The sequence below is a fragment of the Phaseolus vulgaris genome, chromosome 4 (assembly GCF_051622355.1).
Source record: "Phaseolus vulgaris cultivar YP4 chromosome 4, ASM5162235v1, whole genome shotgun sequence".
NCBI classification, from domain to species: Eukaryota; Viridiplantae; Streptophyta; class Magnoliopsida; order Fabales; family Fabaceae; genus Phaseolus; species Phaseolus vulgaris.
In genome coordinates this window covers 45135030-45207118 of record NC_143501.1, presented here as the reverse complement: position 1 = coordinate 45207118, position 72089 = coordinate 45135030, and the positions used below count along the sequence as shown (strand labels likewise).

The 72089-nt window shown below is 38.4% G+C and overlaps 3 protein-coding genes and 1 pseudogene across 3 annotated transcripts; 3 read left to right on the top strand and 1 right to left on the bottom strand.

Moving 5' to 3' along the window:
• The first annotated feature begins 3822 nt into the window (after nt 1–3822).
• Nucleotides 3823–4437, top strand: LOC137838873 (kunitz-type trypsin inhibitor-like 1 protein). The gene has a single exon (XM_068648086.1). The coding sequence runs from the start codon at nt 3823–3825 to the stop codon at nt 4435–4437; it is 615 nt and encodes a 204-aa protein (XP_068504187.1).
• A 20259-nt stretch (nt 4438–24696) lies between these two features.
• LOC137836523 (oligopeptide transporter 2 pseudogene) lies at nt 24697–25164 on the bottom strand (annotated as a pseudogene).
• A 14012-nt stretch (nt 25165–39176) lies between these two features.
• Nucleotides 39177–39736, top strand: LOC137838872 (uncharacterized). The gene is made up of 2 exons (XM_090301058.1): nt 39177–39369; nt 39471–39736. The coding sequence occupies exons 1-2, from the start codon at nt 39177–39179 to the stop codon at nt 39734–39736; spliced, it is 459 nt and encodes a 152-aa protein (XP_090157184.1).
• An 8014-nt stretch (nt 39737–47750) lies between these two features.
• LOC137838871 (kunitz-type trypsin inhibitor-like 1 protein) lies at nt 47751–48365 on the top strand. The gene has a single exon (XM_068648084.1). The coding sequence runs from the start codon at nt 47751–47753 to the stop codon at nt 48363–48365; it is 615 nt and encodes a 204-aa protein (XP_068504185.1).
• The last annotated feature ends 23724 nt before the right edge of the window (nt 48366–72089 follow it).

Sequence of the window (72089 nt, the reverse complement as noted above, 5' to 3'; positions counted from 1 at the left end):
TTCCATATCCACCACCCATGTCATAGATCATAGCATTGTTATTATAACCTCCTTTGCTAGTAGCAATCATTGTCTTGGATTGATCACCAAAAACTTGCCTCTCTTGTTGTGTAACGAGAGAGTAAACTCTATTCAAGGATGAATTATCTGATAAACTAACATGGTAAGGTGAACAAAGATCTTGTGAGGGATCAACAATTTCACCCATAGATAAATGTAGCAACCAGAGCTCTGATTAGAGCTCTGATACCATATTACAAAATAGAATAGAGATGAACAAAAGAGAACAGAGATGAACAAAAGAGTAAATTGAAGACAAAGGATATGAGAATGAATATCTCTTCTTTCTTGTTATTCAAATAAAAAAAAATGGTCTGAATATATACAAGTAGTACACTCATTCTAGGTTTAACTAAAGAGGAAAAGAATCAATAATTAAATAATAAAATCATAACACACAAGACAAAATAAAGGTTATTAAGCTCTATAAAGAGAAACAACTGATAATTAGAAAACACACCAAATTATTCTCCTCTATAAAGAGAAACAACTGATAATTAGAAAAGACACCCAATTAATATTAGGATCCTTCTATAACTCTGGTATCTGTATCCTTTAATAGTAAGTCCTTTTTATGCCTTGATTTGCTCATATGTCAAGTTAGGCATTTTGAAAGAAGTATTGGGCATTTTGTGATTTCAAGTATGTTATGATAAAATATTTTTGTTTTGCTGGAAAAATATTAAAAAACATGATCATGTTCTAAAACATTATATCTCTCATTTAAAAATAAATTTTTTTGAAATCAAATGCATTATTTTTAAATTAATTTACATGTTAAGAGGGATCGAGACTCGAACGAAACATTGTGTTTTATTTATCTTATTGTTTGAACTCTTTTTTATCATTACCTTACCACAACAAGAACATTTTGAGTAATCACCTAAGTATTAGTTGTTTTATTGTATTTTATTTTTTCACTATGTGATTGTATTTTTGTATTGATTTTTTTTCTAATAAAGTTGTAAAATTGGACAAGATTTCCAAGTTGTTCTAATAATATTTTTCATCTCAACTTTTAGGATTGATATTTAGACTTATTTATGAAATTTGCAAGGAAGGAAGGATGGTACAACAGGTAGGATCTTCTGATACATCCTTGGAATTTAAATTAACGTGGAATAATTATTTCCTCAGATATAAAACTAGTTTTAGATGGAGATTTTTAATAAGAGTTAAAACACCTCTAAATTGTTTTATTTTATTTGATTAATTCATTATTAATAAAAAAAACTCAACTAATAAGATGTCATAAGAGAGGCTCAAGTCTTGTATGACAATAAATCTTGGATTTCTTTCTTATTTTTTTATTGCTAGTAAAACATAAAAGTAATAGTAAATAAAATTAACTAAAGTAATTGAAAAATATTATATGTATCCTTGGGGTTCTTTTTCCTCTCAATCTTCTTTACTTGATATATTGTTAATTGTCTTGTTCTTTTGATATATTAAATTAAAGACCCTTAAAAAACATTTCAGATTCCTATCACATAATTGATACATCCACTGACTAATTATATTTGGAATTAGAATATTGTTATTATTATACTTGGTATTATAGTTTAGGCTCATAATTTTTCTAGTTTTACTTTAAATTATTTTAAGGTTGCGTTTGAATTGAGCAGTCAAAGTATGAATATTTGAGGGAATGAACGTGTGAGATTTAAGAGAAAAATGTGAAAGAAGTGATTGTGTTTGGATTGATGTGAAGAATTGATTGAAATTTGTGAGTAATGTAATGGTTGATAGAATATTTATAATTTTTTTAAAGATATAAAATATAAATTTACAATTTCACCTTTGTAATAAAAAATTATAAATAATAAAATATGAGTGATTTATGTGTATAAATAATAGTTAATTAAATTTTTTAAATTATTGTGTTTGCATTAAATTGTGAAATTTAAAATTGAATATTCAATTAACACAATATATTTAAAAATTGAAAAACATTCCAGTAAGTAATTCACGTTTAAAAATCTACTCCAAATATTGAACCATCATAACTAATTAAAATTAAAAAATAAATCTATAAGAGATTATAATAATTATAAAAAAATATTTATATAAACATAAAAGCCTACAAAAATATAAATAAAACAGAAAATTTTATAAATATTAAAAATATACCAGAAAATTATAAACAAAATCAATATTAATAACATAATATTTTTGTTTGTTATAATTCTTTGGAGTGGAAAAAAAAAATTGATGTTAAAAGAAATTATAATAACAGATTATAATTCTTTGCAGTAATTAAAATTCCAATATAATAAATTTGTAATAAAAACTAATTTATAAAATATTATAATAAACCCAAAACCAAAAAAATCGATTTAAAAAAAAAATTAATTGTGATTTTTATTTATATATGAAAAAATCAATTTATTAAAGAAAAAAACAGCAAAATTGATTGCGAACTCTATTTATATATCAGAAAATCTATTTACCAAAGAAAAATATAACAAATTGTTTTTTTTATTCTTACTATGAGCACGAATCTTATGCAGTGGAGAGAGTGTAGGTTCAATGGCTGATACATCGCATTTCTTCACAAATTTTCCAAACGACTTCCTTGAGAGTGAACTCTGGAAAGTTTTTCAGAGGTGGGGTAGAATTTTGGACATTTTCATTTCAAGAAAGCTCAATAAAAGAAATCGTCGTTTTGGGTTCGTTAGGTTTAAAGGAGTGGTGGATGAAGTTGCATTGGAAAGGAAGTTGGACTCGATCTGGATCGGAACGTGGAAGTTGCAAGTGAATTTATCAAGGTTTCGAAGGAGTGAGGTGTTTAAGAAAGAGTGGTTATCAAAGAAAGGACATGTTCAGCCTCGGAATACTTGGAGACCAAAGGTGAATAATCAACCTTATGCACAGTTGGTAACAGGAGAAAAATCGGGCAACACTCATTTGGATTCGGACGTTGTGCAGCTAAGTGTTAAGGTAGAGAGGATTTCTAAAAGTATCAAAGAAATGTTTTTTTAGTTATAGACAAACTACCTCCACGTAAGGGAAGTTAATATAAGCATTACATCAATGTAATGCTTGTTTAGATTGTGAAGAATGTGGTAGTTGAATTATTATGTATATGAATGTTTATATATGTTCCTTTGCTTATGATTTTTTGAAGTAATGTGAAGTTATGATATTATTAATTCATTCGCAAATGAATATCAATATACTTGATGTTTTGGATGAATTTGAGTGTGATTTGGATGTTAAATTAGTAATGGGTTTATTTAGACCGGAAAGATATATTAACAAGTAACACATTAATTGCTATTTTTAATTTATCTACCAAATATTAAAATAATTATTAAATGAAAGTAGTGCTAATATAGGAAATAGTATCGTTTCTCTCATTCGTTACCTTACAAATAGTTTTCTTATCCTAATGATATACTCAATACAAATACTTTTTCAATTCATCTTTTATTTAAAAAATAATTACAAAAAATCTCGCTATTAAGGAAAAAAAGCGCAATTTGACCCAACATTTATAACTTCAAAATTGGATTCTAGGAAACATATCTATTAATTAATGAACTCATCAATAAAAACACAACAATTTTGAATTCAATAAAAATATATAATAAATGCATTCATCACACAAACACACACATAAAAACGCGTAAAAATAAATAAATAAAATGCATGAATAAATAATAAATGTGGTGATAGTTTCATAAAAAACATTAATGAGTAAACCTAGAAATTTTTTTATAAAAGGAGATTGAACCAAAACTAAACACATTATCATAAACCATGAAGTCTACAATATCCCTCACTCTCTCTTTCTTCCTTCTCTTCACTTCCAACTTTCTTCCATTAGCATTCTCTAGGGTTCCTGAACAAGTCCGTGACTCAAATGGTTTACCCATTTCTCCTTTTGTTCAATACCGTCTTTCAGATCTTAATCGTCATGGTCCACAAGGTGGTGGAGTAACGTCAGATTTTGGTCGGAACTCAGTATGCAACGTTGCTGTTACAAGTAAATTTGATCTTGGGGTCAATCTGAGATTCAACATAGAAGGAAGAAGCTCAGGTGTCATACTGACAGAGACACCATTAGAGATTAGATTTGGTTTTATTCCTTATTGTGCTGAATCCTCAGAGTGGGTGGTAGTTGATGATTTTCCTAAAAAATGGATTGCTATAGGTAAGAATGGAGACCATCTAGGGAAGCAGATCTTAAGTGGAACGTTTATGTTTAAGAAATATGGTGAGGGTTATAACTTTGCATTCTGCAGCAACAACACTAACCACAACACTTGTTTTAGTATTGGGAGAACTAATGATCATGAAGGAAGGCATCTTGTTTTGATGGATGATTCTCACACTAATGTTCCCTTTAATTTTCAACTTATTAATATTGGTTGAAGAACCTTCACAAGGTTTAATAAAATGTTCCTATTAGATATATGAGTGTTGTGGTAGAACTATTTTGAAGTTATTTTTTTATATATATAAATTCGTTTATTAAGAAGTGTATTTTAAGTTTGATTCAATTTTCTAAACTCTGTTTCATTACGATAAACTTTGAATGACTCTGATATATTATGAAGTATATTTTAAGTTTAACTCAATTTTATACAAACCACTAGTGGATTCTTTAAAATTAAAAATTATTTTCTAATAGTATATTGATTAGGTAAACTCAAGCTTCTTACCACTAAAGAAATTTTGGATGTATAAAAATCTCTCTTAATTTTAAAAATTCATCATAAAAAACTAAAGAAAATTTTAACCACGGGTTTGTGCTGTTTTATTTCTTTCGAAAGTTATGATATCTCTATTGTTTTTATTATTTATGAGTATCCTTTAATTATTAAATAGTTAATTAAATGATGAAATACTACTTTGGTATGATATTGTGTATTCTTTAATTATTTTTTTATGGAATATGTTTCTTATTATTTAGATAACTTTTTCATATATGGATGCGTATTTTTTAGGTATTAAAAGTTTTGAAGGAATATTTCAATTAAGTTCAAGTTATTGACAGGTAGAAGATGTTCTTTTCATATACCATTGATAATATAATAAAAAAATAATATATATATATATATATATATATATGTGCGCGCGCTAATCTTATTATTTTCACTACAATGAAAAATTAATACATAGTTAATTTAAGAAATTTGTTGATAAAACTTAATAATCTCTATATACCAATAAAAAAGAATTTGTAAGTAAAATACTTGAGGATTTCTAATGTGTAGGTAACTACATGTGATTTTATTCGCATATATAACTGGTTACATATAAATTCATAATATAATTATCTACATTTAAATTTATATATTATTAGATGTGGATGGATCTATACAGGTAATTACATATAAGGATCCTATAATAAAAGGGACGTTGCATAGGTTCTGTTTGAAAATTACAAATCAACTACAGATAATAACATTTTATAGTATATAAGTGAGTGCAAACTTCACTTTATAAACCGATTATATAAGGTTGAGTTAAACATAAAGTGTATTTCTTAATAGTTTCATTGAAGTTGTATAGAATATCCTAAAGTGGTCCTATGTGGGTCTAATACTCTTTGAAGGAAGACTGTGGTTCATGGAAGCATCTTCCAATTAAAAAATTTAAATGTGTTTCTAAAGACTAAAGGAAATTCACTAAATATTTTGAGAGATGAAGTCTAGTTTGCCACGAATACTAAAACGCTAATGAAAACAAAAGAAAAATAACTCCACCTAAGTCTAGAGTAATACCTCTCGGATGTTAACATATTTAGTTTTTCTGTTTTATGTTATTGGGCTTTGTTTGTTTGACCTAACTTTCCTTTTTCTGTTTCAGCTAGGTCTTAGTCTTTTTCTTATATATACACCATGTATTTTATTCTCATATGCACAAGTAAATAAGAATTTCTTTTGTATTTTCTTTTCTCTATTTTTCTCTCTTTTATGCTTAAGTCATTGTCTCTTTTTCATTTGCAATTAGGGTTCATCAGAACCTACCTTTGTTGATTGCGGTTACGTGCGATTACGTGTGCTCCATTTGATGCACCACATCAGATAAGGAATATTCATCTTCATTGACTGTAATATGGTATCAGAGCTCTTCGAATGAAGAGTTCTGTTGCTCTTTTCTCTTATCTTTATTTCCTCATTTGTTGTTCTTGGGTATCTTTTCTATTCTCTTTCAAAATCTTGATTGTGATTCAAAATCTCTTAGAAAATGTCTAATGAAAACCCTAGTCTTAGTAGTTTTAATAGTAGTCACACTATTACATGCAATTTTTGTGGTAAATACGGTCATATTGAGGCTATTTGTTTTCGCAAAGTGGGTTTTCCTTTTGGTAATATTAAAACCTCAAAGTTTTCTTCTACTAGAAAAGTCTGCACTTTTTGTAATAGTCTTGGCCACACCGTCGACACCTGTTATAAAAAGCATGGGTTCCCTCCTGGCTACAAATTCACCAATTAGACATCCCAAGCCAATAATATGATTACTACTTACACTTTTTCTGAGCGTTTTTCCTAAAGAACAGAATGTAAAGGGGATTCAACTTACATCACATCAGTGTCAATTCCTGACCAACATTTTGCGTCAACAAAACCTTGAGAATCCTTCCCCTCACACTCAAATTAATCAAGCCGGCACCTTCTCTGCGGATGAAATCCCCAATACTGAGCAATCTTCAATAGGTAAGTTTCTCTCTTCACTATCTGCTATAAAAGAATCTTGGATTATTGATTCTGGTGCCACAGATCATGTTTGCAACAATTTGAACATTTTTACTACTTATACTAAAATTAAACATGTCTTAATCAGTCTTCCAAATAGTCAAACTATTTATGCCACATATTCTAGTTTAGTACGTTTTTATAATAAGTTTTATTTGTCTGATGTGTTATATTTGCCTCATTTTCAATTAAAGTTAATATTTGTTTCTAAACTCACATACCAACTTAAATGCACTTTAACATTAACTTTCACTTCAACCCACTGCATTATACATGACAATCTCACCCAAGAGAGGATTGGTACGGTTAAAACCACTGCTGACTTGTACCTTGTCACTACCTTGCCTACTTCTAGCTGTTCTAAACTGCATTATTTTGCTTCTTTTATTAATTGTAATATCACGGACAAAACATTGTGGCATTATAGACTAGGACACCTTTCACTTGAAAGGTTATATGTCTTAAGGAAACAATACTCTTTTATTACGGTTGATACTCATCATGTATGTGACACTTGTAGTCGTGCAAAACAGAGAAAACTTCCTTTCACTTTAAGCAATATTGTTACCTCTGCTATTTTTGATCTTCTACACTTTGATATTTGGGGACCATGTTCCATTATTTCTTTGCAAGGTTTTCATTATTTCTTGACTATTGTTGATGATTACTCATGTTATACTTGGGTTATTCTATTGCATAACAAATCTGAAGTGCGTCAGCACATCACTAACTTCACTATTTTCGTTCAAAATCATTTCAAAACTAATATCAAAACGATTCGTACTGAAAATGGTGTTGACTTTGCTATGTCAAATTTTTAACCACGGGTTTGATGCTGTTTCATTTCTTTCGAAAGTGATATATCTCTATTGTTTTTATTATTATTGTGTATCCCTTAATTATTTAATGGTTAATTAAAGGATGAAATACAACTTTAATATGATATTGTGTATTCTTTAATTATTTTTTTATGGAACATTATGTTTCTTATTATTTTTTAATTACATTAAGATAATTTTTTCATGTCCATTATATGGATATCTATTTTTTTTTGGTATTAAAAGTTTTGAAGGAATATTTCAATTAGGTTCCAATATATATTAACATCTTATTGACATGTAGAAGAAGCTGTTTTCATATACCATTGATAATAATAAAAACATATGCCTTAATCTTATTAGTTTCACAACAATGAAAAATTAATTCATAGTTAATATAAGAAATTTGTAGATAATACTTGCAATGAATTACCAATGAAAAAGAATTTGAAAGTAAAATACTGGAGGATTTCTAAATGTATGGGTAAGTTCATGTGATTTTATTTGCAAATATAATTGCTTATACAGATAAATTGACAATATAATTACTTACATATAAATTCATATATAATTACATGTAGATGGATCTATAGGTATATACATATGGATAGGTTATAAGCGCATTTTATTGGCTGACACAAGTGAGGATCCTAGAATAAAAGGGACATTATATAGGTTCATTGATAGTAGGAGGGGTGTGCTTAGGGAGAATTTTTGTATACGGGTTAAGGTATTCCTTAAATATCTCAGATTTACTTCAAAATACAACAAAAAATTAAAAAATCAAAACAACATATGGATAGTGATAGTCACTTAACCTCATTGCCTTTTGTATGTGCTCTTTGATGATGCGAATCTAATGCTCAGTCAAAGCATAAAACAGTTTTCTGTTATGGTACCAAAACAAACAATCGGTTGTTTCCACGAATCAATCGATTGTTTTGGTTTTGATAGCAAGTCAACCATAAAAACAGTTTTCAACCTTTTCTAAAAACACCTAAGTATAAAACAATCGGTTGTTTCGACAAAACAACAGGTTGTTTTTCACTTAGTTTGAAAAACACTTTTCTTTTAAAAGAATTGAGAATGCCTATGCTTTGGATTCAATCAAGAGTGTATTATACATTAATTCTACCCCATAACCTATCTAAAAGACAACTCAACAACAACAAGCACAACCAGCCTTTCATCATCCTTCAAAGGGTTTGGATTCTTCAAAGCTTGAACACACTTGGTTCAACACAAAGGACCGACGATGCTTTCGATGTCAACCTTGTCTTCACCAAGGCCGACCTTCAGGATGCTGTTCCCCATGAAAACGACCCGGTGGTGATCTCAGTGGTAACCGCAGGAAGGAAGGTGCACCGTGTGCTAGTAGATCAGGGAAGCTCGGTAGACCTAATGTTCTGGACGACTTTCAACAAACTGCAATTGTCCCCTGACATGCTGAGGCCCTATGGTGGCTGTCTGTGCGGTTTCATGGGAGACCATGTAGAGGTGCGCGACCACTTAGAGCTGAGGACCACCTTTACGGATGGTACCGCGTCACGTACGGAGAGCTTCAGGTACCTTGTCGTCAATGCCTCCTCTGCTTATAACATGTTGTTGGGCAGACTTATGCTGAATAGGTTAGGGGCGGTGCCGTCAACGAGGCACATAAAGATGAAGCTTCCTAACTTGGCAGGAAAGGTGATTACCATCAAGTCAGATCAGAAGGATGCCAAGAGATGTTACTAGAACAACCTCAAAACAAAGAGAGGGGTATTCATGGTCACTACTAGACCACCAAACACAAAGGAGGTCCCCCAACCCGAGGTCAGTTGCACCGAAACTGCCTGGACCAAAGCAAAAATTGCCCGCGGGTAGATAGCCCAGGAGAGCAGACATGATCCGTTTGGCGACCCAGGGGAAAGAGAGATTAGAGGGAAGGTCTCCAAGCTTAGCGACACCCCCGATCAAACGGCGCAGGATCTGAATGTCAAGGTCCGACCTGTCCATCAGAGGGCGAAGGAACGACACTTAATTAACTTAGAAGGTCTGTTCGTAAAGATAGCTGAGTACAAGCTGAAACCGGACCCCGAGAAGGGTGTGATCGGAATAGAACTAGAGAAGTTTCTGGGTTCCTTGCTCACTGAGTGTGGTATGAAGACAAACCCAGAAAGGCGCCCACTGGCGAGGCACATGCCTGTCTTGTCTGGATTTGCATTAGTTGGAGGAGGGGGCGACCTCCCTTACCAAGAGAGTAAAGAGGCGTTCATTAGGTTGAAGGAGTACTTAGCCAACCCTCTAGTCCTGTGCAAACCACAGCCAAACACGTCATTTAGTTTGTATCTAGTGGTAATCAATCAGGCGATCATTTCAGTCCTTGTTCAGAAATATGACCAGTTTCAAAAACTCATATGCTCAGTGGGCAGAGTACGGCAAAGACCTGAGGAAAGACACCTGGTACTAGAGAAGGCAGCCCCATTGGTTTCACGTCAGGTCTCCCCCGTATGGACTGGTTCTTTCAGAGTAGTGGAGGTCATCGGGAACAAAACATGCAGACTTGAGATGTTGAAACGAGGCCCGATTCCTCGCACATGAAATGCGGCTGGCTTCAAGTTTTATTTCAGTTAAGTAATAACGTTGTACATGGTACTAGGGGACACTCTTTTTTCCCTTATAAGGGCTTTTTAATGAGGTCACCAAATAAATTTCGATAAAAATATTTTCTCGAGTTATGTACAATTCAGTTAAGGACTTGTTTTCCTTGCGTTAGAAGTCTTGCGAGGGGAGAGGTAGGTTCGTAAGAGAACACCTCCCCTCTCGAGTGAAAGCGCCAAGGTTGAACGAAATAGTTCGCCAGATAAATCCTCCTCGCCCTTGAGCGAAGCCGAGGTCAGTTAAGGACTTGTTTTCCTTGCGTTACAAGTCTTGTGAGCGGAGAGGTAGGTTCATAAGAGAACACCTCCCCTCTCGAGTGAAAGCGCTAAGGTTGAACGAAATAATTCATCAGATAAATCCTTCTCGCCCTTGAACGAAGCTGAGGTCGGTTGAGGGTTTGTTTCCCTTGCGTAGAGGCCTCGTGAGTGCAGAGGTAGGTTCATAGAAGAACACCTCCCCTGTCGAGTGAGAGCGCTAAGGAGGAACATCCTAGTTGATAGTTAAACCCCCTCCTTACAGTGAGGGTAATGATGAATTTGTTCCTTCCTATTTTCGATTTTGTTGATGAATTGTTGAAGCTAAACAGATTGGAGATGGAACAAGGTCCTCCTAAGAGTGGTGGTGATCTTGAAGGTGCATGATAGGTAGGATTTGAGAGTGGTGAGGCCAACTCTACTTGGAAAGGGCGAATTTGTGAAGATTAAAAGCCTAACCTAGGAGGTTTTGGGCAAAGAGTGATATTGGCACAATTTTGGCAGCAATTCACTCATGTATTAAATGTGCCTTGGTTAAACATAACCGACCTTGGTTAAAATTAGGTGTTTTAGAAATCCTAATTTAACCAAGGTTAGTTTTTAGGTGCCAAATTTCATCTAAGGAAAAATTACAAATAAAATTCCTAATTTAATTTTGACAAGAAATTAAAATCTAATCTACATTAGAGTTTATGACATGTAGAATGCGTCCTCTTGACCCCTCTTTGACCATAACTCTAGTGGTTGCCTCAATTTGACATTTTGGTGGCCTTTCAATGGATTGGTGCTGGGGCCTCTTCCATCATCCCCTCCCTCTTGAAAAGAATATGTTCTCAAATCCAAGGCTTCGTCGTTGATCCTGCCGACAACTCGAGCGTGGAGGAATCGCTTCGTAGCTCTCTCCCTACCCCGTCTACGCGACTGTGTTATCTGCAAAATCACCCTCAGAACCTTCTCTAGGATCTCCAAACACGACCTGCAAAACACACAGACGGCGCCTCTAGCGGCCGTTTGCACTCCGACAATCAAGTTAGATCACAGAACCACCAAATAGAAAAACTGTGTAGTAATGTGTGTAAAAAAACCCTCCCTGAATCTCACTCTGATTCTCTTTTATGCCTCCCTCTGTATTTGCTCCTAACAGAATTCTGTTATGCCCCTCTGGCATGTGTCAGAACCCTGTTGCGCTTTTCTGTGGCAACGTACCTCCAGAATCAGTAAAACGGGAGTGTCTGCGCGTGTCTGCGCTTGTCTGTACCTTTAACGGCACGGAGTGCACCTTTGTCTGGACCGCGCCCCTCTCAGATGATGACACGTGGAGGCATGCAACTAACCACACACGTGTCACTACTTGAAGGCTCTAGCGCTTCTCTCTGTGTGTCTAAGTTATTCCCTTGCGGAGTAACTTAGCGCATTCCTTTTATCTGGGTAAATCGCATACTCTCAGGAGAACGCCAGGTGTGGCTGGTCTAGGCACACTCACCAAGCATTGCTCTCTGCGCAAACGATTTCCCCTTCACGATGTCATGCACGTAATGGGTTGAGGAAGTCGCCAATCACCGACCGGTTTGCTAGCTCCCTCAGGCCACTCTCATGCACGATTCTCTGAGATATGTTCATGCGAGGTCCGTGCGTAACGCTCTCGCTGGGAACCTCAGTCCCAGCTTAACTGCGTGTAACATGAGACCCCAATGACCATGCACTCGATGACTGATCGGTGCTCTATTGCTTCTCGCGTTCTGACCCCAGGTGTTCATCTGGGAACTGATCTGTCGGTGACCGCTTGGTTACTGACCACCGATCACTGTTCTGGGTGATCTGTCCCCTGACTTCTCTGCTGACTGATCTGTCGGTGGCCACTTGGCTACTGACCACCGATCACCTCTTTGGATGACCTCCGATCACCGTTATAGGTGATCTGCTCCCTGATCTCTCTGTCACCCGGTCCACGTGTCACCCTACGAGTGGCCCACGTGATTATCTTCTGCTGACGTCATCAACTACCGATGACCGACCGGATCACAAGCCTCTCAGTCTCGAGCTGTGAACTCGTTCTCAGCGAAGAGACTAAGTGGTCGCGCCCTCGGTCCACGTGGCAATTGGGGCCACATCACGTGCTACCTCACGTGCTGCCCTTTAACGTTACGACTACCTCCCTTAATCTCGCGACACGTGGGCGCATCAACGGTCAGCGTGGAGTGTCGCTAGCGCTTCCCTTCTTTTCAAATAGGCGCGCGCCTTTACTGTTTCTTCATCTTCTTCAATCAACTCCCAAACTCTCTGCGAATCCCCTCTCTGCGCTTCCACCTTTCTTCCAGCTTTCTACCTTCAGAACTTTCGCGATCATTCAAAGGTATGGTTTTTCTTCTTTCTTGGTCCATTCAGGTTCTTTTCATCGATTGCATTCGTCCCTTTCATCATCATGCATCCATCTTCTCCGTTTTTCCTCTTCTCGACCCACGCTAGGGTTTTCGCATTCTTCACTCCGCTCTCTGCTTCTCCCTCTTCCTCTTCCCACCTGGACCTTTCTTTCTCCTTCCCTTCCTCTGTTTTTCACCGAACTATTCATCATTCCCTCTCCTTCCATTCATTCTGACTTTTCACTTTTCCTCCACTGCAGCTATCTATCAATGGCTCGCTTGAAACAAACCGCTCAAATCATCGCCTCGTCTTCTGGTGCACAGCCTTCCGCAAGTGCTCCAGCTCCACCACCACCCGTTGCAACCTCCTACCACGACAACGCCAGGGTCTATGACTGGGCTCCCCTGGCGTTGCTCGTCGAAACCTCTACCTTATTGCCGCAGGGGCACCTAAAATCCCTCCTGAGCAGCGACCCGGATGAGCCCTCTTGCGCCATCGATCGGGAAAATGACTTCAACATCCGCGTCTGCATTCCTCCTCGAGGGATGCCCATCTGCGCGGACGATAGGGCCACCAATGGGGTGCCCTTCACCTTCGTCTACTCCGCCATCTTCAAGGGGTTGAAGTTGCGCCTGCCCTTCACCTTTTTCGAGAAGGAGGTGATGATGGAGCTGAACGTCGCGCCCTGCCAACTCCATCCAAATGCCTGGGCTTTCATCTGGGCATTTGAGATTCTCTGCAATTACTTCGGGCATAACGCCTCCGTGGATGTGTTCCTCTACTTCTTCGAGGCGAAGAACCCTAGGGACAGGTCCTGGGTTAGTCTGAATGGGGTTGCTGGACGGGTGCTCTTGAGCCAGTATCAACAATCCTTCAAAGATTGGAAAGGCAGGTTCTACATGATATCTGCCACCCAGTAAAGTCCAACATTGCTCGAGGGATACCCCCTCTACTGGGTTCCTGGGGTTGAGTTCAAGAAACCCCGGGATCTCGAAGCCATGGCCCCCTACGAGCGCGAGCTATGTGGGCTGTTCCTGGGGGCCAAGTACAACTCTGCTCTTCTCATCAAACATGAGTTTGATGTGTTGGCTTTGAAAAAATACATAGGTAGGCTCTTCTTTTTTCACCTCCTAGGATACTTGCACATCCTCATGCATGCTTGCATACATTTTGACTCACTTGCATAACTATGCCATCTAACTCTTCTTTTTCCCTTCGATGTAGATACGATGTCAGGGAAGGAAAGGAGGAAAGCTTTGCTGGAGCTTGCCAGACTCCAGGGGGCCAAAGGGACTGGGTCCTCTTCTTCCACCACCGATCCTAGCGCAGCTCCTCCTCTCTCGGTCGCGCCAGCTGAAGGCCCCGAGCCAGGAAGGAAAAGAAGGAAGCTGGTGAAGGCCTTTCCTTCATCTGCTGCTGCTGCTCCTTCAACCGAAGAGGAGAGCTCTGGCTCTCCTCTCGTACACCGTAAGAGGAAGCTTCCAGCGGTTGGGGGGGCCTCATCTCTTCAGCCTGGGGAGATTGAGGTAGTGGAGGTAGAGGAAGGTTCACCCTCGCCCCCCTCTATTCAACCTCCCCCAGTGCCAACATGCTTTCCCTCTCCCCAACAACTGCCATCCCCAATTCCTCGATCGCCATCTCCTCCCCCAGCAGGCCAACCACTTGGTCAATCCACTCCACCTGCTGGGGGCGATTCTGCTCGCTCGGGGGATCTCCTGGGACCTCTCGTGTCGCCACCACCACTGCCGACCTCCGCCGCTACCGCTGAAGGTGGCAGGGCCAGCTCTCGACCAAGCGGCTCTGGAGCAACCAATGAGAACTTCAGCCAAGTCATTGCTCTGGTTCAACAGCTCATTCGCAGCCGGGAGCTCATCGAGTGGAACGGGGAGGAGGTGGACATGCACCTGGCGAAGCAGATAGTGTTTTCCCTGGAGTTTTCCACCTAGCACCGCAAGCAGCTAATCATGGAGAAAAGGATCAAGGAGCTTGAGCATGATAAGGAGTCACTGCAAAGTGACTTTGAGGCTGCCCAAGGATCCGTAGAGCTGATGAGGGGTATGGTGGAGAAAACCAGGGGAGAGTACCTAGCGCAGGTCCAAGAGACCATCAAGACTGAGATCTTGATGGGGCAAGCCATCAATGTCTTGGACTGCGAGGTGGTGGAGTTGCGGGGCAAGGTGACCCACCTGGAGGCCGAGACTTCCTCCCTACGCAAACTGAACTCACAACTGGCGGGGGATCTCGAGTCTGCCAGGGAAACAGCCACTACTGGGGAGAAGAAGCTTGAGGAGGCGGTGAGCAAGCTGTCTGAGGCAAAGGGCCAATTGGAAGAAGCCGCTTCTTCCATTGCTTCCCTTACCACCGAGAAGAATGCTGCGGAGGCCTCCAAACAAAAGCTCGAAGTGGAGAACGCTGACCTTATGGGCGTGGGCGCTGAAGCCCTTGCTGATGGGTTCGAGCTGGCACTCGAGCAGATCAAATGCGTTCTTCTGGATCTGGACCTCTCCCAGTTCAGCATCTATCACGAAGTGGTAGATGGAAAACTCATCCCTCCTCCTTGAGCTCTTTCTCTTTTTTGTAATTTTACACTTCTGCACAATTTGTTGCACTTGGAACTTGTATAAACTTTGTTGCGTAATATATACTAGTTTCAACCGCATATCTTTCTCTTCGCATTTTCTTAAGCTTTGTCTTTCTCTTTGCACACGACTAACTGTTAGCTAACTTAGGTTTAGCGCGATCTTGTACTCTTTGATCTTGGCCTCTACTTGATCACGACTAGCTACTCCCTTAGCTTTGTATTTAACGGTTCTTGTGCATAGCTTTGTACTGGGCGACTGACTAGGCGTAGTCTGTCTGCCTCAGCTTGTTGTGTAAGAATTTGTTTGGAAAAGTTTCCTCCGACAAGGCAAGACTGATCAATCATCGTTCTTCAAGCAGCGTACCCACCAACAACTCATCAGTCATCGTTCTTCGGGCAGCGTACCCACCGACAACTCATTAGTCATCGTTCTTCATACTTCACTTTGCTTCTTTGTCGCTCTAGCGCTAAGTGCATAGAGGACATCGATCGTCAGAGGTGATACCTTGTTTGGCGAAATTTGCTCAACTGCGTGAACTCAGCAATACTGGAACTTGACCCTCCATGTACCGCTTTTAACTCGAGCAAATTGTTTAACCTTATAACAAACTTGGCAAACTGTTAACTCAAAGTAAAGTTGAGCAACTATCAACTCTTCGGCGATGATGTTCAATAAAACTTGTGAACTTAAGGCAACAAATCTTAACATAAAATCACTTACTAGGCAGCAGGTTCGGACTCAAACTAGTATTAAAATACAGTTTACCTGATCTGCCAAGTGAAATCCCCCCTACTTCTGTCATCGCCCGGAACTCTTTGGATCTGGTACTCGCCGCACAACCCCTTCTGATGTGATTCCACTAACCACATAGAGAATGATTCTTGACATTCTTAGGAATCACCTTGAGCTGGACATTATAGAAGCACTTTTCTTAGAGTTGGATCATTGTTCTAAGACAAGAACTCACCAAAAACTAGTACCAAATCCCAAACTCATTTGGATGCTCCACATATTGTCAAATTGAATCAACAAAGAGAGGTAAAATTGAAAGGACCGAACAGAATTGAATTAGCAAACATATGAACCGAACAAAAGTGTAATTAAAAGACAAGAATAGAACATAGGTGCTGGGAAAAAAAAAAGTCGAACCAAACAACTCAAGAACACAAGACAACATGAACAATTGAAAGAGAAGGAAGGAAGGAGAAGAGAGTGCTCATGAAGATGGAAGAATGTTGGATGATCTCGCCACTAGAAGTGTGGAATGCTCCTAGATGAGAGTGATGCCGCCACTTGAGGACTCCAATGATCCATCAAGATAAGACTAGAGAAGAAGGCTCCAAAAGCTCTCCAAAGTTCACTCAAAATTTGAGTAGAGTTTTCTTAGATTAATTCCAATCTGAATTTTACAAAGAGAGCACCTCTATTTATAGCCTAAGGTGCTGAAAATGCAAGCTAAAACAATTCAAAATTCCCCCCCAAATTCAAATGCAAGTGGCGCCTAAACCAAGAAGACATGAGGAAGGTGTGATCCCTTCTCTCACTTTGGCACCTCCTTATTTACTCCTACACCTATCTACTAACACACACCCCCCTAAGACTCCTAACTAAAGACTAAAAGATGCTTTAACAATAGAGGTTTCTAATGTTTCCCTCTAAGCACCTTTCTAAACAATATTTATTTAAAACTTGGCCTTGCCCTTCATGGGATGGTCTTTGGGCTTTTGTGGGCTTTGGCCTTCTTGGGTTTGGGCTTGGGCTTGGGCTTTATCTTTTGCAAAGATTAACAAGAAAAACTTTAAATGTGAAGGCGAATGATCTTGTTCTTCATTATAAAAAGCCACCTTTAGTTGATTCTCATCATACTCCCCGAGTTGGAGAGAATTCGCCCACGAATTCTGAATCCCTGCATATAACAAAGTCAGTTTACTTTTACAATCAAAAGTGTAAGAAAAAGGAATACATGACTTAGCAGATGGAACCAAAGGGATTGCAGAAAAGGAGGTCCTACAAATCGACCAAGTTGGAAAAATGTGTTTGGGAATGATGATATTTTTGGGAAAAAGACCTCTTAAATGGTGAAACCCATTAGGAGGTATGAAAAAATCATCCCTAACATATTTTAACCAAGGTGGTGTTGAAATAGGAACCTTGGGTAATGAAAAAGATAAAGAAGAAGAAGACCTTGACGGTCCATTTGAGGCATAGCACGAGTCAACATGATGGATTTAGAGGAGAAAATGGTGTGACTCGGTGTAGTACTTACTTCTTTTTCTTTCTCATTTTCTCTTTTAGTTTTCATTTTTATTTGGTCCTCATGAACCTCTTTGGGAGAGAGGGGTTTTAATATAACCTTGCGCCCTAGGAAGGAAAAAGACATTGTATTGGATAGGCCATCATGTAAAACATGTCTATCATATTGCCAAGGCCTTCCTAAAAGAAGATGAGATGCTTCCATGGGCACAACATCACATAAAACCTCATCTTTATACTTTCCTATTGCAAAGTTAATGAGGACTTGTTTATTCACCATGATTTCACCTACTTCACTAAGCCATTGTAATTTGTAGGGCTTGGTATGAGAGATAGTGGGTAAGGCTAACTTCTCCACAACTCTTGTACTAGCCACATTAGTGCAACTTCCCCCATCAATAATCAAGGAACATAACTTGTTGTTGATAAGACATCGGGTGTGAAAAATATTTTCTCTTTGAGTATCATTCAAAGATTTTGGAATTGTGCCCAACATACGTCTTACCATCAATAACTCACCTTCACAAGGACTTTCACTCTCATTTTCACTTGATGGTCTAGAAGGTGAAGAATGCCTAGGTGAATTGGAATCATGCTCACTAACTACAATGCCTTCATGCATGTACATACTTCGTTTAGAAGGGCAATTAACAGCAATGTGACCATATCCCAAACATTTAAAACACTTTTGACTAGACGATTTAATTGGGGATTTAGGCCTAGAAGTAGATGGCGTAGGATCCTTGGGTTTGAAAGAATCTTTGGAAGGAAATTTTGAAAAAGACTTTTTGTTCTTCCAAGAATTGTTGTAGTAATCATCTTTGGGAATATTTTTAAAAATATTTTTCTTTGCAAGTTGGGCTTCCACCTTCATTGCAAGATGAACTAAAGAGCCCAATGATGAATACTCTTGTAACTCAACAATGTCTTGAATATCCTTCCTAAGACCACTCACAAACCTAGCAATCATAGCTTCCTCACTTTCTTCTAATTCAATTTTAAGCACAAGCGTCTCTAGCTCCTTATAATATTCATCCACATTTAGCGTGCCTTGTTGAAACCGTTGGAGTCTCAACATGAGGTCTTTCCTAAAATGTGGGGGCACAAATCTAGCGCGCATTTGATCCTTTAAAGAGTTCCAAGAGTCCACGGGAGGACCCTTGTGATAGATAATGTCCTTTACAATACCATGCCACCATTTCATGGCATAATCACTAAACTCTAAAGTGGCTAGCTTAAGCTTATGCTCATCTTGGATCTCATGGATCTCAAATATTTGTTCACACTTAGCTTCCCAATCTAAATATACATTAGGATCACTAGAGCCATTAAAACAAGGAAGCTTGACCGAAGGTAGCCTAGACTTTGCATCTTGGTAGTAACCATTGCCGTAGTGATGTCTTTCTCCTTGATGATGAGGTCTTTGTCCATGAAATTGGGGTGGAGGTCTCCTTCTCCTATGCTCATCTTCACGGCCAACATCATTTGAAGAAGCTCTTGAAGATGGTCTATGAGAATGATGTCCATCATGGATAGAAGGAGATGGTCTAGCTTGTTGGACCTCCATCTTTTGCATTTTCTCCTCCAACCGTCTAATTGTTCTTTGAGCTTCATGTAATTCACCAAGAATTGAAGCTTTGGAAGGAGAATTTTGCTTGTAGGATGCATCACTTGAAAATCCAGCCATTTGTAATTAAAAACAGCAAACACACAAAACAGCAAACAAGTTAAAAAAAAAATTAGCAAAAACAGTGAGCTTTGCAATTGAAATTGCCGAAGTGAAATGAGGTAGAAAAAGAGGTCACTCTCAAAGAAATAATGTTCTTGCACCAATCTGATCTTGAGGCCTTGGAATCCTCAAATGAAAGATGTCAAAGCAAGCACACCAATCTCAAAAGCAACCACCACAAAACCAATGAAACAATAAAGACAAACAAGAAAAGGTATAAGCAAAGAAAGGTAATTGCAAAAGGAAAACTATATGTGAGACAAACTCAAAGAGTAAGAATGAAAGACAATCAAGAAAATAAAGAACTCAATGAGAAAAGTAGGCACACAAAAGAATACTTAAGGAAAAGTTCTAGAGTAGATGAAGAAAACAAAAACATTAGCTACTGGAAATTTTTTTTTTTAAAAGGCAAACTGTGCTTGATATTCACTGATTTAACTGGAATGATGTAGAGCGAACTGGATTATTAAATTTAAACCACAGAAACTTCAAGATGTTAACTCAATAATGGCACTGGAATCAATTAAAAACAGTAAGCCAATTGAGAGAAATAAAATTTTCAAAATCTCTGCCAGATTACCGTATTTTTTTCGGCAGAATTGTACATTTTTTTTATTTTATTTATCATTTTTTGTGTACTTCGTATTTTTGAATGATTCTTTTTTCTATTCTTTTCTAACACTTTGAATATCTCAAATCCAGAATTTCAGAATTTTCCAGTAAGTAAATCAATTGCAATAAGGAAAAACAGTAAGCACTTTTTTCAGAAACAGAGGAATCCTAATAGGAATAAAAAACAGGATTATGAACTAGCAAAGACATAATAGAAAATGATGTATTGGAACTTGTATAGGTCTAGAATACAAGTATGAACTCAATTCTAAAAAGAAAATGCACAAAGGATCAACATCAATTCAGAAAATTATATGACACCAAAGTAAGAAACAATCAAAGCAATAAAAGTACTACTAGAAGTAATGACAATTATGGAATAACATGACTAAGACAAAACTTGACATGATTACAAAATTAAAAGACACATCACAAATTTTAACAAGTGAAAGGAAGCTTAAGGTAAACTCTAGGAAGGATAATGCCATTCCAAAAGAGCAACCATACTCATAAGAATTATGAGTGCCATAAACCTTTTCACAAGCACTTGGTGTAAAAGAAAAACAGCAAGAATACTCAATTAAAATTCTAAAACAGAAACTTAAATTAGAAATTAAAGAGCTCTTGAAATTAAAGTGCACACAACTCAACAATTAAACAAGAAGAACCTAAGACTCATGATACCACATGATGTGATTCCACTAGCCACATAGAGAATGATTCTTGACATTCTTAGGAATCACCTTGAGCTGGACATTATAGAGACACTTTTCTTAGAGTTGGATCATTGTTCTAAGACAAGAACTCACCAAAAACTAGTACCAAATCCCAAACTCATTTGGATGCTCCACATATTGTCAAATTGAATCAACAAAGAGAGGTAAAATTGAAAGGACCAAATAGAATTGAATTAGCAAACATATGAACCGAACAAAAGTGTAATTAAAAGACAAGAATAGAACATAGGTGCTGGAAAAAAAATAAAAAAGCCGAACCAAACAACTCAAGAACACAAGACAACATGAACAATTGAAAGAGAAGGAAGGAAGGAGAAGAGAGTGCTCATGAAGATGGAAGAATGTTGGATGATCTCGCCACTAGAAGTGTGGAATGCTCCTAGATGAGAGTGATGCCGCCACTTGAGGACTCCAATGATCCATCAAGATAAGACTAGAGAAGAAGGCTCCAAAAGCTCTCCAAAGTTCACTCAAAATTTGAGTAGAGTTTTCTTAGATTAATTCCAATCTGAATTTTACAAAGAGAGCACCTCTATTTATAGCCTAAGGTGCTGAAAATGCAAGCTAAAACAATTCAAAATTCCCCCCCAAATTCAAATGCAAGTGGCGCCTAAACCAAGAAGACATGAGGAAGGTGTGATCCCTTCTCTCACTTTGGCACCTCCTTATTTACTCCTACACCTATCTACTAACACACACCCCCCTAAGACTCCTAACTAAAGACTAAAAGATGCTATACCAATAGAGGTTTCTAATGTTTCCCTCTAAGCACCTTTCTAAACAATATTTATTTAAAACTTGGCCTTGCCCTTCATGGGATGGTCTTTGGGATTTTGTGGGCTTTGGCCTTCTTGGGCTTGGGCTTTATCTTTTGCAAAGATTAACAAGAAAAACTTTAAATGTGAAGGCGAATGATCTTGTTCTTCATTATAAAAAGCCACCTTTAGTTGATTCTCATCACCTTCACTGTCTCAACTTTCACGCCATAAGGTTCTGGCGATGTTACCTTTCTTCTTTTCATGACCTGATCATTGTTCCCTCATCTGGGAGTAGAGGCGCCTTTCGGATCCTCCTCTACCTCCCTGAGTTTCGGACCAATGATTTGGTCTTACTGGGTCAATATTGATGTTTCACTTAAAGGGGGAAAGGCATTTTCTTTCCCTTCCCACCACTTAAGGTCACAAACACCCCTGACTTTTCAGCTCATCTTGCCTGAACTCACTCGGTGAGAAGGACTTTATCTTTCCTGAACTCACTCGGTGAGAAAGACTTTATCTTGCCTGAACTCACTCTAAGGTGAGAAGGACTTTATCTGGTGCCTCAACTTGCCCAGGGTGTACATCTCCACCCCCCCTGGATGCACTGAGGACTTTTAATCTTGCCTCTATCTGCTGGTGCAGAGAGGTCCTTTAATCTGTTCTCGCGTGCACTCGCACAAAGTCGAGGAGGACTTTATCTCTTTCTCGCCTCAAGACGCGCGAGGGCGTTGAGGTCTTTAATCATTGTTGATGCCTCCGATCACCGAAAGACGAAGAGGTCTTTAAAACTTTTAACTGATGCCGCCGATCGCCGAAAAACGATGGGGACTTTAAAACTTTAACTGAGAGCATGCAATACGATTTTACTGTTGCCCTAGATCACATACGAGTAATAAGGCCTTTTTTCTAAAACTCTCGAAGCCATAAGCATGCAAACATAGAAGCTTTAAACTTTGAAAAACTCTTCTTTATTGGGTGGCCTCATTAAAAACCCTCCTTAGGGAAAAAAGAGTGCCCCCTTGAAATTGTTTTAACAGAAACTATTCAGATCTCTTCATATTCGTCTTTACTTACAAGGCTTTAACTGTAATACGACTTGAGATGTGTGGCGTTCCAAGTGCGAGGAATCGCCCCTCCTTCTAACGTCTCCAAGCGGTAGGCGCCATTCCCGAGCGCCTCGGTTATTCTGAACGGTCCCGTCCACTTGGGCGATAACTTGTTCTGCATCTCATACTGATGGGCCTTCCTCATCACCAGATCGCCGCTTCTAAACTGTCTTGACATTACCTTAGAGTTGTACCTTCGCTCAACTCTTCTCTTTACTGCTTCGGCTTTCACTCTCGCCTCCTCCCTGACCTCATCCAGCAAATCCAGATTCATTCTTCTTTCTTCGTTCGAGTCTTCCGCCACGAAGTTCTGGAATCTCGGCGAGCTTTCTTGGATTTCGACTGGAATCATCGCATCACATCCATAAACCAAGCTAAAGGGGGTCTCGTGGGTTCCTGACTGCTCAGTGGTATGGTATGCCCAAACTATGCAGTGTACCTCTTCAGCCCACGATCCCTTAGCTTTCTCTAATCTTCTCTTTAAACCTCTCAGCAACACCCGATTGGCAGACTCCACTTGGCCATTCGTCTGTGCACTAGTACAAAAAGGTACATTAACGACGGTTAAAAAGGACATATAAAGACGGTTCCCAAACCGTCGTTATTGCGGGCGTTGTTAAAAAGTTTTTCATTTTTAACGACGGTTGCTGAACCGTCGTTATATGTGGGACTTTTAATGACGGTTCCACATATAACCGTCGTTGTATGTGGGACTTTTAAAGACGGTTCCACATGGAACCGTCGTTATATGTGGGTCTAAAAAAAATAAAATAAAAAATAAAATCTCAAACCTACATAAAATATTCAATTCCAAAATATAAAAACATTTTAAATCATATTTTAAATATGAAAAATACATGCAACAAGTTATAACATTCTACAAAAAGTTTTCCTAATAAATGAAAAAGTATACCATTATAATGATTTATCTATCTTAAGATGTTACAAAATATTTTGACCATGTTGTTTTCACATACTCCAATTCTTCTGAATCTAGCTGGTGTTGATCGCTGAAAAACTGTACATTTAAAATTTTTTGAATTAGTACATGAATAATAAAAGGAAAGGACGATGGTTTGATGGTTTATGCCAATTAAAAACAATGAAATAACTTAATTGTCACAATTGAAATATCGAGTAACAAGATATTGAGATACTAAAATCAAACATTAGTTAGTCAAAATATAAATATAAAAGCACAATAAACATGTTATAATAAAAGGAAAGGACGATGGTGGTCATCAAATATGGGACACGCCACTAAAAATATAATTACTAAAAATATAATTACAAATAGTAAACTATGATAATCAATGTGATTAGATCAAATATAAGCCATATCAGGCACGCCACTAAAAATATAATTACAAATAGTAAACTATGATAATCAATGTGATTAGAGTGTTGTACATTCAATGAATAATAATGCATTTAAAATCGTGACCCTTTCTCTTCTCTTTCCCATGAGATATGATAATTTGATACTTTTGAAAATTATAGTTCATTTATAAATTTTTTTATTAATTTTTATTTAATAATTTAAAGTCTTTGAACAACTCAACGTTGAATTGATCTAAATTACAAAACAGTAAACAAAAAAAATCATCTTTTAAAAAAATATGAACTTGTTAAGCTATGCAAATCGTTTCCCTGTTGATTTCAATTAAAAAAGGAGTTTCTCTTAAATAAAACCAAAATTGGAATCAATGGAAATATCTTATAATATCGTGAATTCCTATGATAGGAAATGATATATTACAAATATAGTGAATATAACATTATGTAATGAATAACGGCAGAGGTGTATTTTTACATCTTAACTTTTTATACTTCATCGTACTGTTAAAAATATATGCATTCAATTCACAATTAATTGTAGATTTAAGTTATAAAAGAGCTGAAATTGTGGTATTAAAATAATAGAATATAGAATGGAATTGATAAAATAAAATTGAGAAAGTAAATGGATTAAAAAAGTGAAAATAGTGGAAAAGATTATTAGTTTACGTGAAGAGAGACTTAGACCTAGAGTACTGGGCCACCACATCTCTGCCGGCTCCACCACGTACTTCTTCATTATCCTCGCCATCCATACCCTAACACCTGCGTCCATAGCTAATCCTTCAGTATTCAATGAATAACGCAACAAAATTTGTTTCAATCTTGACTCAAGTCTTATACATTTAACATTACCTGTGTGGTCAAGACCGGGAGCCAGCTAGACAAGAATGTAATCCTTCTCCCATAAAACACGCGTATTATATCCACAATGCCAATGGCATAAGCCGAACCGCTCCCAAACGCGAAACCAGCATTCGCCAATATCGAAATCAGCACGTGCTCCTTTGTGTTGATGGGGCCAGGGTTAAGTGAAAATTCTCTCCCACAGATCTGAACCTTCGTTCCCGGGAGAACCTTCGCCATGAAGCACCCAATGGGAAGGGTCGCCACCTGAACTGATATCATCGTCACTGTGAGCGGCTGGCTTTGACACCCGAAGAATGTGTTTAAGAACGAGAGCAATACCACCGCCATGATCCCCATTAGTGCGGAACGTTCAAACTAGCTCGTTCGGATTGTCTCGGTGGGGCAGAGGCGCAGGGCTCGGGGTGGCGTGGTCGCGGTCACGGTCACGGGGTGGCGCCGGCAGCGAAGGCAAAAGGGTGGCCTCTAAACTGTGTGTGTGAGAAGTGAAAGAAGAGGGAAAAGTAAAAGTGAAAATGAAACTGAAGGGGAGGCAAAGAGCTGGTGCTGAAAAAATCAAAAAATCTCACCTTTAACGACGGTCTTGTGAAAACCGTCGTGGAAGTCCTACTTTTAACGACGGTTCTGGTGTGAACCGTCGTTGTATCCTTGCGCACTCACATTTAACGACGGTTTAGGAAGAAACCGTCGTTAAAAATGCAAAAAAATTTAAAAAATTTACGAAACTGCCACCGCCTCACTTATTACGATGGTTGTTTTCAAACCGTCTTTAAAGAGTGTCGTTAATAAAGTATTTTGTACTAGTGGTGGGTGCTCGACGGATGCAAACACTTGTTGTATCCCCACCTCTTCGCACAGCTTTTTCAAGAGGTGACTTGCAAACTGAGTCCCATTGTCTGACACCAGGCGTTTAGGCACACCAAACCGGCACACTATGTTCTTCCATACAAAGCTCTCGATCTTGTGTGCGGTGATCTGGGCTACTGGCTCCGCTTCGATCCACTTGGTGAAGTACTCAATCGCCACCACCAAGTACTTCATCTGCCTGATCGCCAATGGGAAGGGTCCCAGAATGTCAATTCCCCAAGTATGGAACGGCTAGGGGCTGTAAATCGACTTCAGCTCTTCTGGGGGTGCCTTGTGCCAATCGGCGTGCTGCTGGCATTGCTTGCAATGCTGGGCGTATCTCTTGCTATCTTCTCTCATCGTGGGCCAGTAATAGCCTGCACGGATAGTCCTTGTCGCCAGCGATCGACCTCCAATGTGGCTCCCGCAAATTCCCTCATGGAACTCAGCCATAATCCTCGTGCACTTCTCTTCGTGTATACATACAAGAAGGGGGTGTGCGAATCCAAACCTGTACAGCTCGCCGTCAATAAGGGTAAACTTGCTGGAGCTCTTCTTTACTTTTCTGGCCTCAGTTGAGTCAACTGGAAGCACACCATCCGCTAAATAACGTTGGTAAGGCGTTATCCACGTGTCTGGCTCATGGACAACGCAAATCTGCATCGATCTTGCCCCTTCCGCTGGGCGCGCTCTGACCCTCGGCGCCCTCAGAGTTTCCTGCGTTAGGGATCTATGACTTCTCGCCGGTCTTCCCATTGATCTACCAACATGGAGAACTTGGTGGTCTGCCACGAATGCTCGAGGCGCTTTCAAAGTTTCTTGAATGAAAGTCCTCTGCCTAGACCCCTTGCCCGAACTGGCGAGCTTGGCTAGCAAGTCAGCTCGGGCATTCTGTTCTCTTGGCACGTGCACCACTTCAAATGAAGCGAAAGATCTTCTTAGCTCTTGCACGTACTCCAAGTAGGCTGCCATCTGAGGGTCCTTGGCTTGGAACTCGCCAGTTACTTGTCCTGTGACCAAAAGCGAGTCGCTCTTGGCCATCAACACTCTCGCCCCCATTTCCTTAGCCAGCAGGATTCCAGCGATCAAAGCCTCATACTCTGCTTGGTTGTTGCTTGCTTTGAAAGCGAACCTCAATGAATGCTCTATCAACACCCCGTTGGGCCCTTCCAAAATGACCCCAGCCCCGCTGCCCAGCTGGTTGGATGACCCATCAACAGAGAGTACCCAGCGAAAGTCACCCTCGGCGTTTTGTGCCACTTCGGAGGACAACTCGACCACGAAATCGACGAAGACTTGCCCTTTGATCGATCCCCGGGGTTCATACTTGATGTCGAACTCCGAAAGCTCGATCGCCCACTTCACCATCCTTCCAGCCACATCGGGCTTCTTCAAAACCTTCTAGATCGGAAGATCAGTCATCACCAGTACTGTGAAGCTCTGGAAGTAATGGCGCAATCTCCTCGCCGAGAATACAACCGCTAATGCTGCCTTCTCTAGGGCCTGGTACCTTACCTCCGGGCCTTGCAGCACCTTGCTAACGAAATATATAGGCCTTTGGGTCTGGTCCTGATCCTGCACTAGTACTGCGCTGATCGCCCTTTCAGTTATGGCAAAGTACAGCCTGAGGGGTGTTATGTCTTGGGGCTTGCACAGAACTGGAGGGCTCGCCAAATATTCCTTGAGCTTTACGAAGGCCTCCTCACACTCCTTTGTCCAAACAAATCTGTTGTTCCTCTTCAAACATTGGAAGTATGGGTGGCCCTTCTCTCCGCTCGCTGATACGAATCGAGACAGGGCGGCCATCCGCCCCGTGAGTTGTTGCACCTCCTTCACATTGGCGGGGCTCCTCATTGCCAAAATGGCGGCGCACTTCTCGGGGTTAGCCTCAATTCCCCTCTCTGACAGAAGAAACCCCAGAAATTTCCCTGCTTCTACACCAAAAACGCACTTTTCAGGATTCAGTTTTAGCTTGTACCTGGCTATTGTGGTGAACAACTCTTCCAAGTCTGTGACGTGCTTGTCTTTCTCCAGGGACATCACGACCATGTCGTCGACGTATGCCTGCACATTCCTTCCGAGCATGGGCGCGAGCACCTTGTCCATCAGCCTTTGGTACGTGGCCCCTGCATTCTTCAACCCGAAGGGCATCACCCTGTAGCAATAACATGACCTTTCCGTCATGAAGGCGGTTTTCTCTTCGTCCATGGGGTGCATTTTGATTTGGTTGTACCCCGAGAAGGCATCCAGGAAACTGAGCAGCTTGCACCCTGATGCACTGTCTACTAGGGCGTCAATGCTTGGCAAAGGGTAGGATTCCTTCGGGTAGGCCTTGTTCAAGTCTGTAAAGTCAATGCACATCCGCCATTTTCCGCTGCTCTTCTTGACCAGGACGACGTTAGCGAGCCATTCTGGATATTGGATTTCCCTGATGTGGCCCGCTGCAAGTAGTTTCCGTGTCTCTTCTTTGATCGCCTGTCTCTTCTCCTCATTGAATTTTCTTCTTCTTTGGCGGATGGGCCTGACTTGGGGGTCCATTGCCAGATGATGGCACAAGAAATCGGGGTCGATCCCCGGCATATCTGAAGCAGCCCACGCAAACGCATCCAAGTGTCTACTAATTACTTCGGCGATCTGGTCTTGCGTCTTGCTATCCAGGGTTCTTCCCAACTTAAACACCTTACCACTGATCTCCTTCTCGAGCCATTCCTCTACTGGCTGAGGTTTCCTCTCGCTGGCGATCAGCGCCCTCGCGATACCGGTTCCTCTAGCGGTCTCCGAGCAGTTTCTCTCCGACCTTGCCTCTACATTCCCCATCGGCACATCGCCCTCGGCGACCACCTCTAACGCCGTATCCGAAACTCGCCGGGGTTTGCGCTCCGGCTCCACGCCAGGGGGAGGCGTTGTGGTTACGTGGCACACAGACCTCTTGTTCTTGAGGCTGTTTTCGTAACACTTCTTCGCCTCCTTCTGGTTGGAGCAAATAGTAATGATCATACCCTCCATAGACGGCAGCTTGACCTTCATGTGCCTTGTCGAAGGCACAGCTCCTGTTATGTTGAGCGTTGGCCTCCCCAGCAGTATGTTGTACGCTGACGGGGCGTTTACAACAAGGTACCTGACCTTCTCCGTTTGTGAGGCCAAGCCGTCAGTGAAGGTCGTCCTCAGCTCGATATACCCCCTCACCTCCACTTGGTCGCCGGCAAAGCCGTACAAGTAGCCCCCATATGGTCTTAGCTGATCAGGGGACAGTTGTAACTTCTCAAAGGTTGGCCAAAACATCACGTCTGCTGAGCTTCCTTGGTCGACCAACACCCGGTGGACGGTCCTTCCTGCCGTGACAAGCGAGATCACAATAGGGTCGTTGTCGTGAGGCACCACGTCCCTGCGGTCCTCCTTGGTGAACGTGATGTCCACGTCGGGCGAGTGATCTTCAAAGACTTCCACTGACATTATCGACCTCGCATACCTCTTTCGTTGCGACGTCGTGCACCCCCCGCCGGAGAATCCGCCAGCTATGGTGTGGATCTCGCCGTGAATAGGCACCTCGTGCTGTTGCCCTCCGCTGATCGCCGGTTGAGACCCTGATGCTTGGTCCGCTTGCTTCTCTAGCAAGTAATCCTTCAGGAAACCACATTTGACCAGCTCGGCGAGCTGGTGCCCCAAAGCCAAACACGAGTTGATAGAGTGGCCAAAACTCTTGTGGAATTCGCACCATGCGTCTGGTTTTGCCCCCAAGACCTTCTCCGCCGTTTTCTCAGGCACTTTGAGCCTGGCAGCTATGTTTGGGATGGCGATCAAATCAGCCAAACCCATCACAAACTCATACCTCGGGGGGCGATTACTCTCCCTGGGGCGCTCTGGCCCCTTGCTCTTATTTTTCTTAGGGTCGTAAGGATGATGCGTCCTTTGATCTCTTTTTCCCACCGCCGCCTCCATTACCCTCTGAGGCTGTACCCTTGCTTGGGTGCACGGTTTAGCTGGGGCCACATTTCCTCTCTTCTCGGTGACCTCGCTCTCGGCGGCTATATGAGCCACAGCACGTCGCCGGATTTCCTAATCTAAGTTTGACAAGAAATTAAAATCTAATCTACACTAGAGTTTATGACATGTAGAATGCGTCATCTTGACCCCTCTTTGACCATAACTCTAGTGGTTGCCTCAATTTGACATTTTGGTGGCCTTTCAATGGATTGGTGTTGGGGCCTCTTCCATCAGGTGGGGTATCAAAGAACGCTAGAAGAAACATCACGGTGCCAGCCACCACGAGTTAGCAGTTGAGTGAGTTAAAGAGCAGTTTTCGATTTAAGAAAATAAAAGCAGCTATCCGTCTGAGAAAGTAAAGTTACAGGTGGATAATAAACTGTTTGTCTGACAACCAAATACATGTTAAGGCAGAATCCGTGGAACGATATGCCCGTTTACAACACGGTTTGATACTGCGAAAGGTGAAGCGTCCATCTCGGGGTGCACACAGGCAACCTGAGCAAGGGCGTCCTCGAACCTCGCATCGTAAGCATCAACAACATCTTCGGTCAGCTCAGCCTCGGGTTCTTCAAACCTCTTGGCTTGTTGAAGGAGCTCAGCCTCCACACGGCCCAACTGCACTTCTCGATTGATGGACCTTTTTTCATGCCCCGCCATCTTGGCTTTGAATGCCTCAGCAGTCTCTTCCAACTCAAAGACCCGGATTTGCAGGGGCAGGATTCTTGCCTCCAGCTCGACAACCTCTTGGCACTTGTCATGAAGTTGTTTAGATAGATCCTTTTCAGAACGGCGGAGGCAAGCTAACTTCTGCTTCAATGCGGTCTCGCGGAAAGCAAACGAACGCGCGAACAGGGTCCTTTCTTCCTTAGTCTTGGTCTCTACCAACGCCACCCTCGCTTCAGGCCTAGTTATGAGGGCATTGGACTGAGCAAGAAGAGCCCCAAAGTTGAAGCCCAGCCTTTCCCTCGCAGCGGCCTCATCCGAGTCCATCGTCACCTCTAGTTGGAAGCCTTTGAGGGCATGCTGTAGGACAGTGGGCAATTCGAGGGAAGGTGGAGTCACAGAAGCACTCGTCCCACCATCGAAGAGGTCAAGGAAGGAGGGAACGCTTGGCGTTCGGTCACGGGGCGATGCCGAGTGACCGACAGTAGAGGAATGGGAGGTCCTCACCGTCGTAGGCCTAAGCCTCTTAGAGATTGGCCCCTCAGTGGAGTCCTCATCAGATTCGATCTCCACTACCTTTTCGCAAGAAAATAGAGCGGGAGACGCTTGGGTAGCAGTGAGAGGAACCGCAACTGCAGGAGTGGAGGGAGTAGAAGAGGGCGCGACAGTGGCTGAAGCGAGGGCGTGAGGGCTAGAGGTGCCCGCACCCCCAGACATCCCTCGACAGCGAGTCAGGATACCAGCTAGCTTGGCCCGTTTCTCCTCATTCAGAACCATCCATGCGTGCAAATTTCATAATACAAGAGGTTGGAAAATGCAAGGATAAAACATGCGAATGCACAGGGGCAGAATGTGCAAACATAACAGTACGATAACAGGAATCAACTCCTTGAGAGTCCTGGGTTTCTTGAACCCTAACTCGAAGGAAACCCAAAAAAAAAAAGGAACAGAGGATGAGTGAAATGCAAAAAGTTAAACAACCCCATACAATTATCAAGCATCAGAATTAATAGATAAGTGCGATCAACGATCAAAGTTCGTACCTTCTGATCAGATAGGATGAAGATGCTGGAGTTTGTAGGGAAAACGCGAGAGTGCTCTGGGAAGAAGACGAAGCAATCAAGAGTGTTTCAAAGAATGATGGAACAGTGATTGGACGCAGGCGTTTTCAAACATTTAAAGGAAACAAAGAAGCGTAAGCGACGTTAAGCCCTAGATGTTGATCAAAACACATGTGCATATTAAAACAAGCTCAGAAAGACGTCACTTTGGTGCAATATTCATGTCCTGTCATACAGAGCCATGTAGGTCACCAAAGGCAAGGACTTAGTCTCTTTGCTGAACAAGTTATAGCTCGAGACTGGGAGCTTGTGTACCGATCAGTGGTAATATTGGTGCCACGTAATCAGGGTCCCACGAGTGGTATGGGTCAGTATCTCGCGAAGCACGTGCGCCAATGAACCAAAGAATCAACTTGAGTTGGAGATAGCTTAGGCACTTTTATTAGAATTGGATCAATGTTCTATGTTTCAAAAACTCACCAAAACTTGCACCAAACACCAAACTCACATGGAAGACCCATTTCTTGCCAATTGAACCGATTAAAAGATGTAAAAATGCAAATGAACCGATTAAATTGCATAACAAATGAAATGAACCGATTAAAATGCTTCAAAACTGAAATGCACTGAACAAATCCAAGGAGAAAGAAGATGAACCGATTGAAACATGAAAATAAGCAAGAACACCAAATAGAAAGCAAGAAAGGAACCTAAGACATGTTTAGGAATTCAAATAGGCACGAAAATGGAATGAGAAGATGGAGAAGAAAGAGGACTTATGTGGTTGTAGTTCTTGGTTGATGAACACGCCACTTGAAGTGTGAATGCTCCAAGATAAGTGTGCAATGCTGCCACTTGAGAGAACCAAGGCACTCAAGATGAGACTAGGAAGATGAGAAGACAAGTTCTCACTACACTCAATCACCAATTTGGGAGAGTTTTGATACTACAAATTCCAAATCTGCATTATGAAGGACCTAAGCCCTCCTTTTATAGGAGCAAGGGCTGGTCATGAAGCTTACAAAGCTTGTACCACAAGCTACCCAAAAGTCTCCTAAGCTAACGCCTATAGTGACTTATGAAGAGTCACCTTCTAGAAAATTCTAAATTAAAGCCTAAAGATGCTTTACAAAAGAGGTATCTATGGTTTTCCTCTAAGCACCTTCCTAAACACTATTCTATATTATTTACAATTTTATACAAAAGAAACTATAAAGAGAGATATTTAAAGGAAGCCTATTCTTGAAAGCTTGTAGACTTCTTTGGCTTTAGGCTTGATCCTCTCTTTATTTTATGTCTTCTTTTAATTTTGAGAAGACTAGAAGGAAGAGCTTCAAATGTGTAGGTGAATGACCTCTTCCTTCAATAATAAAAGCCTCTTTATTTGATTCTCATCATACTCCTCAAGTTGGAGAGAATTCGTCCACGAATTCTGAATCCCTGCATAGAACAAAGTCAGTTTATTTTTACAATTAAAAGTGGAAGAGAAAGGCAAACATGACTTAGCATTTGTAAACAATGGGATTTCAGAAAAGGAGGTTCTATAAATCGACCAAGTTGGAAAAATTTGTTTAGGAATGATGATATGTTTTGGAAGAGGAGGTATGAAAAAATCATTCCTAACATTTTTTAACCAAGATGGTGGTGAAATAGGAACCTTGGGTAAGGAAAAAGATAAGGAAGGAAAACACCTTGGAGGTGAAAGGATAAGACCCATGTCTACTTGACTTTCTTTGTCTTTTTCATTTTTACTTGTGGTAGGTGGGTGAGTTAGGACTTGTTTTACCTTGTTTATCATTAAGGTTTGCTTTTGTGAACAATGAAGAGCTATGTGCCCAAAACCTAAACATTTAAAACATTTGATTTTTGAAGGTTTGGTAGGTGAGTTAAGAGTAGAAGGATTTGTAGTAGAAACTTTTTTTGGAGAAGTGGTTTTCAAAAGATATAATTCCATCTTGATGGCTATGCGAAGCACTTGCTTTAAAGAAGAGTACTCATTTAATTCTATAAATTCTCTAATATCGCTTCTCAAACCACGTATAAACCATTTTATCTTTGACTCTTCATTAGCATGCATATTCATTTTAGTCAAAGTTGTTTCAAAATCTTTAAAGTATTAATCTACCATCCTATGTCCTTGAGAAAGCCTTTGGAACTTCAACAAGTGTTCCTTCCTAGAAGGAGGAACAAACCTCGCGTGCATACACTCTTTCAAAGCATTCCAAGAAACCGCGGGAGGTTTCTTGCGATATATAATGTCCATTACTATTTTATGCCACCATTCTTTGGCATAGCCCAAAAAGGATAAAGAAACTATCCTAAGTTTATCGTCATCTTGGACCTTATACACATGAAAATAATGGTCAACCTTAGTCTCCCAATCTAAATACACATTAGGATCACTATCACCATTAAAACTAGGGACTTTTTTACAAGCAATGTTGAACACTTGGTGATATCTTTGGTCACGGTTATAGCTCTCTTCATGAGAATGATGGTGATGCCTCCTACTTCTATGGTCCTCTTCACGGCCTAAGGCATTGGAAGAACCTCTTGATAAAGGTCTATGTGAATGATGCCCATCATGGATAGAGTGAGATGGCCTAGCTTGTTGCACCTCCATCTTTTGCAATTTCTCTTCCAAAGCCTAATGGTGCGTTGGGCTTCATGCAATTCACCAAAGACCGAAACTTTGGAAGGAGAGGGCTGCTTGTAAGATGCACCACTTGAATAGCTAGCCATTTGCAAATGAAAACAGCAAACACACAAAAACAACAAACAAGTCAAGAAACAAAGTTAGCAAAAAAAAAAGAATTTGACACCCAAAATTGCCGAAGTGAAATTGGCCTGAAAAAGAAGTCACTCTCAAAGAAATAATGTCCCTGCACCAAGCTGATCTTGAGGTCTAGGAATCCTCAAATGAAAGATGTCAAAGCAAGGCACACCAATCTCAAAGCCAACCACCACAAAACCAATGAAGCAATAAAGACAAACAAGAAAAGGTATAAGCAAAGAAAGGCTAGAACAAAAGGAATACTTGATGTATGACAAACTCAAAGATTAATGAACAAAAGACAAGCAAGAAAATAAGGAACTCAATGAGAAAGTAGGCACACAAAAGAATACTTAAAGAAAAGCACTAGAGTAGATGAAGAAAACAAAAACAAGCTACTGAAATTTTTATTATTTTTTTTTATGCAAACTGTGCTTGATTTTCACTGATTTAACTGGAATGATATAGAGCGAACTGGATTATGAAATTTTAACCACAGAAACTTCAAGATCTTAGCTCAACAATGGCACTGGAATTACTTAAAAACAGTAAGCCAATTAATTGAGATAAAGTTTTCAAAATCGCTGCCAGAATACCGTATTTTTTTCGGCAGAATTGTACACTTTTTGTATTTTATTTATCATTTTTTGTGTACTTTGAATTTTTTAGTACTTATTTTTTCTACTCTTTTCTAACACTTTGAAGAAGACAAATCCAGAATTTCAGAATTTTCCAGTAAGTAAATCAATTGCAATAAGGAAAAACAGTAAGCACATTTTCAGAAAACAGAGGAATCCTAACAGGAATAAAAAACAGAATTAAGAACTAGCAAAAACATAATGGAAAATGATGTATAGGAACTTGTATAGGTCTAAAATACAAGTATGAACTCAATTCTAAAACAGAAAATGCACAAAGGATCAAGATACAAATGCAGAAAACTGTATTACACCAAAGCAAGAAACAAAAAATGCAATAAAAGTACTACAAGAAGTGATGACATTCTTGGAAAAACATGACTATGACAAAACTTGTATAGATTCAAAAAGGAAAAAAACACAAACACTTGATAGGCACAATTAAGAAAACAGCAATAAAACTCAAAATAAGCCTAAAAAAACAAAAAGATAAACACAAGAATATAGAGCTCTTGAATTAAAGTGCAACACAACTCAAAATTAAACAAGAACACACCTAAACTCTAAATACCACATGATGTGAAATCAATAGCCAAATAGAGATGATTCTTTGACATTCTATGAAATCAACTTGAGTTGGAGATAGCTTAGGCACTTTTAATAGAATTGGACCAATGTTCTATGTTTCAAGAACTCACCAAAACTTGCACCAAACACCAAACTCACATGGAAGACCCATTTCTTGCCAATTGAACCGATTAAAAGATGTAAAAATGCAAATGAACCGATTAAATTGCATAACAAATGAAATGAACCGATTAAAATGCTTCAAAACTGAAATGCACCGAACAAATCCAAGGAGAAAGAAGATGAACCGATTGAAACATGAAAATAAGCAAGAACACCGAATAGAAAGCAAGAAGGAACCTAAGACATGTTTAGGAATTCAAATAGGCACGGAAATGGAATGAGAAGATGGAGAAGAAAGAGGACTTATGTGGTTGTAGTTCTTGGTTGATGAACACACCACTTGAAGTGTGAATGCTCCAAGATAAGTGTGCAATGCCGCCACTTGAGAGAACCAAGGCACTCAAGATGAGACTAGGAAGATGAGAAGACAAGTTCTCACTACACTCAAACACCAATTTGGGAGAGTTTTGATACTACAAATTCCAAATCTGCATTATGAAGGACCTAAGCCCTCCTTTTATAGGAGCAAGGGCTGGTCATGAAGCTTACAAAGCTTGTACCACAAGCTACCCAAAAGTCTCCTAAGCTAACGCCTATAGTTACTTATGAAGAGTCACCTTCTAGAAAATTCTAAACTAAAGCCTAAAGATGCTTTACAAAAGAGGTATCTATGGTTTTCCTCTAAGCACCTTCCTAAACACTATTCTATATTATTTACAATTTTATACAAAAGAAACTATAAAGAGAGATATTTAAATGAAGCCTATTCTTGAAAGCTTGTAGACTTTTTTGGCTTTAGGCTTGATCCTCTCTTTATTTTATGTCTTCTTTTAATTTTGAGAAGACTAGAAGGAAGAACTTCAAATGTGTAGGTGAATGACCTCTTCCTTCAATAATAAAAGCCTCCTTTATTTGATTCTCATAAGTTTAAGCTCATAATTTTTCTAGTTTTACTTTAAATTATTTTTAAGGTTGCGTTTGAATTGAGCAGTCAAAGTATGAATATTTGAGGGAATGAACGTGTGAGATTTAAGAGAAAAGTGTGAAAGAAGTTATTGTGTTTGGATTGATGTGAAGAATTAATTGAAATTTGTGAGTAGTGTAATGGTTGATAGAATATTTATAATTTTTTTAAAGATATAAAATATAAATTTACAATTTTACCTTTGTAATAAAAAAATTATAAATAATAAAATATGAGTGATTTATGTGTATAAATAATTGTTGATTAAATTTTTTAAATTATTGTGTTTGCATTAAATTGTGAAATTTAAAATTGAATATTCAATTAACACAAAATATTTAAAAATTGAAAAACAATCCAGTAAGTAATTCACGTTTAAAAATCTACTCTAAATATTGAACCATCATAACTAATTAAAATTAAAAAATAAATCTATAACAGATTATAAAACCAAAAAAATCGATTTAAAAAATACAAAATTAATTGTGAATTTTATATATATATATATGACAAAATCAATTTATTAAAGAAAAAAACAACAAAATTGATTGCGAACTCTATTTACATATGAGAAAGTCTATTTACCAAAGATAAATATAACAAATTGTTTTTTTTATTCTTACTATGACCACGAATCTTATTTATGGAGAGAGTGTGGGTTCCATGGCTGATACATCGTATTTCTTTACAAATTTTCCAAACGACTTCCTTGAGAGTGAAGTCTGGAAAGTTTTTCAGAGGTGGGGTAGAATTTTGGACATTTTCATTTCAAGAAAGCTCAATAAAAGAAATCGTCGTTTTGGGTTCGTTAGGTTTAAAGGAGTGGTGGATGAAGTTGCATTGGAAAGGAAGTTGGACCCGATCTGGATCGGTACGTGGAAGTTGCAAGTGAATTTATCAAGGTTTCGAAGGAGTGAGGTGTTTAAGAAAGAGTGGTTAACAAAGAAGGGACCTGTTCAACCTCAAAATACTTGGAGACCAAAGGTGAATCATCAACCTTATGCACAGTTGGTAACGGGAGAAAAATCGGGCAAGTCTCATTTTGATTCGGACGTTGTGCAGCTAAGTGTTAAGGAAGAGAGGATTTCTAAAAGTGTCAAAGAAATGTTTTTTTAGTTATAGACAAACTACCTCCACGTAAGGGAAGTTAATATAAGCATTACATCAATGTAATGCTTGTTTAGATTGTGAAGAATGTGGTAGTTGAATTATTATGTATATGGAAGTTTATATATGTTCCTTTGCTTATGATTTTTAAGTAATGTGAAGTTATGATATTATTAATTCATTCGCAAATGAATATCAATATACTTGATGTTTTAGATGAATTTAAGTGTGATTTGGATGTTAAATTCGTAGTTTGTATTAATTGTTGTTTGAGAAATGGAGCTCTCAGATTTTGATATCATTCAAGAGATGGCTCACCGCTAAAGCAATATGTAGTGATTACTTGCACTGCTCATTGTCACTCGAACGACAACATGACAATAAGGTGTGCAACTCAAGTGAGAGAGAGATCGAGGAAACTTTTTCTCCTTTAGGAGGGATGACACTTAAGCAATAGTTTGATTGCTCAAGCGAGGATCATGGCAATGGTACATGCACTCTAGAACATATGAGACCATACAACTATGCTCTAACAATCAAGTTATGACATGATGCTTCAAACACTAGTGAAATAAGATGTTGTGTTGTTGGAACTTTTTGGAAGAGACATAACAATTACACCACTCAAGCGTTGTGAGAACCCTTAAACATTGTGAGATCATTCAAGCATTAAGTGGGTATTTGAGCAAAGAAGAGACATAATTAATTCTACTATTTTGGAGTTGTCTCGTCAAACAATATGAGACTACTCAAGCAATAAAGTTTTCTTCAATTGTAAGAATCAAGATTGCTTAACTAAAAGAAACTAGTTCAAGTGACACATAGTTATATAACAACAACGTAATATGTTATTATTGTATAAATTGATATATTTAATTAATGTGTGATATGTATTAGATAGAATAATAAGTGAATCATTGGTTTGTATATATATATCTATAATTTTATTTAAATTTTAAATCATAAATTCTTAACCAAATTATTTTCTTTAAATTTAAATTTTAAATGAAATTATATTCAAAATGATCGATGAATCTTAATTAATTTTATTCTAACTTACAAATAAATAAAAGTAATGGGTTTATTTAGATAGGAAAGATATATTAACAAGTAATACATTAATTGCTATTTTTAATTTATCTACAAAATATTAAAATAATTATTAAATGAAATTAGTGCTTATATAGGAAATAGTATCGTTTCTCTCATTCATTACCTTACGAATAGTTTTCTTATCCTAATGAAATACTCAATACAAATCTTTATATCTTACTTTTTCAATTCATCTTTTATTTAAAAAATAATTACAAAAAATCTCGCTATTAAGGAAAAAAAGCGCAATTTGACCCAACATTTATAACTTCAAAATTGGATTCTAGGAAACATATCTATTAATTAATGAACTCATCAATAAAAACACAACAATTTTGAATTCAATAAAAATATATAATAAATGCATTCATCACACAAACACACACATAAAAACGCGCAAAAAGAAATAAATAAAATGCATGAATAAATAATAAATGTGGTGATAGTTTCATAAAAAACATTAATGAGTAAACCTAGAAATTTTTTTATAAAAGGAGATTGAACCAAAACTAAACACATTATCATAAACCATGAAGTCTACAATATCCCTCACTCTCTCTTTCTTCCTTCTCTTCACTTCCAACTTTCTTCCATTAGCATTCTCTAGGGTTCCTGAACAAGTCCGTGACTCAAATGGTTTACCCATTTCTCCTTCTGTTCAATACCGTCTTTCAGTTCTTAATCGTCACGGTCCACAAGGTGGTGGAGTAACGTTAGATTTTGGTCGGAACTCAACATAGAAGGAAGAAGTTCAGGTGTCATACTGACAGAGACACCATTAGAGATTAGATTTGGTTTTATTCCTTATTGTGCTGAATCCACAGAGTGGGTGGTAGTTGATGATTTTCCTAAAAAATGGATTGCTATAGGTAAGAATGGAGACCATCTCGGGAAGCAGATCTTAAGTGGAACGTTTATGTTTAAGAAATATGGTGAGGGTTATAACTTTGCATTCTGCAGCAACAACACTAACCACAACACTTGTTTTAGTATTGGGAGAACTAATGATCATGAAGGAAGGCATCTTGTTTTGATGGATGATTCTCACACTACTGTTCCCTTTAATTTTCAACTTATTAATATTGGTTGAAGAACCTTCACAAGGTTTAATAAAATGTTCCTATTAGATATATGAGTGTTGTGGTAGAACTATTTTGAAGTTATTTTTTTATATATATAAATTCGTTTATTAAGAAGTGTATTTTAAGTTTGATTCAATTTTCTAAAGTCTGTTTCATTACGATAAACTTTGAATGACTCTGATATATTATGAAGTATATTTTAAGTTTAACTCAATTTTATACAAACCACTAGTGGATTCTTTAAAATTAAAAAATTATTTTCTAATAGTATATTGATTAGGTAAACTCAAGCTTCTTACCACTAAAGAAATTTTGGAAGTATAAAAATCTCTCTTAATTTTAAAAATTCATCATAAAAAACTAAAGAAAATTTTAACCACGGGTTTGTGCTATTTTATTTCTTTCGAAAGTTATGATATCTCTATTGTTTTTATTATTTATGAGTATCTTTTAATTATTAAATAGTTAATTATATGTTTCTTATTATTTAGATTACTTTTTCATATATGGATACGTATTTTTTAGGTATTAAAAGTTTTGAAGGAATATTTCAATTAAGTTCAAGTTATTGACATGTAGAAGATGTTCTTTTCATATACCATTGATAATATAATAAAAAATTAATATATATATATATATATATATATATATATGTGTGCGCTAATCATATTAGTTTCACTATAATGAAAAATTAATACATAGTTGAGGATTTCTAATGTGTAGATAAGTACATGTGATTTTATTCGCATATATAATTGGTTACATATAAATTCATAATATAATTACCTCCATATAAATTCATATATTATTAGATGTGGATGGATCTATATAGGTAATTAAATATAAGGATCCTAAAATAAAAGGGACGTTGCATAGGTTCTGTTTGAAAATTACACATCAACTACAGATAATGACATTTTATAGTATATAAGTGAGTGCAAACTTGACTTTATAAACTGATTATATAAGGTTGAGTTAGACATAAAGTGTATTTCTTAATAGTTTCATTGATGTTGTCAAGAATATCCTAAAGTGGTCCTATGTGGGTCTAATGCTCTTTGAAAGAAGACTGTGGTTCATGGAAGCATCTTCCATTTAAAAAATTTAAATGTGTTTCTAAAGACTAAAGGAAATTCACTAAATATTTTGAGAGATGAAGTCTAGTTTGCCACTAATACTAAAACGCTAATGAAAACAAAAGAAAAATAAGTCCACCTAAGTCTAGAGTAATGCCTCTTGGATGTTAACATATTTAGTTTTTCTGTTTCATGTTATTAGGCTTTGTTTGTTTGACCTAACTTTCCTTTTCTGTTTCAGCTAAGTCTTAGTCTTTTTCTTATATATACACCATGTATTTTATTCTCATATGCACAAGTAAATAAGAATTTCTTTTGTATTTTCTTTTCTCTTCTTTTCTCTCTTTTATGCTTAAGTCATTGTCTCTTTTTCATTTGCAATTAGGGTTCATGATAACCTACCTCTCTTCATTGCAGTTACGTGCGATTACGTGTGCTCCATTTGATGCACCACATCAGATAAGGAATATTCATCTTCATTGACTGTAATATGGTATCAGAGCTCTTCGAATGAAGAGTTCTGTTGCGCTTTTCTCTTATCTTTATTTTCCCATTTGTTGTTCTTGGTTATCTTTTCTATTCTCTTTCAAAATCTTGATTGTGTTTCAAAATCTCTTACAAAATGTCTAATGAAAACCCTAGTCTTAGTAGTCTTAATAGTAGTCACACTATTACATGCAATTGTTGTGGTAAATACGGTCATATTGAGGCTATTTGTTTTCGCAAAGTGGGTTTTGCTTTTGGTAATGTTAAAACCTCAAAGTTTTCTTCTACTAGAAAAGTCTGCACTTTTTGTAATAGTCTTGGCCACACCGTCGACACCTGTTATAAAAAGCATGGGTTCCCTCCTGGCTACAAATTCACCAATTGGAGATCCCAAGCCAATAATATGATTACTACTGACACTTTTTCTGAGCTTTTTCCTAAAGAACAGAATGTAAAGGGGATTCAACTTAGATCACATCAGTGTCAATTCCTGACCAACATTTTGCGTCAACAAAACCTTGAGAATCCTTCCCCTCACACTCAAATTAATCAAGCCGTCACCTTCTCTGCGGATGAAATCCCCAATACTGAGCAATCTTCAATAGGTAAGTTTCGCTCTTCACTATCTTCTATAAAAAACTATTGGATTATTGATTCTAGTGCCACAGATCATGTTTGCAACAATTTGAACGTTTTTACTACTTATACTAAAATTAAACATGTCTTAATTAGTCTTCCAAATAGTCAAACTATTTATGCCACATAATCTGGTTTAGTACGTTTTTCTGATAAGTTTTATTTGTCTGATGTGTTATATGTGCCTCATTTTCAATTAAAGTTAATATTTGTTTCTAAACTCACACATCAACTTAAATGCACTTTAACTTTAACTTTCACTTCAACCCACTGCATTATACATGACAATCTCACCCAAGAGAGGATTGGTACGGTTAAAACCATTATTGGCTTGTACCTTGTCACTACCTTGCATACTTCTAGCTGTTCTAAACCTCATTATTTTGCTCCTTTTATTAATTGTAATATCACGGACAAAACATTGTGGCAATATAGACTAGGACACCCTTCACTTCAAAGATTACAAGTCTTAAGGGAACAATACTCTTTTATTACGGTTGATACTCATCATGTATGTGACACTTGTAGTCGTGCAAAACTGAGAAAACTTCCTTTCACTTTAAGCAATATTGTTACCTCTGCTATTTTTGATCTTCTACACTTTGATATTTGGGGACCATGTTCCATTATTTCTTTGCAAGGTTTTCATTATTTCTTGACTATTGTTGATGATTACTCATCTTATACTTGGGTTATTCTATTGCATAACAAATCTGAAGTGCGTAAGCACATCACTAACTTCACTGTTTTTGTTCAAAATCATTTCAAAATTAATATCAACATGATTCGTACTGAAAATGGTGTTGAGTGTGCTATGTCAAATTTGTAACCACGGGTTTGATGTTGTTTCATTTCTTTCGAAAGTGATGCTATCTCTATTGTTTTTATTATTATTGTGTATCCCTTAATTATTAAATGGTTAATTAAAGGATAAAATACTACTTTAATATGATATTGTGTATTCTTTAATTATTTTTTTATGGAACTTTATGTTTCTTATTATTTTCTAATTACGTTAAGATAATTTTTTCATGTCCATTATATGGATATGTATTTTGTTTTGGTATTAAAAGTTTTGAAGAAATATTTCAATTAGGTTCCAATTAACATCTTATTGACATGTAGAAGAAGTTGTTTTCATATACCATTGATAATAATAAAAACATATGCCTTAATCTTATTAGTTTCACAACAATGAAAAATTAATACATAGTTAATATAAGAAATTTGTAGATAAAACTTGCAATGAATTACCAATGAAAAAGAATTTGCACGTAAAATACTTAAGGATTTCTAAATGTACGGGTAAGTTCATGTGATTTTATTTGCAAATATAATTGCTTATACAGATAAATTGACAATATAATTACTTACATATAAATTCATATATAATTACATGTAGATGGATCTATAGGTAATTACATATGGATAGGTTATAAGCGCATTTTATTGGCTGACACAAGTGAGGATCCTAGAATAAAAAGGGACATTGTATAGGTTCATTGACAGTAGGAGGGGTGTGCTTAGGGATAATTTTTGTATATGGGTTAAAGTATTCCTTAAATATCTCATATTTATTCATTTGTTTTTTTTTTATAAAATAATGTTTAATTAATTTTTGTTGTGTTTTCTTTTAATGCCTTGATTTGATCATATGTCTAGTTAGAAAACTTTCTAAAGTATTGGACTTTTGAATTTTCGAGTAATGTTTTAATAGATTAAAATACGTTTTTAATATGATAAAATATTTTTGTTTTGCTGGAAAAACTTCAAGAAAAATGATCATGCTCTAAAACTTTATATCTCTCATTTAAAAATCAAATTTTTCGAAATCAATTGCATTATTTTTAAATTAATTTACATGTTAAAAGGGACCGAGACTCGAATAAAACATTGTGTTTTATTCATCTTATTTTTTGAACTCTTTTTTATCATGCCACAACAAGAACATTTTGAGTAATCACCTAAGTATGTAGTTATTTTATTATATTTTATTTTTTCTCTAGGTGATTGTATTTTTGTATTGATTTGTTTTTCTAATAAAGGTTTAAAATTAGACAAGATTTCCAAGTTTTTCTTACACAGTCTTTTTCATCTCAACTTTTAGGATTGACATTTAGACTTATTTATGTAATTCCCAAGGTAGGAAGGTACAACAGGTAGGATCTTCTGATACATCCTTGGAATTTAAATTAAGGTGGAACAATTATTTCCTCAGATATAAAACTAGTTTTAGTTGGAGATTTTGTATCAGAGTTAAAACACCTCTAATTTTTTTTTTATTTGATTAATTCATTATTAATAAAAAAATATCAACTAATAAGATGTCATAAGAGGCTCAAGTAATGTATGACAATAATTCTTGGATTTCTTTCTTATTTTTTCTATTGCTAGTAAAACTTAAAAGTAATAGTAAATAAAATTAACTAAAGTAATTGAACAATACTATATGTATCCTTGGTGTTCTTTTTCCTCTCAATCTTCTTTACTTGATATATTGATATATTGTTAATTGCCTTGTTCTTTTGAATTTATTTTTCTCTCCACTTATAATGGGATCTATTGATATCTTGTTCAAAAAATTGACCAAAACTTTTGTTTTTCACTTTTGAAAATTGGTAAAAGTTCAATTACCATTCTCTCTTTCTAGTTGAACTCAATCCTATAATTTTAAATTAAAGACCCTTCAAAAACATTTCAGGTTCCTATAACATAATTGATACTTCCTCTGACTAATTATATTTGGAATTAGAATATTCTTATTATTCTACTTGGTATTATATTTTAGGCTCATAATTTTTCTAGTTTTACTTTAAATTATTCTTAAGGTTGCGTTTGAATTGAGCAGTCAAAGTATGAATATTTGAGGGAATGAACGTGTGAGATTTAAGAGAAAAGTGTGAAAGAAGTTATTGTGTTTGGATTGATGTGAAGAATTGATTGAAATTTGTGAGTAGTGTAATGGTTGATAGAATATTTATAATTTTTTTAAAGATATAAAATATAAATTTACAATTTTACCTTTGTAATAAAAAAATTATAAATAATAAAATATGAGTGATTTATGTGTATAAATAATTGTTGATTACATTTTTTAAATTATTGTGTTTGCATTAAATTGTGAAATTTAAAATTGAATATTCAATTAACACAAAATATTTAAAAATTGAAAAACAATCCAGTAAGTAATTCACGTTTAAAAATCTACTCTAAATATTGAACCATCATAACTAATTAAAATTAAAAAATAAATCTATAACAGGGTATAATTATTATAAAAAAAAATTATATAAACATAAAAGACTACATAAATATAAATAAAACAACAGAAAATTTTATAAATATTAAAAATATACCAGAAAATTATAAAAAAAATCAATATTGATAACATAATATTTTTGTTTGTTATAATTCTTTGCAGTGGAAAAAAAATTGATGTTAAAAGAAATTATATTTCTTTGCAGTAATTAAAATTCCAATATAAGAAATTTGTAATAAACTAAATTATATAAGAAAAACTAATTTATAACATATTATAATAAACTAAAAACCAAAAAAATCGATTTTAAAAAAACAAAATTAATTGTGAATTTTATTTATATATGACAAAATCAATTTATTAAAGAAAAAAACAACAAAATTGATTGCGAACTCTATTTACACATGAGAAAATCTATTTACCAAAGAAAAATATAACAAATTGTTTTTTTTATTCTTACTATGACCACGAATCTTATGCACGGAGAGAGTGTGGGTTCAATGGCCGATAGATCGTATTTCTTCACAAATTTTCCAAACGTCTTTCTTGAGAGTGAAGTCTGGAAAGTTTTTCAGAGGTGGGTAAGAATTTTGGACATTTTCATTTCAAGAAAGCTCAATAAAAGAAATCGTCGTTTTGGGTTCGTTAGGTTTAAAGGAGTGGTGGATGAAGTTGCATTGGAAAGGAAGTTGGACTCGATCTGGATCGGTACGTGGAAGTTGCAAGTGAATTTATCAAGGTTTTGAAGGAGTGAGGTGTTTAAGAAATAGTGGTTATCAAAGAAAGGACCTGTTCAGCCTCGAAATACTTGGAGACCAAAGGTGAATCATCAACCTTATGCACAGTTAGTAAAGGGAGAAAAATCGGGCAAGTCTCATTTGGATTCGGATGTTGTGCAGCTAAGTGTTAAGGTAGAGAGGATTTCTAAAAGTGTCAAAGAAATGTTTTTTTTAGTTATAGACAAACTACCTCCACGTAAGGGAAGTTAATATAAGCATTACATCAATGTAATGCTTGTTTAGATTGTGAAGAATGTGGTAGTTGAATTATTATGTATATGGAAGTTTATATGTTCCTTTGCTTATGATTTTTGAAGTATTGTGAAGTTATGATATTATTAATTCATCCGCAAATGAATATCAATATACTTGATGTTTTGGATGAATTTGAGTGCGATTTGGATATTAAATTCGTAGTTTGTATTAATTGTTGTTTGAGAAATGGAGCTCTCAGATTTTGATATCACTCAAGTGATGGCTCACCGCTAAAGCAATATGTAATGATTACTTGCACTGCTCATTATCACTCGAACGACAACATGACAATAAGGTGTACAACTCAAGTGAGAGAGAGATCGAGGAAACTTTTTCTCCTTTAGGAGGGATGACACTTAAGCAATAGTTTGATTGCTCAAGCGAGGATCATGGCAATGGTACATGCACTCTAGAACAAATGAGACCATACAACTATGCTCCAACAATCAAGTGATGACATGATGCTTCAAACGCTGGTGAAATAAGATGTTGTGTTGTTGGAACTTTTTGGAAGAGACATAACAATTACACCACTCAAGCATTGTGAGAACCCTTAAACATTGTGAGATCATTTAAGCATTAAGTGGGTATTTGAGCAAAGAAGAGACATAATTAATTCTACTATTTTGGAGTTGTCTCGTCAAACAATATGAGACTACTCAAGCAATAAAGTTTTCTTCAATTGTAAGAATCAAGATTGCTTAACTAAAAGAAGCTAGTTCAAGTGACACATAGTTATATAACAACAACGTAATATGTTATTATTGTATAAATTGATATATTTAATTAATGTGTGATATGTATTAGATAGAATAATAAGTGAATCATTGGTGTGTATATATATATATATAATTTTATTTAAATTTTAAATCATAAATTCTTAACCAAATTATTCTCTTTAAATTTAAATTTTAAATGAAATAATATTCAAAATTATCGATGAATCTTAATTAATTTTATTCTAACTTACAAATAAATAAAAGTAATGGGTTTAATTAGGCAGGAAGGATATATTAACAAGTAGCACATTAATTGCTATTTTTAATTTATCTACAAAATATTAAAATAATTATTAAATGAAAGTAGTGCTAATATAGGAAGTAGTATCGTTTCTCTCAATCATTACCTTACGAATAGTTTTCTTATCCTAATGAAATACTCAATACAAATCTTTATATCTTACTTTTTCAATTCATCTTTTATTTAAAAAAAATTACAAAAAATCTCGCTATTAAGGAAAAAAAGCACAATTTGACCCAACATTTATAACTTCAAAATTGGATTCTAGGAAACATATCTATTAATTAATGAACTCATCAATAAAAACACAACAATTTTGAATTCAATAAAAATATATAATAAATGCATTCATCACACAAACACACACATAAAAACACGTAAAAACAAATAAATAAAATGCATGAATAAATAATAAATGTGGTGATAGTTTCATAAAAAACATTAATGAGTAAACCTAGAAATTTTTTTATAAAAGGAGATTGAACCAAAACTAAACACATTATCATAAACCATGAAGTCTACAATATCCCTCACTCTCTCTTTCTTCCTTCTCTTCACTTCCAACTTTCTTCCATTAGCATTCTCTAGGGTTCCTGAACAAGTCCGTGACTCAAATGGTTTACCCATTTCTCCTTCTGTTCAATACCGTCTTTCAGATCTTAATCGTCATGGTCCACAAGGTGGTGGAGTAACGTCAGATTTTGGTCGGAACTCAGTATGCAACGTTGCTGTTACAAGTAAATTTGATCTTGGGGTCAATCTGAGATTCAACATAGAAGGAAGAAGCTCAGGTGTCATACTGACAGAGACACCATTAGAGATTAGATTTGGTTTTATTCCTTATTGTGCTGAATCCTCAGAGTGGGTGGTAGTTGATGATTTTCCTAAAAAATGGATTGCTATAGGTAAGAATGGAGACCATCTAGGGAAGCAGATCTTAAGTGGAACGTTTATGTTTAAGAAATATGGTGAGGGTTATAACTTTGCATTCTGCAGCAACAACACTAACCACAACACTTGTTTTAGTATTGGGAGAACTAATGATCATGAAGGAAGGCATCTTGTTTTGATGGATGATTCTCACACTAATGTTCCCTTTAATTTTCAACTTATTAATATTGGTTGAAGAACCTTCACAAGGTTTAATAAAATGTTCCTATTAGATATATGAGTGTTGTGGTAGAACTATTTTGAAGTTATTTTTTTATATATATAAATTCGTTTATTAAGAAGTGTATTTGAAGTTTGATTCAATTTTCTAAAGTCTGTTTCATTACTATAAACTTTGAAGGACTCTGATATATTATGAAGTATATTTTAAGTTTAACTCAATTTTATACAAACCACTAGTGGATTCTTTAAAATTAAAAAATTATTTTCTAATAGTATATTGATTAGGTAAACTCAAGCTTCTTACCACTAAAGAAATTTTGGATGTATAAAAATCTCTCTTAATTTTAAAAATTCATCATAAAAAACTAAAGAAAATTTTAACCACGGGTTTGTGCTGTTTTATTTCTTTCGAAAGTTATGATATCTCTATTGTTTTTATTATTTATGAGTATCCTTTAATTATTAAATAGTTAATTAAATGATGAAATACTACTTCGGTATGATATTGTGTATTCTTTAATTATTTTTTTATGGAATATGTTTCTTATTATTTAGATAACTTTTTCATATATGGATGCGTATTTTTTAGGCATTAAAAGTTTTGAAGGAATATTTCAATTAAGTTCAAGTTATTGACATGTAGAAGATGTTCTTTTCATATACCATTGATAGTATAATAAAAAATTAATATATATATATATATATATATATATATATATATATGCGCGCGCTAATCTTATTATTTTCACTACAATGAAAAATTAATACATAGTTAATTTAAGAAATTTGTAGATAAAACTTAATAATCTCTGATATACCAATGAAAAAGAATTTGTAAGTAAAATACTTGAGGATTTCTAATGTATAGGTAACTACATGTGATTTTATTCGCATATATAATTGGTTACATATAAATTCATAATATAATTATCTACATTTAAATTTATATATTATTAGATGTGGATGGATCTGTACAGGTAATTACATATAAGGATCCTATAATAAAATGGACGTTGCATAGGTTCTGTTTGAAAATTACAAATCAACTACAGATAATAACATTTTATAGTATGTAAGTGAGTGCAAACTTCACTTTATAAACCGATTATATAAGGTTGAGTTAGACATAAAGTGTATTTCTTAATAGTTTCATTGAAGTTGTATAGAATATCCTAAAGTGGTCCTATGTGGGTCTAATACTCTTTGAAGGAAGACTGTGGTTCATGGAAGCATCTTCCAATTAAAAAATTTAAATGTGTTTCTAAAGACTAAAGGAAATTCACTAAATATTTTGAGAGATGAAGTCTAGTTTGCCACGAATACTAAAACGCTAATGAAAACAAAAGAAAAATAAGTCCACCTAAGTCTAGAGTAATACCTCTCGGATGTTAACATATTTAGTTTTTCTGTTTTATGTTATTGGGCTTTGTTTGGGCTTTGTTTGTTTGACCTAACTTTCCTTTTTTGTTTCAGCTAGGTCTTAGTCTTTTTCTTATATATACACCATGTATTTTATTCTCATATGCACAAGTAAATAAGAATTTCTTTTGTATTTTCTTTTCTCTATTTTTTCTCTTTTATGCTTAAGTCATTGTCTCTTTTTCATTTGCAATTAGGGTTCATGAGAACCTACCTTTCTTCATTGCGGTTACGTGCGATTACGTGTGCTCCATTTGATGCACCACATCAGATAAGGAATATTCATCTTCATTGACTGTAATATGGTATCAGAGCTCTTCGAATGAAGAGTTCTATTGCGCTTTTCTCTTATCTTTATTTCCTCATTTGTTGTTCTTGGGTATCTTTTCTATTCTCTTTCAAAATCTTGATTGTGATTCAAAATCTCTTAGAAAATGTCTAATGAAAACCCTAGTCTTAGTAGTTTTAATAATAGTCACACTATTACATGCAATTTTTGTGGTAAATACGGTCATATTGAGGCTCTTTGTTTTCGCAAAGTGGGTTTTCCTTTTGGTAATGTTAAAACCTCAAAGTTTTCTTCTACTAGAAAAGTCTGCACTTTTTGTAATAGTCTTGGCCACACCGTCGACACCTGTTATAAAAAGCATGGGTTCCCTCCTGGCTACAAATTCACCAATTGGACATCCCTAGCCAATAATATGATTACTACTGACACTTTTTCTGAGCTTTTTCCTAAAGAACAGAATGTAAAGGGGATTCAACTTACATCACATCAGTGTCAATTCCTGACCAACATTTTGCGTCAACAAAACCTTGAGAATCCTTCCCCTCACACTCAAATTAATCAAGCCGGCACCTTCTCTGCGGATGAAATCCCCAATACTGAGCAATCTTCAATAGGTAAGTTTCTCTCTTCACTATCTGCTATAAAAGAATCTTGGATTATTGATTATGGATTATACTAAAATTAAACATGTCTTAATTAGTCTTCCAAATAGTCAAACTATTTATGCCACATATTCTAGTTTAGTACGTTTTTCTGATAAGTTTTATTTGCCTCATTTTCAATTAAAGTTAATATTTGTTTCTAAACTCACACACCAACTTAAATGCACTTTAACATTAACTTTCACTTCAACCCACTGCATTATACATGACAATCTCACCCAAGAGAGGATTGGTACGGTTAAAACCACTGCTGACTTGTACCTTGTCACTACCTTGCCTACTTCTAGCTGTTCTAAACTGCATTATTTTGCTTCTTTTATTAATTGCAATATCACGGACAAAACATTGCGGCATTATAGACTAGGACACCCTTCACTTGAAAGGTTATATGTCTTAAGGAAACAATACTCTTTTATTACGGTTGATACTCATCATGTATGTGACACTTGTAGTCGTGCAAAACAGAGAAAACTTCCTTTCACTTTAAGCAATATTGTTACCTCTGCTATTTTTAATCTTCTACACTTTGATATTTGGGGACCATGTTCCATTATTTCTTTGCAAGGTTTTCATTATTTCTTGACTATTGTTGATGATTACTCATGTTATACTTGGGTTATTCTGTTGCATAACAAATCTGAAGTGCGTCAGCACATCACTAACTTCACTATTTTCGTTCAAAATCATTTCAAAACTAATCTCAAAACGATTCGTACTGAAAATGGTGTTGACTTTGCTATGTCAAATTTTTAACCACGGGTTTGATGTTGTTTCATTTCTTTCGAAAGTGACGATATCTCTATTGTTTTTATTATTATTGTGTATCCCTTAATTATTAAATGGTTAATTAAAGGATGAAATACAACTTTAATATGATATTGTGTATTCTTTAATTATTTTTTTATGGAACTTTATGTTTCTTATTATTTTGTAATTACGTTAAGATAATTTTTTCATGTCCATTATATGGATATCTATTTTTTTTGGGTATTAAAAGTTTTGAAGGAATATTTCAATTAGGTTCCAATATATATTAACATCTTATTAACATGTAGAAGAAGCTGTTTTCATATACCATTGATAATAATAAAAACATATGCCTTAATCTTATTAGTTTCACAATAATGGAAAATTAATACATAGTTAATATAAGAAATTTGTAGATAAAACTTGCAATGAATTACCAATGAAAAAGAATTTGCAAGTAAAATACTTGAGGATTTCTAAATGTATGGGTAAGTTCATGTGATTTTATTTGCAAATATAATTGCTTATACAGATAAATTGACAATATAATTATTTACATATAAATTCATATATAATTACATGTAGATGGATCTATAGGTACATACATATGGATAAGTTATAAGCGCATTTTATTGGCTGACACAAGTGAGGATCCTAGAATAAAAGGGACATTGTATAGGTTCATTGATAGTAGGAGGGGTGTGCTTAGGGAGAATTTTTGTATACGGGTTAAGGTATTTCTTAAATATCTCATATTTACTTCAAAATACAACAAAAATTTAAAAAATCAAAACAACATATGGATAGTGATAGTCACTTAACCTCATTGCCTTTTGTATGTGCTCTTTGATGATGCGAATCTAATGCTCAGTCAAAGCATAAACCAGTTTTCTGTTATGGTACCAAAACAAACAATCGGTTGTTTCCACGAATCAATCGATTGTTTTGGTTTTGACAGCAAGTCAACCATAAAAACAGTTTTCAACCTTTTCTAAAAACACCTAAGTATAAAACAATCGGTTGTTTCGACAAAACAACAGGTTGTTTTTCACTTAGTTTGAAAAACACTTTTCTTTTAAAAGAATTGAGAATGCCTATGCTTTGGATTCAATCAAGAGTGTATTATACATTAATTCTACCCCATAACCTATCTAAAAGACAGCTCAACAACAACAAGCACAACCAGCCTTTCATCATCCTTCAAAGGGTTTGGATTCTTCAAAGCTTGAACACACTCGGTTCAACACAAAGGACCGACGATGCTTTCGATGTCAACCTAGTCTTCACCAAGGCCGACCTTCAGGATGTTGTTCCCCATGAAAACGACCCGGTGGTGATCTTAGTGGTAACCGCAGGAACGAAGGTGCACCGTGTGCTAGTAGATCAGGGACGCTCGGTAGACCTAATGTTCTGGACGACTTTCAACAAACTGCAATTGTCCCCTGACATGCTGAGGTCCTATGGTGGCTGTCTGTGCGGTTTCATGGGAGACCATGTAGAGGTGCGCGACCACTTAGAGCTGAGGACCACCTTTACGGATGGTACCGCGTCACGTACGGAGAGCTTCAGGTACCTTGTCGCCAATGCCTCCTCTGCTTATAACATGTTGTTGGGCAGACCTACGCTGAATAGGTTGGGGGCGGTGCCGTCAACGAGGCACATGAAGATGAAGCTTCCTAACTTGGCAGGAAAGGTGATTACCATCAAGTCAGATCAGAAGGATGCTAAGAGATGTTACTATAACAACCTCAAAACAAAGAGAGGGGTATTCATGGTCACTACTAGACCATCAAACACAAAGGAGGTCCCCCAGCCCGAGGTCAGTTGCACCGAAACTGCGTGGACCAAAGCAGAAATTGCCCGCGGGAAGATAGCCCAGGAGAGCAGACATGATCCGTTTGGCGACCCAGGGGAAAGAGAGATTAGAGGGAAGGTCTCCAAGCCTAGCGACACCCCCGATCAAACGGCGCAGGATCTGAATGTCAAGGTCCGACCTGTCCATCAGAGGGCGAAGGAACGACACTTAATTAACTTAGAAGGTCTGTTCGTAAAGATAGCTGAGTACAAGCTGAAACCGGACCCCGAGAAGGGTGTGATCGGAATAGAACTAGAGAAGTTTCTGGGTTCCTTGCTCACTGAGCATGGTATGAAGACAAACCTAGAAAGGCGCACACTGGCGAGGCACATGCCTGTCTTGTCTGGATTTGCATTAGTTGGAGGAGGGGGCGACCTCCCTTACCAAGAGTGTAAAGAGGCGTTCATTAGGTTGAAGGAGTACTTAGCCAACCCTCCAGTCCTGTGCAAACCACAGCCAAGCACGTCATTTAGTTTGTATCTAGTGGTAATCGATCAGGCAATCATTTCAGTCCTTGTTCAAAAATATGACCATTTTCAAAAGCTCATATGCTCAGTGGGCAGAGTACGACAAAGACCTGAGGAAAGACACCCGGTACTAGAGAAGGCAGCCCCATTGGTTTCATGTCAGGTCTCCCCCGTATGGACTGGTTCTTTCAGAGTAGTGGAGGTCATCGGGAACAAAACATGCAGACTTGAGATGTTGAAACGAGGCCCGATTCCTCGCACATGAAATGTGGCTGGCTTCAAGTTTTATTTCAGTTAAGCAATAACATTGTACATGGTACTAGGGGACACTTTTTTTCCCTTATAAGGGTTTTTTAATGAGGTCACCAAATAAATTTCGATAGAAATATTTTCTCGAGTTATGTACAATTCAGTTAAGGACTTGTTTTCCTTGCGTTAGAAGTCTTGCGAGGGGAGAGGTAGGTTCGTAAGAGAACACCTCCCCTCTCGAGTGAAAGCGCCAAGGTTGAACGAAATAGTTCGCCAGATAAATCCTCCTCGCCCTTGAGCGAAGCCGAGGTCAGTTAAGGACTTGTTTTCCTTGCGTTACAAGTCTTGTGAGCGGAGAGGTAGGTTCATAAGAGAACACCTCCCCTCTCTAGTGAAAGCGCTAAGGTTGAACGAAATAATTCATCAGATAAATCCTTCTCGCCCTTGAACGAAGCTGAGGTTAGTTGAGGGTTTGTTTCCCTTGCGTAGAGGCCTCGTGAGTGCAGAGGTAGGTTCATAGAAGAACACCTCCCCTGTCGAGTGAGAGCGCCAATGAGGAACATCCTAGTTGATAGTTAAACCCCTCCTTACAGTGAGGGTAATGATGGATTTGTTCCTTCCTATTTTCGATTTTGTTGATGAATTGTTGAAGCTAAACAGATTGGAGATGGAACAAGGTCCTCCTAAGAGTGGTGGTGACCTTGAAGGTGCATGATAGGTAGGATTTGAGAGTGGTGAGGCCAACTCTACTTGGAAAGGGCGAATTTGTGAAGATTAAAAGCCTAACCTAGGAGGTTTTGGGCAAAGAGTGATATTGGCACAATTTTGGCAGCAATTCACTCATGTACTAAATGTGCCTTGGTTAAACATAACCGACCTTGGTTAAAATTAGGTGTTTTAGAAATCCTAATTTAACCAAGGTTGGTTTTTAGGTGCCAAATTTCATCTAAGGAAAAATTACAAATAAAATTCCTAATTTAATTTTGACAAGAAATTAAAATCTAATCTACACTAGAGTTTATGACATGTAGAATGCGTCCTCTTGACCCCTCTTTGACCATAACCCTAGTGGTTGCCTCAATTTGACATTTTGGTGGCCTTTCAATGGATTGGTGCTGGGGCCTCTTCCATCATCCCCTCCCTCTTGAAAGGATATGTTCTCAAATCCAAGGCTTCGTCGTCGTCATTAGTAGAGGGATGTAAGTGGCTGGATGGTGTCCATCATCTCCTCCTTGTTGAGAAAATCTATCCTCAGATCCATAGGGTCGATCTCGGATAGCAGCCTCTTGCTTTGACAATTATGCTCATCCTCCCGGATCAAACGTCCATCTATGGGAATCATCAAACATAGCAAATGTGTTAGTTTGAGCACTATAAAAACCAATTTTATGAAGTTGCCATTCTTTTTGTTTTTCTATTTTCTTTAGGGAGGAGTTCATAATTTTCTTTTCCTTCAAAAGCTCAAGAGTTTGATCAACTCCAAAATGACTTATGAATCCTCCTTCATGTGACTCATTTACAAGGAGTTTTCTATATGTTATTTGGGGTATGCAAAGTTTTTTCTTCTTTAAATAAGTACCCCTCGTAAACATAAAACCGACCATGTGCTCTATGTTGATACTTAGCAAAAGTGGTTGCAAAATCTTGATAAAGTTTAGGTATGTTATCAAATCCAAGAATTTGGGCTCCAAGTTTTAAAAATAGGGCATGTTTCCTTGATAGAGCACCCACCACAATATTTGTAGTTTCCTTCTTGTATTTGATAAACATATGGAATTTGCTCAAGAAATCCCATCCACTTTGCATGTATTTTTAACTTGTGTTGACTCTTTAAAGATTTTAAAGACTCATGCAGGGCCCTCACAAGTGTATAGAGCTCTTTGTTATAGATGGGATAGTTGAGGATTGTACCATGAAGTTTTTCAATAAAATATGCAATTGGGTGCCCACCTTGCAACAACCCAACACCTATTCCTACTGCCAATGCATCACACTTTAGCTCAAAAGTTTTTACAAAGTTTGGTAAAGCTATAATGGGTGTATTGGTGAGTTGAGCTTTCAACCTTTGAAAGGCTTGCTCATGCTTCTCCATCCAACAAAATGGAGTGTCTTTCTTCACTAACTCATTGAGTGGTGAAGCTAGACTTGAGAAGTTAGGATAAATTCTCCTTTTATAACTTGCTAGACCATGAACACTCCTAACATCTCCTACATTTTGTTGTGTTGGCCATTCTTGGATGGCTTTGATTTTCTCGGGGTCAATATGTACCCCATTTTTGTTAGCTATAAAAACCAAAGACACTACACTATCAACATAGAAAGTACATTTATCACTATTAGCAAAAAAACTATTAGCCCTAAACACTAAGAAAACATCCCTAAGGTGGCTTAGGTAATCATAAACTACTATATATTTACCTATGCAATCCCTCTTTAAAGATTCTATTTTTACTATGCTTGTAAGGGATGTTGTAAGATATTCCTCATTCTTTCTAGATTCTCACAACCCCTCACTTGGCTTTTCTATTTCTTTCTTCTTCTTTTTCTCATTTTCTTCACTCTCACTAGTTTCTTTTTCTTGGCTACTATATTCATATTTGTTCCTTAAGATCATAGATCTTTCAGTGGAACAATTAGATGCTAAATGACCCTTACCAAGACATTCTAAACATTGAATTTCTTTAGCTTGAGTGTGTGAGATATGCTCGGCTAGGTTTTGGGAATGTTTTAGAGATGCTTCTTTTATATGTTCTTCCCCTCTTTGGAACTCATCCTTGTCATAAGATACAGAGTATGAACTTTGTTTTTGACTTGATTGTTTTCTCAAATTTTTTTTTCAAGTTTAATGCTAAGTTGAATCAAGTCATTTAAATCTTTATAGGGTAAAAGTTCAACTTTGTTTCTTATCTCAAGTTTGAGACCACTTAAAAACCTAGATATGGTGGTATGGTTGTCCTCAATAATCCCTGCCCTTATTATATATAGCATTATCTTTTGCCAATATTCTTCTACACTTAGATTTTTTTGATGAAGTCCTTGGAGTTTGTCCATTGACTTCCTATTGTTGTAGGAGGGAATATGGTGGCGTCTTAAAGCTCCCCTAAGATCATTCCAATACTCTATGGGAGGGTCCTTATGAAGGCGCCTTTTACTCTCAAGAGCATTCCACCAATACACATCATTATCTCGAAAACTTAGGGTGGCTAAGGGTACCTTTCTTTCCTCACTTACTCTATGGCAATCGCACAATTGTTCTACCTTCATTTCCCAATCTAGATAGGCTTCTACGTTTTCTTTTCCATGAAAATGAGGTAGATCTACCCTAACCTCTCTTGGGCTCTCTTGTTCTTTTCTTTCTCTTCTAGTTCTCCTAGGGGGTGGTTGATAATATTCATTTATCCTAAGACTTTCTTCCCTAAAAGATTCATGATTGTGAGAACTAGATGAATGTGAATAGTTTTTAGATCTTTCATCCTTTTTTTTAGCCATTTTCAACTCTTTGATTTGTGCCTCATGTTCCAATTGTCTATATGAGAATGATGAAAAGTCCTTGGCTAATTGTTTTAAAAGAGTTTTAATGGACTTTATATCACTTTCACTAGATTTAGAAGAGTGAGTTGACATGACTAAAGCTTTGTGTTAAAAGTATGTTACTTCAAGAAAGAAAAAGGAAAGTAATGAAGGTAGCTTTCCAGGAAAGAGAGGTGGATCACTATGATCTCTTAAGTACCAAGTCTTTCCTTGCCAAAACCTATCCCTCAAGACTTCACACAATTCTTTTTCTAAGTAATTTACGTAGATCACAATTAGGAATGAAAAGTTAATTTTTATGCAAAGGAAAACAATGCAAAGCAATTAAACAATGCAAAATAAGTAATTAAAGTAAAGAAATTAACTAAGCACAAATTAAAGATTGCTAACTAGAGAGCTTTAAACTAGACGATTCCTAAGGTGAGGCTTCTAGACACTTGGAGCCATTGAAGACACACTCACCGTCTACACGTGATTAATCCACTAATTAATCAAAGTTGAATGTAATTACAACTCAAAGAAATACAAAGAAATTGAATTACACAAAATAAAATTTAGATTTCCTAAACTATGCACTCCTTGGCTTGTGATTGATCTTCCTTGTTGTGTTCTACAAAGTGTATGTGTTTGTATTTATATTTGTATTTGTTGCAGCTCCTTGCCTTAACCTCTTATGGTTAGCCAATTAAAATCTTCAAAACAGTACCTACTAAGTAGGGATAGACTCACCACAAGGTTAATTCCACTTAACAAGCACCAATTTGGATTTTGTTCTCCAATCAATTTAGAGGTCAAGAAATGAAAGCAAGAAACAATTCAAATTTAAAAAAATAGGACAACAACAAATGGATTTGATTTATAGGACACAACTAGAAGGAGTATTGAATAATTTTGGACAAACAATAAAACTAGGCACTCAACAAAAGGTAGCACACAAATTGAACCTAGAGAATGGAACTAGAATTGATTAGAAAAACCAAAACAGTACTATTGGAATTTTTTAGGTCCAAAAAGCGTGACTTATAAAATTTATGATGAGCTGGCTATTTGAAATTGGATTCTGAAATTTGATCCAAAAACAATTCGAGGTCTTAGAAAACTTTTGGCGCTGGAATCACACCAAAATTATGCACCAAATAATTGTGATAAATTTTTCAAAATTCTTGTCCAATTACCGTTTCTTTTGGCGCCAGGATGCACACTTTTTTTGTTTGATTTATCATTTTTTCTCTGTTTTGTCTTTTGATATGATTCTTTTTTTTCTTGATTTTCTAATACATCAATCTGTATAGATCCACATTTTCATAATCTTTCTTCAACGTATTTTAATTTCATAACAAAAAAACAGCCAGCACAGAATTTGAAAAACAGAGTAATCCTAATTATGGAATTAAAAACAGATTGAAGAACTTCAAAAACACAATGGAGTGAATGTATATGAATTTGTATGGATCTAGCATACAAATATGAACTCAAACTAAAAAAGCAAAATGCACTAAAGGATCAACAAACATAGAATTATAAATCTGGACTCAAATCAAATCAAGAAACCAAAATTATCAACAAAATCAGCACTACATGGATTTGATGACAAATTAGGAGAAACATGACTTAGATAAAACACAATTGGATTCAAAAATCAAAATGACTCAAATGAACATAATATGAAAAAATTAAAATTGCAATAAAGACTCAAATAAAACAAAAACAGAACAACAACACAAACTATATGGAATCCTACACAAAATTGCACAAGGATTGCTCAAGAACAATTGAACAAGAAGCACCAATTGGAATTTCAAACAGCACACAAATTCAAAACGAAAATTAAAAAACAGCAAGACAATATGGAAGTGATGAACATCAAGGAATCCAGAATCAAACACAAAAATTAAAATGAAAAGAAGAAGGCACACTTAGCTCTTGAAGAACCATAGCTCATGATACCAAATGATGGATTTGTGCCTTCCTATTTTCGGTTTTGTTGATGAATTGCAGAAGCTACATGGATTGGAGATGAAACAAGGTCTTCCTAAGAGTGGTGGTGATCTTGAAGGTGCATGATAGGTAGGATTTGAGAGTGGTGAGGCCAACTCTACTTGAAAAGGGCGAATTTGTGAAGATTAAAAGCCTAGCCTAGGAGGTTTTGGGCAAAGAGTGATATTGGCACAATTTTGGCAGCAATTCACTCATGTATAAATCTTAAATTTACATGACCGAAGCTCCTCTATATATAGCAAGAGTGGGCTAAATATGAAAAGAGAATTGGAGGGAATTTCAAATGAAAAGAACTTTGAAAGTGGCGCCCATTTTTAGACATAGCATATGGAGCACATGTAGCATATTTAACATGTGATGGAAAACATTTAGCACATGTTAAATATGAAATATGTGGAAAATGTTCCTTGGTTAAACATAACCGGCCTTGGTTAAAATTAGGTGTTTTAGAAATCCTAATTTAACCAAGGTTGGTTTTTAGGTGCCAAATTTCATCAAAGGAAAAATTACAAATAAAATTCCTAATCTAAGTTTGACAAGAAATTAAAATCTAATCTACACTAGAATTTATGACATGTAGAATGCGTCATCTTGACCCCTCTTTGACCATAACTCTAGTGGTTGCCTCAATTTGACATTTTGGTGGCCTTTCAATGGATTGGTGTTGGGGCCTCTTCCATCAGGTGGGGTATCAAAGAACGCTAGAAGAAACATCACGGTGCCAGCCACCACGAGTTAGCAGTTGAGTGAGTTAAAGAACAGTTTTCGATTTAAGGAAATAAAAGCAGTTATATGTCTGAGAAAGTAAAGTTACAGGTGGATAGTAAACTGTTTGTCTGACAACCAAATACATGTTAAGGAAGAATCCGTGGAACGATATACCCGTTTACAAAACGGTTTGATACTGCGAAAGGTGAAGCGTCCATCTCGGGGTGCACACAGGCAACCTGAGCAAGGGCGTCCTCGAACCTCGCGTCGTAAGCATCAACAACATCTTCGGTCAGCTCAGCCTCGGCTTCTTCGAACCTCTTGGCTTGTTGAAGGAGCTCAGCCTCCACACGGCCCAACTGCACTTCTCGATTGATGGACCTTTTTTCATGCCCCGCCATCTTGGCTTTGGATGCCTCAGCAGTCTCTTCCAACTCAAAGACCCGGATTTGCAGGGGCAGGATTCTTACCTCCAGCTCGACAACCTCTTGGCACTTGTCATGAAGTTGCTTAGAGAGATCCTTTTCAGAACGGCGGAGGCAAGCTAACTTCTACTTCAATGCGGTCTCGCGGAAAGCAAACGAACGCGCGAGCAGGGTCCTTTCTTCCTTAGTCTTGGCCTCTACCAACGCCACCCTCGCTTCAGGCCTAGTTATGAGGGCATTGGACTGAGCAAGAAGAGCCCCAAAGTTGAAGCCCAGCCTTTCCCTCGCAGCGGCCTCATCCGAGTCCACCGTCAGCTCTAGTTGGAAGCCTTTGAGGGCATGCTGTAGGACAGTGGGCAATTCGAGGGCAGGTGGAGTCACAGAAGCAGTCGTCCCACCATCGAAGAGGTCAAGGAAGGAGGGAGCGCTTGGCGCTCGGTCACGGGGCGATGCCGAGTGACCGACAGTAGAGGAATGGGAGGCCGTCGCCGTCGTAGGCCTAAGCCTCTTAGATATTGGCCCCTCAGCGGAGTCCTCATCAGATTCGATCTCCACTACCTTTTCGCAAGAAAATAGAGCAGGAGACGCTTGGGTAGCAGTGAGAGGAACCGCAACTGCAGGAGTGAAGGGAGTAGAAGAGGGCGCGACAGTGGCTGAAGCGAGGGCATGAGGGCTAGAGGTGCCCGCACCCCCAAACATCCCTCGACAGCGAGTCAGGATACCAGCTAGCTTGGCCCGTTTCTCTTCATTCAGAACCATCCATGCGTGCAAATTTCATAATACAAGAGGTTGGAAAATGCAGGGATAAAACATGCGAATGCGCAAACATAACAGTACGATAACAGGAATCAACTCCTTGAGAGTCCTGGGTTTCTTGAACCCTAACTCGAAGGAAACCCATAAAAAAGGAACAGAGGATGAGTGAAATGCAAAAAGTTAAACAACCCCATACAATTATCAAGCATCAAAATTAATAGATAAGTGCGATCAACGATCAAAGTTCGTACCTTCTGATCAGATAGGATGAAGATGCTGGAGTTTGTAGGGAAAACGCGAGAGTGCTCTGGGAAGAAGACAAAGCAATCAAGAGTGTTTCAAAGAATGATGGAACAGTGATTGGACGCAGGCGTTTTCAAACATTTAAAGGAAACAAAGAAGCGTAAGCGACGTTAAGCCCTAGATGTTGATCAAAACACGTGTACGTATTAAAACAGGCTCAGAAAGACGTCACTTTGGTGCAATATTCATGTCCTGTCATACAGAGCCATGTAGGTCACCAAAGGCAAGGACTTAGTCTCTTTGCTGAACAAGTTACAGCTCGAGACTGGGAGCTTCTGTACCGATCAGTGGTAATATTGGTGCCACGTAATCAGGGTCCCACGAGTGGTATGGGTCAGTATCTCGCGAAGCACGTACGCCAATGAACCAAAGAATCAACTTGAGTTGGAGATAGCTTAGGCACTTTTAATAGAATTGGATCAATGTTCTATGTTTCAAAAACTCACCAAAACTTGCACCAAACACCAAACTCACATGGAAGACCCATTTCTTGCCAATTGAACCGATTAAAAGATGTAAAAATGCAAATGAACCGATTAAATTGCATAACAAATGAAATGAACCGATTAAAATGCTTCAAAACTGAAATGCACTGAACAAATCCAAGGAGAAAGAAGATGAACCGATTGAAACATGAAAATAAGCAAGAACACCAAATAGAAAGCAAGAAAGGAACCTAAGACATGTTTAGGAATTCAAATAGGCACGGAAATGGAATGAGAAGATGGAGAAGAAAGAGGACTTATGTGGTTGTAGTTCTTGGTTGATGAACACACCACTTGAAGTGTGAATGCTCCAAGATAAGTGTGCAATGCCGCCACTTGAGAGAACCAAGGCACTCAAGATGAGACTAGGAAGATGAGAAGACAAGTTCTCACTACACTCAATCACCAATTTGGGAGAGTTTTGATACTACAAATTCCAAATCTGCATTATGAAGAACCTAAGCCCTCCTTTTATAGGAGCAAGGGCTGGTCATGAAGCTTACAAAGCTTGTACCACAAGCTGTTTAAGATGGTTGCTGCCCCTTCAAGATTGTGTTTGATGAAGACTTCTATGTACATTTCATTTGTATTTTGCTTTGCTTTAAGTGTGTCTTAGGTAGTGTTTAGAGGTTGTCTAAGAGTGAGCTTTTTGCTGAGTAACTCACCTCATAACCACTGGCCATGTGATAAGAACAAGCATAAGTTTTCTTAAACTTTTTTTCACATGTTTTACAAAAAACACGTTACTGCATAAAAATAAATCTGTTCTTTTCTAAATAAACAGATTCATTTTTTAAACTGATGCCTTGGCTAAGTCTTGTGGAAATTAGATTCTGTGCATCAGGTATTTTGACTAAGTCTTCTTCTTTTCAAAACGACTGAGTTTGAAATAGTTAAACTTTCTCTGTTTTCGTTTTGAAAAATAAATCTGTTCATCTGTAAATGAATAGATTCTTTTTGTCTCTGGTGCCATGTCAAGCTTAAACGTTTTCAGTTTTATCTCTGCACCAGAATGGTTGACTAAGTCTCCTCACTTAACAAATTCTCTAACTGCTTTTTGAAAATAAATCTGTTCATTTTATTTTCAATCTGTTCATTTTAAAACACCTTTAACTGTTTTTCAAAAATCTGTTATAAGTTGGTTTTCTATAAAATGAAAACTTGTTTCTGAGTTTTAAGATCGTTCATACATTTGCAAAAACAAGTTTTACAGCAGAGAATCAAAAGTTTACAAAGGATTAGCATTTATTCTTCAAAGATTTTGAAAATCACAAAGTGCTTGTTCTTGGTTTGGTTCCAAAAGCTTGGTGTGAGGTGCAGCTACTGTTCTAGCAATCTTGCCTACTGGTTTAAGGCAGATCTTTGTATCCTCAATCAGGTGTAGTCGTTTCACTTCTCATTGCTTGTAATAGTTTGGTTGAACACTCTTCTTGATAGGTTTTCTTGGAGAGTGTGTGTGTGTGAGCTGAAATAGGTTTTTTCAGCAAGAGTACCTAAGTTCTTGTAGGTTTCAAGAACAGTGGGAATTGTACTTGGTTGTACTGTGTTTTAGTGATTTCCACCTGGTTTTGGTGAAGACTGGATGTAGCTCAGTTGAGTGAACCAGTATAACTGTTTGTGTTCATTCTCTCTCACTCTCTGCAATTTCGTTTCTGCATAATTGATAAAACAGCAAAGAAATAAATCTGTTCAATTGAAAATAAATCTGTTTTTTCTGGGCACTGTGCCAACTGTTCTTAATTTCTGAAAAAGTTGTTTGATTCTGATAAGAACATATAAAATCTGCTAAAAGCCACTGGAACAGATTGACTGTGATAGGTTGCTCAAGAAATTATCAAAGCTATTAATTGAACCTTAAACAATTGCTTAAAGTTGAAGCTTGCTGTTCTGTGATTCATTGTTCTTAATTTTTGGAAAAATGTCTGGTTTCAATAAGAACACTGATAATCTGTTAAAGGCTAATAAAACAGGTTGTGTGTGATAGATTGTCTCACTAATTGTCAAGCCTTTAACTGAACCTAAATCACACGAATTGGAATTAAGGTTTGCTGTTTTTGTGTTTCACTGTTTTTCAATCTGATATCTGTGTGTGTGCATCTGGAAAATCTATCTGCATAATCTTGTGATTAACCTTGTTGTATTAAAAGCTTTTCAAACAAAAACAGTGTTGAAATAAATCTGTTCTTTTTCACATAAATCGATTTATTTTCTGTAAAACTATGTTAAACACTGTTTCTGCGAGAAAGTTTTAAAAGGTCAATTCACCCCCCCTCTTGAACTTTGGCACTATTAAACCCAACAATTGGTATCAAGAGCTAGGACTTGTATTTTAATCAAGTTTGTTTGTAATAATGTATGAGTTTAATGTGCTTTTTGCTGAAGGATCTGCTGTTAATAGACCACCTGATCCTGCCTGTTGACTTAGCGCAAGAGCGTTGCCTCGTCACGATCTTCCTCACCAGCTTGACACCACGTGCCCTCCAAGTCCGCTCCGCAGATAGCCTCTCTGAGAACCTGAAAAAGACACAGTGGCGCCTCTGTGGCCGGTGGCGCTCCGACGCTCAAGTTAGATCACAGAATCACTAGAGAAATAATGTGTGTAAAAACAGCGTGTGAAAGAAAAAACTCTCTTCTGAATCTCACTCTGATTCTCTTTTATGCCTCCCTCTGTATCTGCGCCTAACAGAATTCTGTTATGCCTCTCTGGCATGTGTCAGAACCCTGTTGTGCTTTTCTGTGGCAACGTACCTCCAGAATCAGTAAAACGGGAGTGTCTGCGCGTGTCTGTACCTTCAGCGGTACGGAGTGCACCTTTGTCTGGACCGCGCCCCTCTCAGATGATGACACGTGGAGGCATGCAACTAACCACACACGTGTCACTACTTGAAGGGCTCTAGCGCTTCTCTCTGTGTGTCTAAGTCATTCCCTTGCGGAGTAACTTAGTGCATTCCTTCTATCTGGGTAAATCGCATACTCTCAGGAGAACGCCAGGTGTGGCTGGTCTAGGCACACTCACCAAGCATTGCTCTCTGCGCAAACGATTTCCCCTTCACGATGCCATGCACGTAATGGGTTGAGGGAGTCACCAATCACTGACCGGTTTACCAACTCCCTCAGGCCACTCTCATGCGCGATTCTCTGAGATATGTTCATGCGAGGTTCGTCCGTAACGCTCTCGCTGGGAACCTCAGTGCCAGCTTAACTGCGTGTGACACGAGACCCCGATGACCCTACACTCGATGACTGATCGGTGCTCTATTACTTCTCGCGTTCTGCCCCCAGGTGTTCATCTGTGAACTGGTCTGTCGGTGACCGCTTGGTTACTGACCACCGATCACCGTTCTGGGTGATCAGTCCCCTGACCTCTCTGCCAACTGATCTGTCGGTGGCCACCTGGCTACTGACCACCGATCACCTCTTTGGATGACCTCCCCTCTGGCCTTTCTGTCACCCGATCCACGTGTCACCCTACGAGTGGTCCACGTGATTATCTTCTGCTGACGTCATCAACTACCGATGACCGACCGGATCATAAGCCCCTCAGTCTCGAGCTGTGAACTCGTTCTCAGCGAAGAGACTAAGTGGTCGCGCCCTCAGTCCACGTGGCAAGTGGGGCCACATCACGTGCTACCTCACGTGCTGCCCTTTAACGTTTCGACTACCTCTCTTAATCTCGCGACACGTGAGCGCATCAACGGTCAGCGTGGAGTGTCGCTAGCGCTTCCCCTTTTCAAATAGGCGCGTGCCTTTACTGTTTCTTCATCTTCTTCAATCAACCCCCAAACTCTCTGCGAATTCCCTCTCTGCGCTTCCACCTTTCTTCCAGCTTTCTACCTTCAGAACTTTCGCGATCATTCAAAGGTATGGTTTTTCTTCTCTCTTGGTCCATTCAGGCTCTTTCATCGATTGCATTTGTTCCTTTCATCATCATGCATCCATCTTCTCCGTTTTCCCTCTTCTCGACCCACGCTAGGGTTTTCGCATTCTTCACTCCGCTCTCTGCTTCTCCCTCTTCCTCTTCCTCTTCCCACCTGGACCTTTCTTTCTCCTTTCCCTCCTCTATATTTCACCGACTATTCATCATTCCCTCTCCTTCCATTCATTCTGACTTTTCACTTTTCCTCCACTACAGCTATCTATCAATGGCTCGCTTGAAACAAATCGCTCGAATCATCGCCTCGTCTTCTGGTGCACAGCCTTCCGCAAGTGCTCCAGCTCCACCACCACCCGTTGCCACCTCCTACCACGACAACGCCAGGGTCTATGACTGGGTTCCCCTGGCGTTGCTCGCCGAAACCTCTACCTTACTGCCGCAGGGGCACCTAAAATCCCTCCTGAGCAGCGACCCGGACGAGCCCTCTTGCGCCATCGATCGGGAAAATGACTTCAACATCCGCGTCTGCATTCCTCCTCGAGGGATGCCCATCTGCGCGGACGATAGGGCCACCAATGGGGTGCCCTTCACCTTCGTCTACTCCGCCAGCTTCAAGAGGTTGAAGCTGCGCCTACCCTTCACCTTTTTCGAGAAGGAGGTGATGATGGAGCTGAACGTCGCACCCTGCCAACTCCATCCAAATGCCTAGGCTTTCATCCGGGCATTTGAAATCCTCTGCAATTACTTCGGGCACAACGCCTCCGTGGACGTGTTCCTCTACTTCTTCGAGCCGAAGAACCCTGGGGACAGGTCCTGGGTTAGTCTGAATGGGGTTGCTGGACGGGTGCTCTTGGGCCTGTATCAGCAATCCTTCAAAGATTGGAAAGGCAGGTTCTATATGATATCTGCCACCCCACAAAGTCCAACCTTGCTCGAGGGGTACCCCCTCTACTGGGTTTCTGGGGTTGAGTTCAAGAAACCCCGGGATCTCGAAGCCATGGCCCCCTACGAGCGCGAGCTCTGTGGGCTGTTCCTGGGGGCCAAGTACAACTCTGTTCTTCTCATCAAACATGAGTTTGATGTGTTGGCTTTGAAGAAATACATAGGTAGGCTCTTCTTCTTTCACCTCCTAGGATACTTGCACATCCTCATGCATGCTTGCATACACTTTGACTTACTTGCATAACGATGCCATCTAACTCTTCTTTTTCCCTTCGATGCAGATACGATGTCAGGGAAGGAAAGGAGGAAAGCTTTGTTGGAGCTTGCCAGACTCCAGGGGGCCAAAGGGACTGGCTCCTCTTCCTCCACCACCGATCCTATCGCCGCCCCTCCTCTCTCGGATGTGGCAGCTGAAGGCCCCGAGCCAGGAAGGAAGATAAGGAAGCTGGTGAAGGCGGCCTTTCCTTCATCTGCTGCTGCTGCTCCCTCAACCGAAGAGGAGAGCTCAGGCTCTCCTCTTGTACACCGCAAGAGGAAACTTCCAGCGGTTGGGGGGGCTTCATTTCTTCAGCCTGGGGAGGTTGAGGTAGTGGAGATAGAGGAAGGTTCACCCTCGCTTCCTTCCATTCAACCTACCCCAGTGGCAACAAGCCTTCCCTCTCCTCAACAGCTGCCATCCCCAACTCCTCGATCACCATTTCCTTCCCCAGCAGGCCAACCACTTGGTCAATCCTCTCCACCTGTTGGGGGCGATTCTGCTCGCTCGGGGGATCTCCCGGGACCTCTCGTGTCGCCACTACCACTGCCAACCTTCGCCGCTACCGCTGAAGGTGGGGGGGCCAGCTCTCGACCCAGCGGCTCTGGAGCAACCAATGAGAACTTCAGCCGAGTCATTGCTCTGGTTCGACAGCTCATTCGCAGCCGGGAGCTCATCGAGTGGAACGGGGAGGAGGTGGACATGCACCTGGCGAAGCAGATAGTGCTTTCCCTGGAGTTTTCCACCCAGCACTGCAAGCAGCTAATGATGGAGAAAAAGATTAAGGAGCTTGAGCATGACAAGGAGTCACTGCAAAGTGACTTTGAGGCTGCTCAAGGATCTGTAGAGCTGATGAGGGGTATGGTGGAGAAAACCAGGGGAGAGTACCTAGCGCAGGTCCAAGAGACCATCAAGACTGAGATCTTGATGGGGCAAGCCATCAATGTCTTGGACTGCGAGGTGGTGGAGTTGCGGGGCAAAGGTGACCCACCTGGAGGCCAAGACTTCCTCCCTACGCCAACTGAACTCACAACTGGCGAGGGATCTCGAGTCTGCCAGAGAAGCGACCGTTACAGGGGAGAAGAAGCTCGAGGAGGTGGTGAGCAAGCTGTCTGAGGCAAAGGGCCAGTTGGAAGAGGCTGCTTCTTCCATTGCTTCCCTTACCACCGAGAAGAATGCTGCGGAGGCCTCCAAGCAAAAGCTCGAAGTGGAGAAGGCTGACCTTATGGGCGTGGGCACTGAAGCCCTTGCTGATGGGTTCGAGCTGGCACTCGAGCAGATCAAATGCATTCTCCCGGATCTGGACCTCTCCCAGTTCAGCATTTATCATGAAGTGGTGGATGGAAAGCTCATTCCTCCTCCTTAAGCTCCTTTCCCCTTTTTTTTTGTAATTTTATACTTCTGCACAACCTTTTGTACTTGGAATTTGTATAAAACTTGGTGTGGATACATACTCGTTTTAGCTATAAACTTCTTCTCTTGTACTTTCTTGAGCTTCATCTTTCTTTATGCACACGACTAACTGTTAGCTAACTTAGGTTTAGCGTGATCTGGTACTCTTTGATCTTGGCCTCTACTTGATCACGACTAGCTACTCCCTAGCTTTATACTTAACAGTTCTTATGCATAGCTTTGTACTAGATGACTGACTAGGCGTAGTCTGTCTGCCTCAACTTGTTGTGTGAGAATTTGTTTGGAAAAGTTTCCTCCGACAAGGCAATACTGATCGGTCATCGTTCTTCAAGCAGCGTACCCACCAACAACTCATTAGTCATCGTTCTTCGGGCAGCGTACCCACCGACAACTAATCAGTCTTCGTACTTCACTTTGCTTCTCTGTCGCTCTAGCGCTAAGTGCATAGAGGACATCGATCGTCAGAGGTGATACCTTGTTCGGCGAAACTTGCTCAACTGCGTGAGCTCAGCAATACTTGAACTTGACACTCCATGTACCGCTTTTAACTCGAGCAAATTGTTTAGCCTTATAACAAACTTGGCAAACTGTTAACTCAAAGTAAACATGAGCAACTATCAACTCTTCGGCGATGACGTTCAATGAAACTTGTGAACTTAAGGCAACAAACCTTAACATGAAATCACTTACTAGGCAGCAGGTTTTGACTCAAACTAGTATTAAAGTACAGTTTACCTGATCTGCCAAGTGAAGTCCCCCCTACTTCTGTCATCGCCCGGAACTCTTCTGATCTGGTACTCGCCGCACAACCCCTTCACTGTCTCAACTTTCACGCCATAAGGTTCTGGCGACGTTACCTTTCTTCTTTTCCTGACCTGATCATTGCTCCCTCATCTGGGGATAGAGGTGCCTTTCGGATCCTTCTCTACCTCCCTGAGTTTCAGAACAATGACCTGGTCTTACTGGGTCAACATTGACGTTTCACTTAAAGGAGGAAAGGCACTTTCCTTCCCTTCCCACCATTTAAGGTCGCAAACACCCCTGACCTTTCAGCTCACTTTGCCTAAACTCGCTCAACGGCGAGAAGGACTTTATCTAGTGCCTCTACTTTGCCCAGGGTTTACATCTCCTCTTCCCTGGATGCACTGAGGACTTTTAATCTTGCCTCTATCTGCTGGTGCAGAGAGGTCTTTTAATCTGATCACGCCTGCACTCGCACAAAGTCGAGGAGGACTTTATCTGGTGCCTCTACTTTGCCCAGGGGTTACATCTCCTCTTCCCTGGACGCACTGAGGACTTTTAATCTGTTCTCGCCTGCACTCGCACAAAGTCGAGGAGGACTTTATCTGGTGCCTCTACTTTGCCCAGGGGTTACATCTCCTCTTCCCTGGACGCACTGAGGACTTTTAATCTGTTCTCGCCTGCACTCGCACAAAGTCGAGGAGGACTTTTATCTCTTTCTCGCCTCAAGACGCGCGAGGGCGTTGAGGTCTTTAATCATTGCTGGTGCCTCCGATCGCCGAAAGACGATGAGGACTTTAAAACTTTAACTGTGCCGCCGATCGCCGAAAAGCGATGGGGACTCTAAAACTTTAACTGAGAGCATGCAATACGATTTTACTGTTGCCCTAGATCACATACGAGTAATAAGGCCTTTTTCCTAAAACTCTCGAAGCCATAAGCATGCAAACATAGAAGCTTTAAACTTTGAAAAACTCTTCTTTATTGGGTGGCCTCATTAAAAACCCTCCTTAGGGAAAAAAGAGTGCCCCCTTGAAATTGTTTTAACAGAAACTATTCGAATCTCTTCATATTCGTCTTTACTTACAAGGCTTTAACTGTAATACGACTTGAGATGTGTTGCGTTCCAAGTGCGAGGAATCGCCCCTCCTTCTAACGTCTCCAAGCGGTAGGCGCCATTCCCGAGCGCCTCGGTTATTCTGAATGGTCCCGTCCACTTGGGCGATAACTTGTTCTGCATCTCATACTGATGGGCCTTCCTCATCACCAGGTCGCCGCTTCTAAACTGCCTTGACGTTACCTTAGAGTTGTACCTTCGCTCAACTCTTTTCTCTTTACCGCTTCGGCTTTCACTCTCGCCTCCTCCCTGACCTCATCCAGCAAATCCAGATTCATTCTTCTTTCTTCGTTCGAATCTTCCGCCACGAAGTTCTGGAATCTCTGCGAGCTTTCCTGGATTTCAACTGGAATCATCGCATCACATCCGTAAACCAAACTAAAGGGGGTCTCGTGGGTTCCAGACTGCTCAGTGGTATGGTATGCCCAAACTATGCGGGGTACCTCCTCAGCCCACGATCCCTTAGCTTTCTCTAATCTTCTCTTTAAACCTCTCAGCAACACCCAATTGGCAGACTCCACTTGGCCATTCGTCTGTGGGTGCTCGACAGATGCAAACACCTGTTGTATCCCCACCTCTTCGCACAGCTTTTTCAATAGGTGACTTGCAAACTGAGTCCCATTGTCTGACACCAAGCGTTTAGGCACACCAAACCGGCACACTATGTTCTTCCATACAAAGCTCTCGACCTTGTGTGCGGTGATCTGGGCCACTGGCTCCGCTTCGATCCACTTGGTGAAGTATTCGATCGCCACCACCAAGTACTTCATCTGCCTGATCGCCAATGGGAAGGGTCCCAGAATGTCAATTCCCCAAGTATGGAACGGCCAGGGGTTGTAAATCGACTTCAGCTCTTCTGGGGGTGCCTTGTGCCAATCGGCGTGCTGCTGGCATTGCTTGCAACGCTGGGCGTATCTCTTGCAATCTTCTCTCATCGTGGGCCAGTAATAGCCTGCACGGATAGTCCTTGTCGCCAGCGATCGACCTCCAATGTGGCTCCCGCAAATTCCCTCATGGAGCTCAGCCATAATCCTCGTGCACTTCTCTCCATGTATGCATACAAGAAGAGGGTGCGTGAATCCAAACCTGTACAGCTCGCCGTCAATAAGGGTAAACTTGCTGGAGCTCTTCTTTATTTTTCTGGCCTCAGCTGAGTCTGGAAGCACACCATCCGCTAAATAACGTTGGTAAGGCGTTATCCACGTGTCTGGCTCGTGGACAGTGCAAATCTGCATCGGTCTTGCCCCTTCTTCTGCTGGGCGCGCTCTGACCCTCGGCGCCCTCAGAGTTTCCTGCGTTAGGGACCTATGACTTCTCGTCGGTCCTCCCATTGATCTACAAACGTGGAGAACTTGGTGGTCTGCCACGAATGCTCGAGGCGCTTTCAAAGTTTCTTGAATGACAGTCCTCTGCCTACCCCCCTTGCCCGAACTGGCGAGCTTGGCTAGCAAGTCAGCTCGGGCATTCTGTTCTCTTGGCACGTGCACCACTTCAAACGAG

Coding starts and splice junctions, on each gene's coding strand:
- LOC137838873 (XM_068648086.1), top strand. CDS start 3,823: ATGAAGTCTACAATATCCCTCACTCTCTCTTTCTTCCTTCTCTTCACT.
- LOC137838871 (XM_068648084.1), top strand. CDS start 47,751: ATGAAGTCTACAATATCCCTCACTCTCTCTTTCTTCCTTCTCTTCACT.
- LOC137838872 (XM_090301058.1), top strand. CDS start 39,177: ATGAAGTCTACAATATCCCTCACTCTCTCTTTCTTCCTTCTCTTCACT. Junction 39,370..39,470: donor TGGAGTAACGTTAGATTTTG/GTCGGAACTCAA, acceptor CTGAATCCACAG/AGTGGGTGGTAGTTGATGAT.